At 33.5% G+C, this 72,089-nt stretch overlaps 1 protein-coding gene and 2 long non-coding RNA genes across 3 annotated transcripts; 2 read left to right on the forward strand and 1 right to left on the reverse strand.

Annotated features, from left to right (window-relative positions):
- Nucleotides 1–20,188: 20,188 nt before the first annotated feature.
- Nucleotides 20,189–57,105, forward strand: LOC149170867 (uncharacterized). Its single transcript, XM_089425755.1, has 4 exons — nt 20,189–20,487; nt 20,662–20,724; nt 20,814–23,184; nt 56,617–57,105. The coding sequence occupies exons 1-4, from the start codon at nt 20,189–20,191 to the stop codon at nt 57,103–57,105; spliced, it is 3,222 nt and encodes a 1,073-aa protein (XP_089281881.1).
- An 11,785-nt stretch (nt 57,106–68,890) lies between these two features.
- LOC149170868 (uncharacterized) lies at nt 68,891–69,451 on the reverse strand. Its single transcript, XR_016259508.1, has 3 exons — nt 69,393–69,451; nt 69,149–69,283; nt 68,891–69,055 (listed from the first exon to the last, which is right to left on the reverse strand). It is a non-coding gene; the product is annotated as an uncharacterized LOC149170868 (long non-coding RNA).
- Nucleotides 69,452–71,330: 1,879 nt separating this feature from the next.
- LOC149170869 (uncharacterized) lies at nt 71,331–72,047 on the forward strand. Its single transcript, XR_016259510.1, has 3 exons — nt 71,331–71,471; nt 71,572–71,697; nt 71,941–72,047. It is a non-coding gene; the product is annotated as an uncharacterized LOC149170869 (long non-coding RNA).
- Nucleotides 72,048–72,089: the final 42 nt, after the last annotated feature.

Raw genomic sequence — 72,089 nt, forward strand, 5'->3', positions numbered from 1 at the left:
GTGGTCACAGGTACCCTTATAGGGACAGTTTGGACTGATGGCACTGCGCACTCATTTATAACCCTTATTATATTTTTTTTCGTCGCCATTGTTTTGTTTTGTTTATTTTATTTTTGATGGATTCATTTTTTTTCCTCATAGAACTCTTCACTTTTGGTTACCTCATCAATTTGTAGGCTCATGGTTATTTATTCTTTCAATACACAAGTATGAGCATGTAGTTTTTTTTTTTTTTTTTCTTCTGCAAGTTCATCTTGTTTCTACCCCTATTGTTATACATTTTTATTTACTTGTTTCTAAATATTGGTTTTCTGATATCTCTCTCTCAAAAGCATTCTGAAAATTACGGCGAGATTCCTTCTATGAGGGATGAGGGATAAGGGATGCCCTCGTAGTTCCCAAATATGGAGATACCTCCCTCGCAGGAACAAAACCACGGCCATGCTCAACCTAACGAAGATAGCGGACAAACAACCCGGAAATTTAAGGGAATCCGACTGCGAGAATGGGGGAAGTGGATATCAGAAATTCGGATACCAAGATCCAGGGAGAAGATCTATCTTGGCTCCTACAAAACCGCCGATCAGGCAGCCCGAGCCTTCGACACTACAATGTATTGCCTGAGAGGGCCCAACGCTAACTTCAACTTTCCCGATTCTGTGCCCTCCATTCCGTCCGCCTTTTCTCTTCCCCCTCCGCAAATCCAGGTTCCCGCTTCCAAGTATGCCTTGAACGAAATCCCTGGGACTTCGCCTTCTGTGCACAATAATACTAAAGACAACCCCTAACTTCCCGCTTAGTCGTCTTCGGTATCTCACATGGAATTGTCTAATGACGCCCAGCATAAATCGGAGGACTTGGAGATTTGGAAATCTCTGTTAGCAGAACCAGATGGTCCTCAGTATTTGAATTTGGAAAAAATCCTATCCATTGACGAAGAATTGGCGTTGGAGCTCATTCCAACTTCGGAGGACGAGGAGGTTGGCATAAGGCTGTGGAACTTTGAAGAAAGCTGAGTTCCTGGGACATGAAAAAATATAAAAATGGACTTAATTTTTTTGCAGTCTATGCACACTGCCTAGTGTCTACGTCGTTTTCAAACCTATCAGTGTCACGACATGCATGAATTTTCGCACTATTACCATTAATCGTTAGCGGGCGATATTCGAGCGGAATACCTTATCAAAACTCCTTGTCTTCTTCTGCAAATATGTCACCAGTAGAACTTTTACAAGTGCCTAGTGGATACTGTGATTGCATACTAAATCAGAGCGTCTATTGGATGCTGGGATTGCATACTAAATCAGAATTTGGAATAATTTGGAATAATTTGGAAATTATATAAATAGGAGTGAAGACAAATATTATTTTATTTTTGAAATATTTTGCAGTTGTTATCAAAATAGGTGTAAAAGTGTTTATTACCATAAAAGTAGTGTTTCGAGAAAACAAAATTGTCCACATTTACTTGAAAGAAATAGTGTTTAATTATTAGAGTAGTTTTTTTATTTAGAAATATTTTTCCGTTCATATCAAAATAGGTGTAAAAGGGTCTATTACGATTAAAAAAAATTGGTGTTTTGAGAAAACAAAATTGTCCACCTTTATTTGAAAGGAATAGTGTTTAATTATTATAGTAGGTTTTTTTTATTTATTTAGAGAGAGTGATAGGTAGATATAGCAGAGTTATTTCAGCAAATAGCTATAACAAAGTAAGCTAAATATGAAAGGTAAATTACAAAACTGAAAATATAACTATTTAATTTTAATATGGAATAAAGATATATTAAAAATAAGATTTTGACAGAATAAATATTATGTGAAGTGAAAGTTAATTTATATATATATATATATATATATATATATATATATATATATATTATTTTTTTAATTATTATTGTAAAGTACTCATTATAATACTATAATATTTTCAAATTAATATAATACTTTAAAATTTTAAATATTGATATAATATTTTTTTAAATATAATATAATTTTTATTTTGAAATATATGCTGAATTTTTTTTTATAATATATAATATTTAGATAACTTAGTTTTATGTAAATTTATAAAACTGAATTGTGAATGACCTAAAAAAAATGTATTTTGGAAGAAGTTTTTGTGAACAATGTCCCTTTTATGATGACCTTGGATTATGTTTTTGTCTTGACTAGTGTTAAAAAGAAAATGATCATTGCAAAGGTAAGAACTAATTATGATGTTCTTAGAAGTGAAACTAGATGTTGGTCCATATCCAAATCACTTTGGGGTAAAAGAGCATATAATCTTTTTGATACTAAGAGGGTTCAAGATGACAAACATGTTCGATGGTGAAGGGACCTATACGCTATACTCCTCCTCCTTGGTGTACTTCACACATTAAACCTAGCCTGTGTCTACCTACATTGTTGGTCACAACATAAATTTGATGGGATATTTTAATTGCGAGTGGTGGATTACAATCATTCAAGTAGACTTTCTACATTAATAGTCACATAACTCACCCACAGCTGGCACCTATGGTCCTCAATGCTATGAGGGAATCATTAGCAGACACGCGACCTTGGTTCACGTGAACTTCGCATGAGTTGTCACATGTTCCAGCGTGGACGGTGGCAATTCATTCGGTTGATCTAACGGTGGACACCACCCTCAAGAAACCCTAACTCTATATATTCACTAGGTATCCAACCCATTTGCTCCTTTTGCTTAGCATGAGGGATAATCTGTCTAACAGTCATGGCGATCGTTAACAGGGGTCGAAAGTTGGAAAGTAATTTTCCTAGACCATGGCAATGCGTACTCCTCCTCTACTACTAGGTAAGGAAATCTTACCTTCTGGTGCGAAATTATATATGGTTCCTACGTTCTCTGGTAATGCATTTACTATTCTGTTTCAACTCTTACTAATTTTTCTGTTGCTTCACTCAATTATCAAGTTTGTCTCACTTCATACCAGTTCCAAAATTTGCTAATGATCTTATTTTCTATATTTCCCTAGCTTCCAGGGTTTATATTTTTTTTCCTGTCTTGGTGCATCGTGGTTGAGTGGAAGGTTCAGAGTGTATACCTTTCTAGTCACCTGGAAGAGAAACTTTGCTACAACAATTGACCCCTTTTTTTCACCGACAGGTAACTTATTTTGTTCTGTTTAGGTGTCACAGGTACCCTTATAGGGACAGTTTGGACTTACGGCACCTTGCACTCATTTATAACCCTTATTATATAATTTTTTGCTCGCCTCTATTTTATTCTCTTTGTTTCCTTTTTTATGGATTCATTTTCGTTTCCTGAGGGACCTCTTCACTTATGGTTACCTCATCAATTCACAATCTCATGGCCATATCTTCGTTCGATACATAGGTATGAGTATGCAGATTTTTTTTTTGCAAGTTCATCTTGTTTCTTCCCCTACTCTTGTACATTTTTATTTACTTGGATCTAGTTATTGGTTTTCCAGTAGCTCTCTCTCAAAATAATTTTGAAAAATATGGTGAGATTCCTTCTATGACTGACTGTTCACTAACAAGGTAAATTCAAAATTGTGCACCTATTGTATATGTTACCCCACATTTTGGTTCTATGTAATTTTCCTTATGTTTTCCTTTTACTGCATTATAGGTATGATCGCATATCATTTCCCTATATCCATGCTACATGGAGCAACAACATTACAACCGCTAACTCCAACCATGCTAGTATAGGTCAGTTAAAAAAAACAAGTCTTTCTTTCTTAGTTCTGAGACGCCTTGCTCGTGCCACAGACTCGATATTGGGTCTATCTTGAGAATCCGAGAGTTAACTGAGTGGTCATTTCTGACCTTTCAAACTGTAGTATAGGTTTATCTATTGTTCGGGATCTGCTAAGTGATTTTGGCTCACCTAAGGCTTCATACACCAAATGTACTCCTCTATTTTAAGTATATCTATTAAACCCTCAGGTTTTGTAATCAATTAAGCTACTCAGTGTACATTGTATAATTTTAATTCTATACCTCCATTCATTGGGGCTTCATGGTCATTGCTTCTGTGTATGAATTCTTGCACATTGTTACCCTTCATAATAGAGATCCATATGGGACTGTATGTTAAATCAATTATGTTCTTGAAATAAACTATAGAGTTTCCTATTTCATTCTTGTGGAATTATGTTACGAGAGTGAAAATGTTGTTGTTAATTTTGCACACTGCCTAAATAGTTTGAATGAATAGAACATGGTATAATTGCTTCCTTTCTCTTTTGAACTGAACTTAATATGGGACAATTCCTTAAGTGGATGTCATGACCGGTGCATTATAAGTAGAAATGTTAATCACCAACTCGCTAGGTAGGTAGTTATGCACATCTAATCTTTACTTCTATTAACTCACCTATTTGTGACAGAGACTTAGATAAAAATCCTCGAATGTTCTGTTTCAGTCCTAAGATTTTAAAATATATAAAATTATATAATATTGTTTGCATTACCAGCAAGGCTTTCCTCACGCAAACGCCTTTATATCCTTTTGTTTTGTCTTTGCATAAGAATACTACCTTATTTAATCTACGAGTATGAATAATTTCAGTATGTCAACTTAACGTGGCCCTTATAATCAATTCGATTAAGATAGCGGCCTTAATCCTTCAAGGGATAATTTAATTTCAGTGCCTTCCTATGGAAATAAGTTTGTTTTTTTTAATAGAAATAATTATAAATTGTACATATCTTCAATTTCCTATACATATATGTATATTGATTCTAGCACTCTTGAAAGGTTGATTTTACTTCCATTTACTTGGTAGAATGACAATATCTTACTCCTACTTGTTGCAAGGTTTTGCAACTTCCCACAAGTATTTCCTTTACACATCAAGCTAAGTTTATGTTATTCGCTTTACATCTTTGAGTTAACCATTGTATTAATTCCAACAGTGAGATCACTCTAGCTTCACAAAATATCCTTTGACCGCATCCCCAAACTCAGATATATAAATGCAATTCATTTTTTGTTGTACAGTATTTTGTATAAGATTTATATCATTCACTTAATTATTTAGTCAAAGGAAAAAAAACACATGCAATGCTTAGTACTCATATCAATCCCAATATTCTGCACAAAATTTATACCTTCTAGAAAATTATTTAATAGAAATGTTCACAAAGGTAACAATCACAAATAGTTGTTAGCACTAAGATCTAATCCAATACTCTGCCATAATTTATTCCATTCACATAAATAACATGCACGAATTTCCTAACTGCACTTGCTATAGAAGTCGTTCTTCCACAAAATTATTTAATATAAACATTCACAGGAAAATTCTCACACATAGTTATTAGAGTTGAGATCCAATACAATGCTCTCCCAGAATTCATTCCATCCATAGAAATAACATACACATATTTACTAACCGGATTTATTGTAGAAATTGTACTTGGTAAGCACACTATCCACCCAACCGGGAACTGAACCACCAGTTCCCGTTGAGCTGATACTAGTTGCCAATGGAATCAACAAATTCTTCTAATTCAAGATAAGGTATTTTATGCCTTACATCCCTAGCAGATCATTCCTTAGTGGCATCCTACTTTCTAGGGTTTTCTAACCCATTAGCCTAGGCTTTTCTCTTCTTCTTTTTTCTTTTTTTTTTTCGAAAAAGATATCTTCTCCTTTTTATTTCAATCCCTTTTTTTTCTCCCACGAAACTTTATTCACCCTTACTTGGTGTCTTTTCTACACTAAGTGATTTAATAGATTTATCTCCAATCATATTAAATCTTATTAATCAACTCCCAGGGATTTTAAGCAGTGATTTAAGGGAAGATTGTTTTGATATTACCCGTCAACATTGGTTTCTGGATCTTAAAAATACTCCCTTTAACTCAAGTGTTTCTTTCCCAAGTAATTTCGAGTTTTCCTTTTCATTAATAAAATTCATTTATTACAACATCATACTTTATTGTTTATTTTAATTCAATTTTACCATGGAATTTTCACCATCACAACTAAAAATAGTTCAATCTAAAAACAAAAATATATTTACATAGAAACAGAGGGGTATTACATCTTCCCCCTCATTTTTAAATTAACACCATACTTGGTGTTTATTGTTCATTTGAATACTTCTTGAACCATGTTGGATAACCTTCTTTCATTGTATCCTCCCGCTCCCAAGTAGCCTCCTTAGGTGTAAAGTGCCTCCACTACACTTTAACCCTGGCGACGACTCGATTCTGGAGGAAGATCTCTTTCTGATCTAAGATGTGGAGTGGATCTAGCAAGAAATCTCCATCGAGTTCCACTTGTATCATATTGTAATTAATAATGTGAGAACCATCATGAACATATTTCTTTAATAAGGACACGTGAAAGACATTGTGAACTTTAAAATTGCTGGGAAAAGCCAGTTGATATGCTACTGGACAAATTCTGTCCAAGATTTCAAAAGGCCCACAGAACGATGAGGTACCTTTTCTTGGTTTTACTCTTAAGTAAACATGGTCTCTAATCTTAAATTATTTATGACTTCTTTTCTTGTCCACATAGCTTTTTTTCCTGGCATGTGCAGTTTTTATGTTCTATCTAATATTTCCTACCACCTATTCCATTTCCTTCAAAGCATACCATCCTAACATCAATCGATCTTCTCATTGACTCCAACTAAGTAGTGTTTGCCATTTTCTTCCATATAAAGCTTCAAAAGGACTCACTTTTATTTTAGTACTTCTTACCACCCTTAGACAGATGGGCAGATTGAATGAGTAAACCAAGTAGTGGAGGATATGCTTCGAGCTTATGTAATGAAACATCCATTTAAGTGGGAGGAGTACTTACAACTAGTAGATTTTGCATATAACAACAGTCATCACACTTCTTTACAAATGAGTCATTTTGAAGTTTTGTACAGGCATAAATGTAGGAATACATCGAATTGGGGTGGTCCAAAAGATAATTTAACGCTTGGACCTGATATGCTAGCAGAAATGGAAGAAATGGTCAAAGGAGTACGAACTAATTTAAAAGCCACTCAAGACCAAAAAGAGAATTATGCTGATCAGAAGAGAAGTTTCCAAGAATTCAACATGGGAGAGCATGTCTATGTTCGAGTTTGAGCCAAGAAAAGTACACTACAATGGATTGGATGCACTAAATTGGCACCTCAATTTTGTAGACCTTTTCAAATTTTAGCTTGAATTGGACCCGTGTCTTATCAACTCGCTTTACCCAGCCATATTCGTTTGCATAATGTTTTTCATGTTTATATATATATATATATATATATATATGATCCCAAACACATAATAAATTGGTAGGATATACAGGTGAGTCAAGGAGCTAAAATATTTTTGGCCTATCTTATATATATGCATATAAAAATTTCAAATTTTTTTATGTTTTAATTTCATGAGCTCACTAAAATCTCTATTCTGACATACAAGTCAAACTGGAAGGCGAGTTCCTGGTTGAACCAAGGGTATACTTGATCAGACAGAAGTAATGCTGCAGGGACAAGTTATCACCCAAGTTAAAGTGCAATGGCAGCACTTCAGGCCAAAGGAGGCCACATGGGAAGATGAACAGACTATGAAGGAATTTTTTCTGAATTTATTTTTGGCAAAGGAACATCGGTACGATGTTCAATCTTGGGGGGGAAGATGTTATGTCCCCCGTGAACGTAAATATTTATTTACCACATTTTAAACTAACTGAATATTGTTAAGTTTATATAATTAGTTTATTTTGATTAAAAATGCATGAAAATTGAAATGCCAGAACAATGGCAGTGATTGTTTAATTTAACATAGGAGTGAAATGTCTAAAGGCTGACAATTTTACTTTCTCAAGCGGTTAAGATGGGCGGTTACCCAACCCTAACTACCTCCTTGAGAAATTTATTTCAAGGAAGGGATCAAGAGGATAAAAGGTATCTGAGATCAAAAGAAAAATAGAGAGAGAGAGATAAAAATAAAATTTTTGGAAGTGTTAACTGGGCTGGAAGGACAGACAGTTTGAAGGAGTTAAGTTTGGTTAAGACCAGATAGATGCTATTGTTCGAGACGAAGGTATTGAGGAGAAACCTTGTGAGGGGTAGCCCGGGGGGAGACATAGACGGAAACAACAAGGCTGGAACTACAAGTCTCATGGTTTTGAGGCAAGACAAACAAAAGAATAAGGTCTGGTTCAATTGGAATATAAGTGAGACATATAAGTATAATCTGGAAATCTTAGCTACATAGTCATAGAATTTATCTTCTAATTGGAATGATGGATATGTTTCAAACAAACTATATACTATTAACTATAGACCAGTAGCTAAGAAAAGATTGTGTTTGAACCTGTAGATAAGTGAAATTATTTACTGTTAATTCATAGATACAGTAAAAGAAGAAAAGACTATGAACCTATAGATAAGTGAAATTATTTACTGTTAATTCGTAGATGCAATAAAAGAAGAAAAGACTGTGAACTTGTAGATAAGTGAAATTATTTACTGTTAATTCATAGATACAGTAAAAGAGGAAAAGATTGTGAACCTGTAGGTAAGTGAAATTATTTACTATTAATTCATAGATATAGTAAAAGAAGAAAATATTGTGAACCTGTAGTTAAGTGAAATTATTCACTGTTAATTCATAGATTCAGTAGATAAATAAAAGATTGTATGTAACTGGTAGATAGAGTAAATGTCAAACAATTATTACTTTTTTGCCCACAAATTCCACGCAGAGGAGAAGCTTGTGTATCACCGTTAAGTTAAGAAGAATGCAAGAAATACTACCATTATTCATAGCAGCTGAGTAAACGCAACCTGGAGGATTGGGTGAGACATGAGGGTTTTTCCTCGTTCTCATAATAGGAAAATACCAATCCGAGTAGTGCAAAAGGAAGATTGTGAACCACGGTGACCCTCGGTGAGAAGAAGATAGGACGGAGGGTTTCAAGAATCAACTTAACTTAAAAAGGGCATAAATGGAAATATGTTCAGTAAATCATTATACTTAATAACTTTTCCAACCAAGAAATTAGTTGCATGATATGCCCGTTAATAGAAACAACCTTGGCCAAACCATAACCATTGTAAAATCCATAACAGTATGATGCAAGTTAACAACAAAGTGCAACGCCGCAATACAAGTCTAAAAAAAATGAACAGTAATTCCAAGATTCTTAACACACAAAGAACTAGAAATTATGAATTCTTGAAAAGGGAAAAAGACTTCAGAATACATGCATAGTAACAGAATGGAGATAACAATAATTATTTGTATTTAAACTGAAGAAACCATTAGGTTTAAGTCCAAAAAAGGACGAGTACAAACAGAACCCCATAACGATGGTTTCATCATGAATCCATAGAGCTCACAAAACATGATTGCTACATTAAACGTTGAATTGTAAAATCAGAAATTGCAACTTATGATAGGTGCATGCGGGTTGTAACCCTTTAGTTACGCTAATGGCTCAGAGCCTTAAAAATACATAGTCCCGAAACCATTATTACACATGCAATCTGAAATTCACCTATCATAGGAAAAGACATTAAAACCCCTATTCAAAATTAACTCAACAAAAATTCCTCACGCATACCCGGTGAGTCCTTGCTTAAGGATTTTGGGTTCCGGTAGGTGGAGAAGGGGCTCCAAAGCCTTCATCATGTGAGCATGAAAAATCTTGGCAAAACCTACACAGAAAAGCACCAAGAATTAGATTATAGTTTAAAAGAGAAATCTAGAAAGGAAAACAATTGATGAGAATGGGAGTCGAAATGACATACCCAACCAAGAAATATTATCATCCAAACTACATCCGAAAGCAATAGCGGTCACGATGGACGAAATGCAGAACAGAGGAAGGCCCTCAGACTCCATGGAAGTAACTTAAACTATGAAATAATCGCGCTACAGCAGGTATGAAAGTATAAGTCAGATCCGTTTACCTGGGAGGAAACTCAACAGAGAGCTAGAGCCCAAACTGCCTATAGAAAAACACAGCAAATGACATGTTTCCATACCAAGCCAGAGCTTAGATCGTTGGCCAACTCTTCCCACTGTTCGATCTGGAAAATGACAGAAGACCGTCAATGAAACACACCTTCCTACGCATGGTGGAACAATTGGGCACCACAAAGAAGGCTCTAGAGACAGTGGGTCCGCCATTCTAGGGTAGCCAGTCACCCAATTCATAAGATTACAATTAATTCAAAGTACATATTATCAGGTTAGGTGATTCCAAATTTATAAACTGTCCATACGAATTAAATTCACCTTGGAACGAATGAACTCAATGACATAAGATGATTACACTATAATATCAGTGTATTAAAGTAAACGTCATATTCCATAGTGAATCCAATTACCACTATACCTATAAAATAATTTACACATAGATTGGTTGTTATTTGTGAATTTAATACTACATATAATGAGTCAATAATCAGAAATATCCATGTACATTTATGTATTTAATTAAAGATTTTTTTTTCATTTTGGGTATGTGACAAGGGTAGATTCACTCTGACGCTGGGCAAGTGGTTGAGTAAGTTTGAACACCAAGATTCAGGAGTTATATATGTTTAACTTATATTTAGGCCGATAGGCCTTCCTATGCATCAAAAATTGTCAACACTTTTAACCTGAACCATTTGATCAAGTTTGACAGTTTCAACCGTTGATTTCAAGTTCACTGCTTTTTCCAAATATATGAGTTGCTTTCTTTTCACCTCCAGTTCTGCTGTGCATTGAACCTGGCCCTTTGAGTTGCATTACTGCTTTTTTCAATTCTTTTGTCTCTTAAGATATTTTCACTGTGAAAGATATTTTCACTGCTTTTTCCTTGACAGTTGTTGTTGCTGTTTTTGGCCAACACTGAGCTTCATCTACCATCACCTTACAAATTCTCATGAGAAACTTCACACAAGAGATACTCTGTCCCCTGCAATCCTCGGAGCCATTCAAAGTTCATCAGTCTACGCGTTTCCTTCTCCCAAACACCACTAATTGGTGTAAGTTCTCTTGGCTCCCCTACTTCCACATACCAAACACTCGCGCATTCTGTAACGTTCATGTCGCTTTCAATATTTTTAGTTTATAATCTGTAGAAATCTTTTCATGTTAAATCCTTTCGTCAATATTTTTAATTTATAATCTATAGAAATCCTTTCATGTTAAATCCTTTCGTCTTGTATTAATTTAGTCAAAACCCATTCTGGTTATGTTTTTATTTTTGTTTTTATTAAGTTTCATTATTGAGGTTGTCTTGTAATAGTCTTAGTGAGGACATATTGGTTCTTTCTCAGAGTTGAAAGAAAGAAAACAATAATCTCTGTACTGGTTATATATGTTTATAACGCTCCTATTCAGTACGCATAATGATTCTTGCTGAGACTTCATATTGAAGATTAATAGGACCGTCGGTAGACCAAATGCAGACACTTTAACTTGTGAGTCAATATAATGTGAATATTGTATGGATTTGATTATTATAATAGAAATATATTTCATTTTTCTAATGATAAATTTGTTTTATAATCTTTTGTTTTCAAAATTCAATGTGAATCTGTTGTCCAAGTAAAGTCGATGATAAGACGATTACTAAATTCGTAATTTATCAGCAAGCTTTTGAGCCACTACATTAGTTCTTTAGACCAGATGTGATACTTTCAAAAATATATAATTTCCAGCTGAATTCCGATATCATTCTTTTATATCAAGAAATAATTTATTTTGTTTTTTACATTAATTTGGTGTCTATTTTTACTGTTATATATAATTAGTATAATCAATTTTAACACTGAATTTATAAGATTTAATTTCTCTTCATGCTTTACGGACTTTTAATTATAATTAATATAATCCATTTTAATTACAGATTTATCAGATTTGATGATGCTTGATAAATACATAGTTAAAATGCACACACAAACATATACATTCTTTCATTTTCAATTATAGTTAGTATAATTCACTTTAACTATCGATTTATAGTTGTCTCCGGTACAGTTAATGTCTTAAAAATTAAAACTCAGTTTATTTTTGATATTTTTTTTAATGGTAACCATTATTGAAACCGTCCAAAAAACTGTTCTGTGTGTGTCATTGTTGTAGAAATTTTAATCAAATAACTGTTCTGTTTGTGTCCTTGTTGTAGAAATTTTAATCAAATTGGAATTGGAATTGGAATAGAAATAGTAATATACATGTGTGTACAGGATTAATTATCCAAATACCATTTTCAGCGTACAACTAAGCTAAATATGTGTAAAGTTTAAACACGTTATTGCATTCTTTTCCTTTAATTTTAAATAAAAATTTAAGAATATTTAAACTACATAATTATTTGCCTAACTTGACTATATAGTCAACATAGAAAAAGAGATAAAGACGAGTAATGGCGATAGTAAGATCATATTGATTCGTAACTGGCTTAAATTACGTGACTCTCGAAAGTTATGTGGCTGAAATCGTTAATCAATGTGTTTGATTTAAAAAAATTAATATGTTTTTGTAAAATAAATATAAATATAGATAATGCAAATGTATTAACCCTTCACCAAAATTAAATTCCTGCGTTCATGTCCCTCTGGCCATGTCGATCTGCTCCGTATTTTAAGTGGTAAAGTTTACATAAATTTGGAGTTCTCCTTCCTTATGCTCTCTTTTCTTTCTAATTAGTAAGGAGCTCATCGCTCTTTTCCCATGATTAGTAGTAGTACTGATATAGAAATTAGAATGATTGGTATATGAACCTTAAACAGCTACTCAACCTAACGTGCTGAAAATTTCTGGAATCCGCAACGGCATTTTGTGAAGAAATAATTGTAATTAACATCAACGTATTGCTAAATCAACCTGAGATGCAGCGTTGCATATGCATTAAGATTTCAGCTAATACACATTGTTGTTTTATGTGGCTGTGATAATAAACATTTCAAGGTTGCGGATTGCAATTCTGTCATACGTGTATTTTTTTTCCTGTTTTTTTTTCTGTAGTTTAAGACAAACTGACTATTTATTGTTTTTTATTTTGCAAGACATTTCATTGTAGGCATGGGAAGGCATATCTCTTTAATACTATGCTGTTGAATCACACAATTGTGATTAATAAAGGTTGATGATCAAAATGTGTATCGCGTTTGAACTTGACATTTTTATAAACTTAAATTATGTCCCCATCAATATGATAGTACATGTCATTCTTGATCAACGACATCTATTTTTTATGCCTACTATTCCCTCCGAAAGCTGCCATAGAAAGTCCTAATGTTCAAGTTGATAGATTGATTTTAACATTTTCGATGTCTTCCGTGCTTTTCTAGGCAAGGATGGAACGAGCCTTAGCAAGTGATCTGGCATTTTGTGAAGAAATAATTGTAATTAAAATCAACATATTGCTAAATCAACGTATTGCTAAATCAACGTGAGATGCAGCGTTGCATATGCATTAAAATTTCAACTAATACACATTGTCAACGTGAGATGCAGCGTTGCATATGCATTAAGATTTCAGCTAATACACATTGTTGTTTTATGTGGGTGTGATAATAAACATTTCAAGCTTGCAGATTGCAATTTTGCCATACGTGAATTTTTTTTCCTGTTTTTGTCTGTAGTTTAAGACAAACTCACTATTTATTGTTTTTTATTTTGCCAGACATTTCAGTATAGGCATGGGAAGGCATATCTCTTGATCTGGCATTTTGTGAAGAAATAATTGTAATTAACATCAACGTATTGCTAAATCAACATGAGATGCAGCGTTGCATATGCATTAAGATTTCAACTAATACACATTGTTGTTTTATGTGGGTTTGATAATAAACATTTCAAGCTTGCGGATTGCAATTTTGCCATAGGTGAATTTTTTTTTCCTGTTTTTGTCTGTAGTTTAAGACAAACTCACTATTTATTGTTTTTTATTTTGCCAGACACTTCACTGTAGGCATGGGAAGGCATATCTCTTTAATACGGTGCTGCTGAATCACACAATTGTGATTAATAAAGGTTGATGATCAAAATGTGTATCGCATTTGAACTTGACATTTTTATAAACTTAAATTATGTCCCCATCAATATGATAGTGCATGTCATTCTTGATCAACGACATCTATTTTTTATTTTATTTTTTCAATAAATATTTATGTAATGAATGGGATCCATCCAACTTGTATCTTTTACCGTTTTACTAATTCATCATCAGAATCAATGAGATTAGTACAAACACTTGTGATATGTGTACGTATTCACTATATATTCACTATGAAGAGACCCTTTTTCACTCATATTTAATCCTACTTCTGAATAATATGGTTTGTAAGTTCCAATTATATATATTTAAGTTTCAAAGTTTCAGTTTTCGTGCTGTGAGTTTCTTTTAGTTTTGAAAAAAAATCAGACTTCAAGTTTAGGTTCATGACATTTTATGATGCTTTTGAGGCAAGGATTCAGTGTATAAAAACGTGTTGCTATTGCTAGAATACCCAATACCTCCCTCTCTAGGATTCTCAATACTAATGGTCTTGGACTAAGACATGATAAAGTTTAATATTCCTCAGTATCATGTTTGGATTTCGAGCTTCTTTAGTTAACATCACAATCGTTCTTTTGTGCAGGAATCATCTTGGAGCCGGTCAGGAGTTCTTCTTACCGCACAGAAATCCCCAAACGAATCTAGAAAGAACCAAAGGTGATCCTTTCTACACTTCCTGTCAATATATGTCAAATAGATGAACATGTGTGTAACAGGTACCTTTTTCAGATAACCTTACGGTTTGTAAATGCTTTAGTTTTTCTCTCATAAAAGAAATTCTTGTTGAAAGAAAAGCTGATAAACTGTATATCTCCTTTTGTCGAAATAGTTGTAGGTTGCTTTGTTTTGGTTCAATAGTTGTTAGGGAATATTGATAAAATGAACTTTCAGTTGTGCGTTAGTGACCCATTTCCATGTTTTTCAAGTGACTTTGTGGACCAAAAGGGGGGGGAACTTGTCCCAAGGGCTAAATTAGGATATGCAACATTATTATGCTAACAAATTTGATGTCTTAAAATTTATTTTTTAAGAAAATGCTTTAGTTTTTCTCTCATAAAAGAATTTTTTGTTGAAAGAAAAGCTGATAAACTGTATATCTCCTTCTGTCGAAATAGTTGTAGGCTGCTTTGTTTTGGTTCAATAGTTGTTAGGGAATATTGAGAAAAGGAACTTTCGGTTATGCAAAGTGTTGAATGACTTTATATGCACTGATGAATACATGAATATGTGAAATAATACATGTGTAGAATAAGACTTGTTTGCATAAGAAATTGAAATTTTTTTTATAGCATTGTTCTGCACGGTTTAATGAGTCGAGAGTCTCATCATATTCATACGTCAATACCCCCTCCGAAGACAAATAAGAAAGTACACTAAAATTTACACTAAAATCAATCAGATACTCTTTTTTAGAGCAAACCAATATTAGATATATTAGGACCTTGGGATAAGAGAGTGAGTCAACTACCCAAGGTTGCAAATCAAACTAGTGTCGTTAAAGAGTGAAAAATCCTTCTGCACTCATATTACCAGGACCACTCCACTCACAATGGAGCGAAATACGAGACAACATTGGATTGTAATTGAAGGTAGCCTGCCTTCGTTTACATCTCCTTTGGGCATTCTGTGTAACGGGGGTCCCTTCGAGGATTTCGGAACTGAGTCGGGGACTCAGGTATCCTGCCCACACAGCGTGCTGTCTATGACTATGTCCCCCCTGGTAATGTCTGTGATTTGAGGTATCTCTAGTGGCCAAAACTTCTAGGTACTTACCTAAGGTGACTGGGATGGGCTGTCCTGGTACCTCAAACGGATGGACCTACTTTGTCTTCATTTTTTGGGAGGGTGCTCGTCTTCACGAGAGTACTTGGCCCCTCAATCTGAGGTTCGGGCGAAGCTCAAAAGTAACCGTAACCGTACATTTGGCCATCCTTCTCTGTTACTCATTGAGAGACTGGGTTTCATCTCCAGTAATTGGTGTTTATCAGACAAGGTAATTTAACTTTGTTTGTCGATTGTCATTTTTAGTGTATTTTTTCTTTTTTAGTACCTGAGTGCTTTCGTTTTTGAGACTTAAAGAATATCACCTTAAAATTTATCTGATAAAATATAACAGTCATTGTGACTACATTCGTCCCTCACCGTCAATCCAGATGGTTGTTAGGACTTCCTCCACTCACTGTGGTGAATCTGTCGAGATCCACTGACTCAGATTCTTCATCTTCGAGGAATCAGTCTCCTAAATTTCACACGGGATCTATGTGGACAACCAACGATTTGTTTATTTGATTCAGCAACGGCTCTGTTTCAAATCTTATCAGAATTGATGGAAGCAATAGGTGTTACTATTGAAAAAACAGATGAGTCCAAATTAACATCACATGGATCTTTTGATGCATTAGTACTTCTACCTAAGCTAACCTTAACTGACAACACCTACAAGGTCATCTCATCTTTAATAGTGTTGTGAACGACAATTTACTCTCAAACCTTCTACCCTTATTATTGTTTCACCATCGAAAGTTAGCCTTGCTAGATTAGTTCCCTCATTCACATCACATTATTCTTTACATGACTTTTGTGCTGTGGTGATTTGATGAATTACAGGTACTACTATCATAGAAATAGAATCCCTCTATTAATGCTATGGAGCCAACATTGACTACAAATGCCATTCCTCTGTTGTTGAATGGTTCCACTGATATTCAACCATTGCTCCAGATAATCGATATTGGTTCTGTTACATCATTAAAAACAACATCCTCACACTTTTGCATTACTCTATCTGATGGAACACATCAACACAAGACTTTGCTACCATCAACATATAGCCAACAAGTTGCATCTGAAGACATTCAAATTGGCTCAATAATTCTGCTTAAAAAAGCCGCTTGCACGGTGCTTCAAAACTCCTCGTAAGGCCCAACTTTTGAATTTACTCTTTTCTATTTTTTGTCTTCTATACACTTCCTGCATTACACAAAAGAAAATAAAAAAATCTTCATTAATTCATTTCTCATTTTTTTACATAAGGTCCATCCGAGTGGTTGAGCTTGAAGTTGTGATGCACTCAGCAGCATTGACGAAGGACTCATCAAAACTACTACATGCAAAGGCAGGTACATCCCAAGTTAGCTCTTCATCAACAGAAGATACCTTGCCCTCTGTAGTTACTCCACCAATTACGGCAACAACTACAACAATTCCATTCATGGCACTCAATCCTGCTCGAAAATACTGGTCAATCCAAGGTAGAGCATCTGCAAAAACATCATTGAAGACTTACAACAATGTGCGAGGATCAGGAAAAGTTTTTGGGTTTGACCTTATCAATCGTGATAAGGAAGAGATCCACCTTTCTGCATTTGCTGAATTGGCTGAATCTCTTTACAGTCTAATTCAAGTTGGGCAGCTATACATTGTTTCAAATGGCACAATTAAAGAAGCAAATCCAAACTACAACCACCTCAAGAACAAATGGGAAATTTACTTGTTTGATGCTTCCACTATCAATCCATGTCCCATAGATGATCCAACGTTTCCTTACCAGAGCTTTCACTTCAAGACTATTGCTGAAATAAAAAGTGCAAGTCCAAATACGAATGTGGATGTCATTGGTGTTGTTACTTCCACCTCACCTGCATCAACAATTCGACGAAAAGACGGAAGTGAGACATTAAGGAGAACAATCATATTAAAAGACAAGTTGGGTTTTAGCATTGATGTAACATTATGGGGAGACCATTGTGACTCTATAGGACAAAACCTTGCTGAATTATACTCTTTCGACAACCCACCAATCCTTGCAATCAAAGGAGGTCGTGTATCTGAATTTAATGGCACCACAATAGGGACGATATCAACAAGCACTCTCATCATAAATCCACAAGTTGAAGAAACTCATCAACTACATGCATGGTTCCGTGAAACAGGTTATAGCTCTTCTTCTCCATCTTTGAGTAGAAACTATGGTGTTGCTTCGAAACATGCCCTACCACGAAAGACGTTCCATGAAATTGCTGGCATGCAAACCTCCGCTAAAGCAATATGGGTTTCAGTTCGTGCAACAATAACTACTCTTCACATGGACGACTTCTACTTTCTAGCATGTCCATTAGATTTCAATGGAAAACAATGCATGAAGAAGGTTGTGGAGCATTCTAACAATCTTTGGCATTGTACAAAATGTAATGGTGACTTCCCAGAATGTGACTACCGTTACAAACTTAAAATTGAGCTACATGACCACACCGGGAATTTGCAGAATGTCATAGCGTTCAATGATGCAGGAAACGAGCTCATGGGAATCACGGCAAAAGACCTGTTCCTTCTTTCTATCGAACCAGCTGATCTGCAGGAAATTTGTGGCCGAATTTCAGGACACCACTTCCTGCTAACACTTTCCATTAAAGCATATTACTTCAATGGTGTTCAACACTTACAACCAATACTGATAAATTCAGAAGAAATTCAATATGCCTCTGCATGCAAAGAAGCCCTCAATGACATTCAAGCAATGTCCACTTCAAAACGACCTGTTGTTCACCGCCTTTGAAAAGTTTTTTTAGGTCTCTTCAAACACCACTGTTTTTACATAAACAAACATTTTTGCACAACTCATTGTTTCATATTGTTGTAAATTACACCCATGTTATTGTGATGCACACTGTTGCTGCAAATACTCTCTTCCAGTTATTCCAAAATATGTATGTTTACCACTTTTCATTTTACATAATATAGATATCAACATTTGTAAAGACTTACTACATAATTTTCTCGTTCGTTGTTTACATGTCTATACATTGATCTATTGCTTGCTAATCTATTCATGCTATTGTTCAAACTTGAAAAAAAAGAAAAGAAGAAGGAAGCAAAATCTTGGTTATCTTGCTCCTCTCCTCTCAATAATAGATGCCATAATAACATATGATTTTATAGTACTCCTAATTGCATGTTTTTCCTTCTAACTAATCTACCTACATTCACTGATGTTCAAATAAGAAAAAAAAATTCTAGAACTTGTAATACATTCTCCAAACATGCAATACTTGTTTATGAAAACTAACACTATTTTTTTGTACTTGTTTAGATATGCCAAAAAACAATCAAAATGCGGACAAACACGAGCGGTGACGTCTTCTTTATGCACAACAAAAGGATACAATAAATGCACGGCGGCGACTACTTTATAAAAACCGCAACAACCCTACTACTTCCTCTACATCCCTTCCCACCTCAAATGCTCTACCAACTATACAAACCAACCCATCTCACCTTCATCAAATCCAATATAACCCTCCCCTTAATGAAGAACACCGTCGCTTTCGAGAAAGGATTGATGAACTTTCTAGCATGCATGTTTGCACAATATGCAAAGAAGCATACCCAGGAATGAAAACAAAGCTTTTACACAGTAGACTTTCTTGTTTTCGTTGTGCATCATCTAAATCTACCAATCATTTTTCTGAACTAAACAACATGAACCCTGGTGAACAACCCTATGTCCTTCAACAGTTAACACAAGTTGAAGAAATTCTCATTGTACGTGTAAACCCCATTCTACAAGTCACTCATGCTCGTGGTGGTCAATACAAATATAGTGGCCATACAATTAGCTTCCCTCAAGACATCACCACTATTGCCAAATACTTACCCCGAATGATTTCTGACTTAGACATCCTCATTGTGAAAAGGCAAAATCCATCTGAAAAGGCTTATGAATTCTTTGTTTGCAAATCACGTGTCCTTGCAGCGCTTGATTACAAAACAAAAAATGACCCTTACTACTGTGATGTTCAATTCAATTCATCTGCTATTTCTGCACTACCAGATCACCCTACCGATATTTCTTCTCTTCTCCATAATGTAACCACCTCCTCTTTTGAACCCCATCAAACCAATATTGATTCTACTTATGATACTGATGTCATGCTACCTCCATTAGAAATCCAACCCTCTTCTTTCGTTCCAATACTCCCAAATTCAAGTACTGAGCTTGAGCACATTCGTAATTATTTGCACTTGACCCATTCAAATTCAACAAGCTCTATCGATTGGCCTCCAATATCTTTAACAACGATGAATGAATACAACACCATAGGCCTCTTTGCCATGGCATTCCCCACACTCTTCCCTACAGGCATTGCCATGATCATGCAACCAAGAGTTACAAAAGTTGAGATGCATGAATATGCTTTACACTTGTTGCACTACCATGATAACCGATTTGGCCAACACCCAAGATTCCGCTACTATCTTTATAACATTCTGATGCGCCATCGTAGCCAAACTACTGCTAGTGTTTTTGTGAAAAAGTACATTGAGAACAACTTGCCAACAACGGTTTCAGACCTACGACAGTGTCTTCGTGACTCTCCAGATTCAAGATTGCCAGAGCAAATAATGCGGTTCGGTTCAGCCATACGAGGAACACGATCTTTCTGGAACAGACGACGATCTGAGCTGACTGACATGATAACGCAAATAGGAAGTCCTACATTCTTTTTCACTCTCAGTGCAGCTGATACTAAATGGCATGACTTGCACATGATCATGCCTGCCAGTGTTCCTTCCAATTCAGTCAACCACTTCCAATGGAAAATCCAAAACATAATTAAGAACCCACATCTAACAGCCCAATATATGCATTGCAGATTTACAATTTTTCTCGAAGAAATCCTGCAAAAAGGCCTCCATGCAGTAGACTATTGGTGCAGGTATTTTTTAATATCCATTTCCTTCTACATTAATTTTCTACATTTCATATATATGTTTTAACGAGATTTTACCTTCATATTATATTCAGATACGAATGGCAACATAGAGGATCCGCACACATTCATGGCTTCCTCTGGCTACAAAATGCACCAAACATGGACACAATTGACTGGAACAATGCATTAGAAATTGCTAATGCACAGAAATATTTCGACCAGTACGTAACTGCCTGGAATCCACATCAAGCAGAGCACCGAAATATTCCGCTTCAGCAATCAACAATTCATAACCCATGTCTTCTTGACACAGCATCAATATTCACATCCAATCAATTTGAAGACTATACAGAGCTTGTCAACTGCATTCAACGTCATACAAAGTGTCATGAGTCTTCTTTTCTTCGCAAGAAAGACAATGTACTTAGCTGCCGGTATGGAGTATCATGGGAGTTGAAGTCCACATCTTCACTTTTCATTGATGATAAAGGTCATAAAACCTATGTCCCTACACGCAATGATGAAAGATTGAATATTCACAATGCCGATCTCCTCTCTATTTGGAGAGCAAATGTTGATTGCCAACCAGTCCTTTCTCACCATGCTGTGTTAAAATATATTTCAAAATATGCAGCAAAATCAGAAACAAGATCTGAGAGCTACCGTCAAATGCTATCACGGCTATCACAAAGTGCCATTCCAGAAGCACCTACGGTTGTTGTTATCCGAAAACTCCTTACAGAAACCATTGCAGATAGAGACATTGGAGCACAAGAAATATGCCATATGTTACAAAAGTTACCTCTTTCTCTCAGCAGCCGTACATTTCGGTCTTTGAATGTCAACAAGTCTGTTTTCAAACGTGTTTCACAAGATACTGAGAACCCTGGTTTGACACCAAACTTTATCCTTGCATACATGAACAGGCCTGTCTCATTGGAATCACTGCCCCTCCTTGAAGCTTCACGCTCATGGTCATATTCTTCCCAGCGGAAAAAAAACCAATGGAAACACATATTCCCACCAATGATTGTACATGTATTGCCCCGTTACAATGTCATTCCTTCCTCTGATGATCCTTCTTATGCCACTTTTTGCTGGAGTGAATTACTATTGTATTTCCCCTTCCGAACACTCCCCAATGATATTGGTTCAACTGATGCAGAAATTATTGCACACTGGGAACAAAAAAAGGGTACATATACACCATGGCATGTCCATCGAGAAATTGAAAACCCACAAACCCCACATACTGAAGATCAAACTACCCCCGACATCCCTCCTGATTCCATGCAGATGAACGAATGGCAAATCCTCTCTCAGCTGCACCCAGGTTACAATATTGCAATTGATGACCTTGACATGATTGGCTACCGTGACTTTGATGCCAACCACAATTGGTCACATAATACTATCCCTCCCCACTTGCAAGAAACTGCCATAAATTTCGTTGAATTCAACCGCTCAAGGATTCAAAACGAACATCATTCTTTTTGCAACCTTCCCCAAGATCACACATTATCTCCTACCCAAAACATAGCCTTCACCACTATTTTTTCACACTTTAAAACCCCTTCGCCAAAACCCCCACGCAAAATCATCATACAAGGAACAACTGGGACAGGAAAATCCCATTTGATTAAATGTCTGCACCATGCATTTGTGGAAAACTCACCAGCAAACAAAAACCCCTTTTTGTTACTTGCACCAACAGGCGTTGCAGCTTTCAACATAAATGCCCTCACAATTCACTCCGCCCTTCGTATCCCTATCCAAACAATGCATCCTCTTGAAGGCAAACCACTCCTACAACTGCAAGAGCAACTCTGTCATGTAGAGTACATTCTCATTGATGAAATGAGCTTCATTGGTCCAAAAATGCTTACTCGCATTGATGATCGTCTAAGAGAGGCATTCCCTCTTAATCGAAATGCACCATTTGGTAATCGCTCAATTATCCTTGTCGGAGATTTAGGCCAGCTACCACCTATAAAAGACATTCCTTTATACGCTGGGACATCGCGTGGCACTGCACTTTGGCGCAGCTTCGACATATTCATAACACTTTCAACCATTTTTCGTCAACAAGGAGCTAGCCCGTCCCAGGTTGCTTTCCGGCAAATACTCACAAATCTCAGAAATGGAATATCTACACTTGAAGATTGGCAACACCTAATGTCAAGAACAAGTTCGTCTCTTACACATGAAGAGCAACGCACATTTGAAGAATCCATGCACCTATATGCAATAAACAACTCAGTTGTTTTGCATAATAAGAAAATGCTTAAAAAATTGAACATCCCAGTAGCACTTTGCTCTGCAGAACAACAAAGGCAGAGAAATCCTACTACAACGGAAGATGAGCATTTGCCTGCAAAAGTGCTCTTATGCAATGAACAAAAAGTTATGCTCACCAGCAACTTATGGGTACATGCAGGCCTCGTCAATGGCACACTTGGGAAGGTCATCTCAATATTTTATTCTATTGGTTCAAAGCCCCCAGAATTACCATCCTTCATGGTTGTCGACTTTATACAATACAAAGGAACACCATGGGACATTTCACACCCAACATATGTACCCATTTCTCCCATCACAAGGGGTGCACGCCGTCAGATACCACTTCAAATGGCATGGGCTTTAACGATACACAAGTCACAAGGAATGACATTAGACAAAGCAACAGTAGACATCGGCACCAAAGAACGACAAGGGCTAACGTTCACTGCAATTTCAAGAGTGCGTTCATTGGCAGACATTCAAATCAATCCAGCATTCCCATTCTCACGCATTGCAGAAATGCACAAGAATCCATATCTTAAGCGTAGACAACAAGAGGAATCATTGCTTGCATCAAAATCTATGCAGGAGAATATACTCTAGCCAATCGTACAACCTGTTTTCCAGAATTACCCACATGGTAAACACCACTTGCTGCAATAACCAAATTTCACATACATTTGCTTTCTATTACATTTAACCTCATATGATTTTATATTAGTTTGAAATCATTTATTTTATTTCAAATATTCAAACAAAATATTTCCCGCCATGAACAACAAGGTCTAGCATTCACTGCAATTTAGAAATTTCTTTAAAAAATTATTTATTTTACTTCAGCGCTTTAAAAAACATGCTTTCGTCAAACACATCCATTGTCACTTACAATATTTTATTTTTGGATGGAAACAGGTATGGATACAGGCTATTTATGATTGTTGTATGAGTATTGCCAAGAAATTCAGCATCCTGCCCCAGCAAACATTGCCTCTTTACCGTTTGCATCCAACCATTGAATTGTTAAAGAAGGTAAAAGAAATACTCAAGATAACAATTCACATCCATGAAAGTGACACACACAGAAAAATGCAGCGTCATTTGCAGGAACAACTCTGTTGCCGATGCCATGCCCCATCATGCATATATGATTACCTGCTCATTGTCAATTACATCTATATGTAATAAAATGCTCTTATTGTACATATGTTTAGAAGCCAAATAATACTTTCATTGTATATATGTTTAGTTATTAGCTACCAAACATGTCTCTATGTGTAGACCATATGTAAAATTTCAAAAAATACATTGCAAAGCATGTAACTATCTCCTGTATAATTGCTTGTGATAAACACACAATACCAAGTAAAATATTTAGAAGTATTCAAGTGTAATAAGTCTACTATGTTCCACCAAACATGATGCATAGTTATGGAGTGTCATAAGTTTTTTTGTACCTACAATTTTAATAAAAACTCAGTTTACATAGATTTGGCCTTTTGAGTGTGGTTTCTATTGTTCATGGAATGCTAGATGTTATGCTACTCACGTTAAGTTATCTTTTTTTTTGTTTTCAAAAAAGATATATAGGAATATGTATACCTTACATGGGCTTCTGCAATGACATTTATAGAGTGGTTAGTTGTTTGTTTTTAAAATAAAATACATTTACATGAAATTTTCTAATTCTCTTCTTTTTTGTTTCAGTCATGTCAACGTTTTTAAATACATGTGAATGAATAGAAAGTCTTGTGGTTTTCTTTAAGTATTTCTGCTTTGACATGCTGCTTTGTTCTCTTTTTCACTTCCAGTATAAAGATCTTACATTCCCAGTCTATTCTGTCTCCTATATCTTTTACTCTATTTCATATTTAATAAACTGTACAATATCAATAGCAGCGGAGAAGGTGGCCCGACCTTTTATAAAAATTCAACAATTCCAACTTCATAAATCTATCGGCCTCTCTTTGTACCTTTTGGTACAATTGCTAGTTTATTGCTTTTATAATTAATAATAATGTAAAATAAAATTATAATTTATTTAGTTGTTATGGTTGTTTTTAATTTTAGAAACATGAGATGTAAGTGTTCTGATGTTTATTAGTCTCTACCAAGGAAGAAATTGATGAATTGATTTGATCATTGAACATTATTATTTCAGTAGTGATGACTGCAACTTATAATGTTTAACTTTGAAACATAAATATTCATTTTTCAATATTATTAAAAATATATTTTTCAATCATTTGATTGGACAATAACTTGAAGGTCTTATTGTAGCTTTCACATAATATAATGTCATGTGGATCATTTCATTACATATTTTATGCCATAATATATGGATATGGTTTCAATATTCATGCATGATTTCTAGATATTTGTGTAGTTATCTTTTAATCCAAAAATAAAATCCTTGAAAATAGCTCATACTCATATAAATAATGTATTTAACATAAGTTACTTCCCATCATAATTTAAAAAACTAGTTGCATAAAAAATGGATAGAAATAAGATGTAAACAGATATATTTATCAAAAGTTACTTCCCACCATTATTTATGTTTTCGTTGGCACTTCTCTAGAAGTAAAACTCTAAATGTATAGAATTACTAGTGCTTTTATTTTTCAATGAAAGGCTTTCTAGTGTTTACTACCAACAAAATTTAGGCAATTCCTTGTGCCTCAACAATCAATTAAGTTATCCACTTCACATCTCAATTTATTAGCTCCTTCCAAAGCAAGACTCTAGGTGCAACAATTGTTTTAACTTATATGGTAAAATGGATCTTAATTTATAGTTACTATTTATATGTTATCTATTTTATTATTATGTGTATTTTATGATTTTCCCTTATCTAAAATGGTCTTTGTAATTTTATTGATAAAAGTAAAAGTACAATATAACGAGTTGATTTTTACTATTTTGATTACTTTTATTTTTTATTCATAATTGAGCCAACATTGAAATGGTTACACTCATTTATAGACACTGCAACATTACCTTTTTTTTTGCTAATTCAACTCATATGTAAATGTTAAATGTTTACAAACGTTTACACTACTACAGTATCACCTAGACCGATTTTTTTTCTATATCTCTCCTATGCTAGGCTCTTTATTAATTTTACATTTTTATTTTTATTTTTTAATTCAGCTAACATGTAAATGTTAAATGTTTACAAATATTTACATCGCTACAACATCACCCCATACTGGGTCAAAATGTTTTCGAAACATTTAAAAAATGTTGACATACTTACCTACCTACTTACATTATGCCTACACATCTCCCCTATACTAAATTATAAAACAATACAATTGTAATATATTGAAATACAATATAAATATAAAATGTAATTTTTTTTTTTTTTTTTATTTTTAAAAACTAAAGTGGAAAATCGATGATATGACTTTTTTTTTAAGTTAATTTAAGATATGATTTTTTTATTAATTTAAAATTATTTTAAACAGTGATTTAATTTAAATACATTTATAACTATATATTTTTTAAAATACATAATTGTTATTATGATAATCATAAACTTATGTACTATATTTTATAAATTCATATATTTTACCTTATGCTCTTGTGATTTAAGTAATTCAACAATGATCATTTCTATTATATAGTATCTTTGTAAAGATCGAAAAAATTACATTGGGAGGAAAAAAAATATGAATATTTAGAATGGAATAACGGTAAAAGAAATTGATACATAATATATTAATTGTAACAAGAATGGTATAATAAATAAATTTAAATGTATTTCTATAAATAAGTCATATTGTTCTGTCAATTTGAGAGTTTTATGTAATGCATTATTTAAAAAGAAATTGAACACGAGTCTCTTTTCTTTCTTAGTAGCTTGACACTTCGCGAGTTGCAAAAGGCATGCTTTCTTGTACTTGTTTTTGAAATATTTAGTGTTGTTTGCTTTATAATTGATGAGTGGAAATATTTTTCCTACTCAAACACAGGGTCTCATTTCTTTCTTAGTAGTTTGAAGCTTAGAGAATTGCCAGAGGCATGTGTTCTTGTACTTGTTTTATAAATATTTAGTTTTGTTTGTTTTATTATTAAAATGGAGTGGAAACATTTTTTCTACTCTATCCATTTATATAATAATTTTATACGGTTTTTCTATTTTTTCTCAATGTTCATTTTATTTTCATCTAATCCTTATTTCTTAATTTCTGTGATGTTGTGATTCTTTCAATTTCCTACTTAATTTTTCTATTCTTTTCATTAACTCTAGTGCACTAAACTCTTTTTATAGTTGAGAAAATCTAACACTAATTGTTGCATCTTTAGCATTCAAATTTATGTCTTCTATGTCTTCTAAAAGAAAGGTATATGTTGCTATCACAATTAGGAACTGTGTTGTTATAATCTATGTTGCGAATGAAAAAATTCCATTTTGAGGATATTTATCTTCACATGATACCCCAAATATCATGCTTTTTGGTTCCCCAATAATTTCTACTTCAACTTTCATATCTTAATGTATTTATCTAGTATTTTCTCCCATAATGCTAAAATTCACGGTACTAGGAAAATGAAAACATTAGTTGTGACAATCATTGTTGTAGCAGTATTTTGCAATGATTTCTCTTAAGAATATAAATCCTTAAAGTTATCACCTCATTTGTTAGGATTTTTTCTTTTTATTTCTCATGCTTCATTTGTTGTATTAAAAATATAATATCATTATCCCTATATTTAACCACATTATATTGCATGGAAATGTTGTCACTACTATAACATGTTATTTATCTGCCTTTTCTTACATCCTTGAGTGCCCAAATTGGGAAAAGGGATACATGGAGTTATTTTCTATGTCTTAGTTGGGAAACCTTTTCTGCATCCTCTTGCATCAATTTATATGTTCTTATATCCATTTTAAAATAATAATTATAGTCTATTTTCATCTTATTAGCATTGTATTTGTGTCGTGACATTGTCTCGTTAGCATCAAATCAACATAATCCCTTTCAATCTCCCAATGACATTTAACTCGCATCTTGTTACTATCGAACTAGCATCTCATTATGTTGTTATAGACCCATTAGTGTCAAACTAATGTGTCTTATCTTCTCGCTATCTTCCACTTAGAGTGGACCCAAGTAAGTTAGGTCAACATGGTTATGTGGGTTGAACGTATGTGGGTTGAACGTATCAGGTAGGTTAGTGGGTTGGATAGGTTATATGGGATAGATAGTTAGTAGATCATATGGGCCAATGCATTAGAAGGTTAGGTAGATTATAGAGGTGCATTAGAAATTAGGTGGTTTAGGTGGGTTAGTGCAATATATGAGTTTGAATGGTTATTTATGTTGTTGAGGTAGATTAGGTAGGTATGATAGGTCACTAGGTTAGGTCATCTATTCTTTCAAGGTAGGTTATTGATAATTATTATCTCCATATATCCTTTGTATTAGGAGAGTATCATTATTGGTTTGGGGTGATGAATAGCCTTTAGTTTCCTATTCTTGTCACTAGTTGAGATCATATCTTTAATTGGATTTATTATTTCATTTAGTTGATATTCCTTAAGATCTTGCACACTAATATTGTGAGGTTGTTTTATTTATCTATAGCTATTTAAACTTTCATTTGGTTTAATGAAAGACTAACCTAAGTTTTCAATTAATATTTTCTATACAAACTCAACTCGTGGGTGGGATTTCCCATTCATTGATGCAAAACATGTGCCTCTATAGTTGGTGTCTCTATCTCAGCTACAATGACCTCAACTACAACAATCTCTTTGAACTAGACTCAAATCTAATGATATTCTCATCCTTCACCAAAATTATTCATGCAATGTCTAAGTAATTAACGGAGCAAGTAATTGGTCTTCATCTTAGGATTTATATTCATTGAATATAGTATTCGATTTATTACAAATCAAGGCACTTCAAGATACAAAAGTGGAATTAAATCTATTGTTAGGGCTATGAAATCTCTTTTCCTATCGATTTTGAAAGATTTACCCTCTTCTTTGGCTTGTCCTCAAACGCTTCAACATGGGTCTAACACGCTCATCTCAATTATTTTTACCCTCAAATTCTTCATTCGGTTTGGTCCTCTTCTTCATATAATTCATTATTTCCAAAGTGGAGTGTGTATACTTATGGCACATTGAGTAGTACCTTATCAAACCATACAATTCACTTTTATGTGGATTCCTCATTATTATGTTTCCTCTATTGTTTGCAACAATACAATGGCTTGGTACTTCACATATGTCTTGGAAGGCCCCTACAACTTGCGCCACCTTTAGAGACCATGCCAAAGGAGCATGCAATGTACTTTCATCTTATTGGAAGTGTTGTGCTTGTTTTACTACTTTTTTTGTTCAAGCTCTTACTAAAAGACTTGGCCAATTTCATTCTCACAAGTTATTTTTTTATTCTTTGAATAATTGCATTATCAACTTGATCGGAATCAATGGGGAAGTAAAATCAATGCATATTTTGAAGATTACATTTGGTATTTGTATCATTGGAATAGAGATGTTTTGCATTTAACCCGCAATTCATTTTTAATAGTTCAAGATGTCCATATTTGAAATCATTCACCAACATTTTGAGCTTCTTTGTAACACTACACTACCTTGAGTAGTTAATTTTCCCAATTCTTATGTATTTTCATTACAACCTTGCTTTGGTATCTGTGACTCCAAGAGTTTACGTGTCTTCTTTTGGTAGTTTCACGACGATTGAAAATCTCCCCACAAGATTTTTCTTGGAGTATGTTGTACTTCATTGGCCTTGTCATTTTGAGCGCATTGCTTTGTATGATATTTTGTCTATTTAGCAACTTCTTGTATATTGATGCCCTCTTTTTCGTTACCAACCATTACATGGGTGTGTTTATTACATCTATATATGTAATTATTTTGATAATTATTAAGTGATTGGCGGATATTTTCCACAAAACAGTTTAAAATATTATTAACAATAATCATAAATACAAAGTTCACATTTATCTTAAAAATAATTATTCTTTATACTCTAAGTAAATTGGTCAATAAAAAGAATTAGCTATATTAAATGAATTATGTTCTTTTTAGGTAAGTTGTATTTATACACAATGATATTAAACCACAATAATATATCAAAACCGATTTAATTAATCTCGTTGTTAAGAATTTTATATTTACCTATGAGTTCTTTAGTAAACTAAAGAAATAATCAACAAAGTTTGAAAAATAACTTTTCAAAAAGATTAAAATGGACACCGCATCAACCATCCCATGTAGATTTTGACGTGTCAAAATGTCGATGACACATAGTCACCGACGTTTAAAATAGTCAATGACAGCCATTTTTCGTTGAAATTTTGATTTGAATGCATTTGGAAGGAGCCATTTCAGATAATGTAAGCAAAGTGAGGGGACAGTGGCAGAAAATTTGTTTCCGTTTTCATTGCGAGACACAAAGGGACCAGTTGAAGTTAGAACGATTCACCTTCTTATGTGGCTACTCTATTCGTTGGTTGTCATACTATCCACATAGCCTGGTTTAATTTTAAGTAACGCATCCCACCAAAATTATTTCTAGTGTGTTGTTTCATTCAAAGTTGATATCCATAAAATGTTTGAATACATGTGCAGTCAACCAAAAGCAGCAAGTCAATGAGCGTTACAAACATTCTCTTCACCGCTTTTGTAGGGAATGTAATATTTCAGGCACCAGAGACTTCATATTCGAAAATATTGTAGCAGTATTTCACTCTGGTTTCACAAAATTCCGTGCAAATAAACAAAAATTGTGATCAATCTAAATCGAAACAGCAGAACCTCCATTCATAAACGCAATGTTGTTGTGGATGTGGACCTTGTTCCCCTAAAATGGTCGTTGGACCTTGTTCCCCTCAAATGGTCGTTTCCAACTTATCTTGGAAGGTCGTTCATGTAGCCTGTTCCAGAGGACATTATTGAAACTTGGGATGACTAGAATGGTAGGGAGATTTTGAGTTGAAACCATAGTATTATATGAATACAGGGTTGCAAGCTAAACTACTAACCACGTGAAAAGGCCAGTTTACCGTGTGATCAACAATTCCCAAAAGAAAATCAATTTATTGTAAGCGAATACATGAAAAATATTTTTTGTTTGCAGTCCACCGGCATTGCATTTGTCTACTGATTTATGTTTGCAGTCGACTGACATCGCATATGTCCACCAATCACTAATTGTCACTAATCATCAACTTGTGATTAGGCCTAACAATGAATCAAGCACTAGGATTAGAAAGGCTTACTCAATAATTGGGTGAATACCTGGATGCTATTGTAATAGGAGAGCTAGAAAGAGTGTGAAATATTAAGAGCCATCATTTATTCTCCATTATATATTGTTCCTGATTCTAAAAATTTCTAAATAAGCACAACTAATTTTTCTTCTTGCTATTACCATGTTGCATTCAAGTGTATAAAATATTAACAAAAATGATATATTGTATTTTCAATATATTAAAATCATTTTACATCAAAACTAATATAGAAAATTGACAAGCTCTCTTACCCCATATCTATAATATTTATAACGATGTTCAAAACCACCATATACTACTTTAGCGATACCATAAACATAACTTAGTGATTCACAAAATAAGACTACCAAGACTACCTTTAAGGGCCATAGGATTACAAAATGAGATTCAAAATATTATAATATTTCCATCTATTTAAGAAATCATAATTCGTTTTGACCAAGGGCTGAAATGAAATAGACCTATCATGGCTTACTAATTAATGGTGATTAAAAAGATTGTCCTAACTTTTTATACATAGACCTATTGATCTTACAGGTTCACACTCATTACAATTTCACTATATCTTTGCATATAAATATGCAATTTTATGTGAAAAATGTCTATGTTTATCATAGTGCATGATAAAAGACCAAAATCATTGGCTAAAAACCATGATCTTGAGCTTTTATCGTAATTGAAAATTGGTTATTTGATATTTTCCCCAAATCTTGAAATCCTGAGAAGTTTATCCAATTTCCGCATAAAATTGAAACAAATTCCTAATGTATGTGTATGTGTTGACATTCAAATTCACTTTTTCACCATATGATATATATTTTCCAATTAGAAAAAAAGTTATCTTCCCATTGGAACTCTAAATTTCTTCAATCTTCACCAAATCGCACAATATATTAACCTTACATGTGCAAATTCTTATTATGTCCCTTCATTATTCACTGAGTAGGATTAAGGAAAAGTATATTCAATGGGGATTAATATAATTCCCCCTTCTTAGTCCTAATTTATTCTGGAGGGAGGATGCAAATGTATAATATTGGATTTGCTCTTTATTAACATTGATGATAATTGTTAATCTTGAGGGAGGATGCAAATGTATAATATTGAATTTGGTCTTTATTAACAATAATGATAATTATAATGTATACATGAGATGTGACAAAAAATACATACAATATTATTGTATTTCCATATATATTGGAGATAACTTAGTGGAAAATCCTTCCTAAGTAGAATGTCTAACAAAATTTGACATTTTGAACTTTGAAAGAAAAGGTCATCATCAAGAGAGACAAAATCTTTCAAACAATAAATATGTTTCTCATTGCGAAAAACATGTAAAAGAAACATTGGCTATGATTCTTCTTCAATTTTAATTAAAGGGACAAAGTATAACGAGAGGTGGCAACATTAAAATTAATTTTAACTTAGATGATTGGTTTTGAGGTGTCCATGAATTTTAGCACACACTATATTTAAAGTTATATTTGTGTTATTCATTTTCCATCATCACTCTTATGTGTACCTTATTATTGTTACGAATAGAAGCAATTATTTTCAATTTCTGAAAATAAATATGGTGTTTTGAGATGTTTGAGTTCTCAACTAAATTAGGGTTGTTTATATGATTCTACATAATCATTGTTTTTGGTTTTCATTTATCCTAATACTGACTAACCTACTTGTCTCCTCAATATACTCTCTTTCGTAAGAACAAGAGATTACATACACATATTATATCGATATATAAACAAGTATACTTACCAACATATTACATACACACACACACACACATGGGTGAATGTATGAAAATGGGTTACACTTTTGGGCCAAATGCGGGGATTAAATTTCAAAATTTTGCTCTTCTATGGAATTGAAGCCCTAAAAATTCATCTAAGCATTGTGAAATTCGATTCTAAGTAAAAAGATAATTTGTAGAGAATTGTGTTGTTATTCTAATGATATTTTGGGATAAATTTAAAATCAACCAAAAGGTAATGGTGGTGATGGGAGAAATCCTCCACCTCTACCAACTCCTTCACCTCCAAGTTCACCTCCATACTCACCTTCTTCTTTAGTTCCTTGAACACCTAGACATACTCCTCCTAGATCTCTAAAATGACATGATCATTCTCCTTTGCTTAAGATTAATGTCAAGTTTGAATTGCCTACGTAAAATGGGGCCGTAAATTCTAAAAAGTTGGATAAATGGGTTCATCAAATTGAAGTTTGTTGCAGAATTCAAAATATTAAGGATGATGTTACAAAGATCCAACTTCCTTCTCTTTGTTTGGAAAGTGAAACCCTTATGTTGTTTTCTCATGACTGAGTATATGGTTCATCATTCCATTTGCATCAATTTGGGATATTGAAATATCCTTTGTAGTACCTTACGCATGTGTTCATTAATTTTGGTTTTCGCAATGGAAGGATCCCATTATATTATATTTTTCATCAATGGGATAATAGATTTTGTAGGTGTTAGAAATGGGGAATAGTTGATCTAGGGGATAAAAAAATATGCTCGAAATCACTCAAAATTGGTGCAAAATCATAGATTTCATCATTATAATTCCAGCGTCACTTGAATCACCTCAATCTAACACCGTATGTGAAAGTTATCACTTTCTGAAGTTTTTGGCAAGCAACTAAAAAGTCAACTTGTAGGGTTGTCTAGGGTACTGACTGGGTAGGACGTACAGTCATGTGGCATTGACATCAACAAGTTGACTCAGCAGGTATGGTGGTCAGACAATTCAATCTTGTGCTGACATGTGGCAGGTCATACAGGTTGAATTGGCAGATTTTGATTAGTTATTGTGTTTTGGCTGGACCAATTAGGAGGTGCCACATGGCCCAATGGGAAGATTCCACATGGCCCTCAGGATTTTTGCAAAGTATTATTTGCTCAACCAACTAACCCGACGAGAATCGACTCCACGAGCTCACTGTTACAAACTAATCGTCATACCGTTGGACCACATGTTGTGTTTTGTTATACAACATGGCAGGTTTCTATTTAAATTTCAAATGTTGGCACATTGGTGGGAAGGGGTGGGCCACGTGTCCCCAACCCCAAGTCACATGGTGGTGGTGTAACTATAGGAGCGATGGAGGGGATGGGACAAGAATACATGGCCCTAGTCATGTTCAAAATCGTGGAACCGTCAATGGAGTGTCCGGAGCAGAGGGGTGACGCGTGGCCCAGCCCGCGACCACATGGCATACAACATGACTAAGGGCAGAGTGCCAGTGGGCGCATGGCCTCTAGCCGATGCCCATGAACACATTTTATGCCATATAACCAAAGAAAGTGTTGGAAGTTGGGTTGCGAGTGCCCAACGAAGTACTTGACAAAAAGCACCAATTTCGATGGAATATCCACTTTCCCCGTGCCAGATTATCACCTAACAATTCTTCAAAAGGAGGAAAATGTTTCCAGTTTTGCCAATTTTTTGAATGTGAAAGTTACAGAGGAGAGAAATGGAGAAGGAGGCCTAACTAGGCCATTTTTAGACTTTTTAAGCCCAAGAAGAGCGTACACAGGGGTTTTTGGGTGTTATGGATATAATGGCAACATTATTTTTATGATTTGAGCATTGTATGTTGATGTAATTGAAATTTTGAGAATATAATATAAAGGGCCAACATTGAAAGCTAGACCGAGATACGTAACCCAAAAGGGGTGAACTTCCTCATCAAATTGTTGTTTTGTGATACTGCATGTTGTTTATTTTTATCTGGTTATATCTGTGAAACTTAACTAAACTTATTAAGTTTACTTTGTTTTGCAATTTTGACCCATTTCCCACAAGACATAAACTAGTTTGCAAATGTTTTCAAGAAACCTTCAAATTCTTAAATTTTAGACTAGTTTGGTATTAGAGCATTGTTATTTTGAAGGCTTGACTATTTTGTCAATGTTTTTGAACTATTTCAATGTCTAAGTTGATGAGAGGATAAGGAGTACCTGAAGAACCAAACCCTTAAATTTGTTTAAGGAGGTCAAAAACTCCAAAAACTCTACCAGTCATGACACATGAAGAAGGATAGGAGCTAATGTATGAGGATGAGATAGATTTTAGAAAGGCTTCCTATGATATGTTTGATATGGTGAAATTCGTGTATAATGAGAGGATAGAAAGGTTGCAAGGATAAATTTAAAATCAATCAAAAGTTAATGGTGGTAATGGGAGCAAGCCTCCACCTCCACCACCTCCTTCACCAACATACTCACCTCCTTCTTCAAATCCTTTAATACCTAGAAATACTCCTCCTAGATCCCTAAAAGGACATCCTAAGTCTCCTTTGCTTAAGCTTGATGTCAAGTTTGAATTTCCTATGTACAATGGGGAAGTAAATGCTAAAAAGTTAGATAATTGGGTTCGCCAAATTGAATTATGTTGCAGGATTCAAAAGATTAAGGATGATGTTAGAAAGATCCAAGTTCCTTCTCTTCATTTGGAAAGTGAAACCCTTATCTGGTCGGAGGCCAGAACCCAAGAATACTTGAAGAAAAGTGGTAAAATTATCTCTTCTTAGAATGATTTTATAGCTTCATTAAGAAGGCCATTTTATCCATTAGCTTACATGTGAAAAACAATTACGAATTGGAAAATTTTAGACAAGCTAAAGGTTAGATTGTCCAAAGTTGCACACAATAATTTAGAAGAAGAGCTTTAATCTTGGATGTTGATTTGTCTTCACAAGACACTCTCCTTAAATACATAGGTGGATTACATATTTATTTGAGACATACTATACGTATGTTTAATCCCACCAATCTGGATGAATTATGTGTTTAGGAAACTCATTTAGAATCAAGAGGAAAGATTGTTCCTCAAAATACTAACAAGAAACCATCCAAATCTGGAGACAAAGGAAAGGGGAAGTTTAAAGGCAAAGGAAAATAGAATGCTACAGTCGAGAAACGGGGAGAGAAACTTACCTGTAAACATTGTTCAAAAGAAGGCCATGATGGAGACCAACTTTTGGAAATTACATCCAGAAATGAGACCAAAGAAGTTCAATAACAAGGGTAAACAAAATATTGCTGCTACAACTCAAGAAGATCTAAGATCTGATTCAGGTGATGAAACAAGAATCAGAGCCATGGGAATTAAGGGTAAAGCTTCATATGCAATTACTAGTTCTTCTAGTAAGCCTATTGAGTCTCAAAATGATAAAGAAAGAATTGAGCTTTTTCATATCAGGGTCATTACAAAACATTTAAAAGTTGATGGGTTCACTTTGGGTTACACACTTGTATTATTTTTTATCAAGATTCTCGATTTATTGGGATGTTTTGGTAAAGTTTATGTGAACTCATGGACATGAAGTTGAAGAAGAGCACAATATTTCATTCACAAAATGACACCCAAAAAGAAGTGTTAAAGATAACAATATTGCATCTTCTTTGTGGATATTGTGGCAAGCTTCCTAAACTTTGGGATAAGCATTTGCCTTACATCCAATATGCCTACAATTGTGTCAAGCACTCATCTACACAAGTATCTCCATTTGAAGCTTGTTTGGGTTATTTGCTAAAGTATCCTTTGGATTTCATCTGGGGTAAAGATATTGTAATAGATGGACATTGTGATGTGGACAAGGCCAAGCACTTCATTGAACAAATTCAACTAGTGCATCCAAGAGTACAAGAATAGCTTGAGAAAAGCAAAGCAAAGTACAAAGCAAGGCATGAAAATCATCGAGTTGATCATGATTTCCATGTAGGAGATCAAGTTTGGTTGTATATCAACAAGGAAATACTTCAAGGTGAAGGTAAGAATATCAAGCCAATAAGATATGGTCCTTTTAAAATCTTGGTAACAATGCTTTCTGACTAGATTTGCCACATTACATGCAAATTCATTCTATTGCGAATGTGGAAAACTTTAGATTGTATGGGCCTCCAATGATTGATGATCAGGAAGGGAATGTCAAAATTCCATCTATAGAAAATTTTTCTCCTAAATATTTAGATGAGTTGCAGGAAGACTCAATTTTTGATAGGAGAATAAGGACGTCACACAGAGGCAATGTGGAGACCTTCGAGTTGGGCTCAAAGGTACGAATCCAAGTAAAGAAAGGTGAATTAGGCCTGGGAAAGTGAGGGAGTTATACCCACCATTAATTGTTGAGTAAAATTAAAATTTCAGTGGTCCAAAAGTTTCTAGTGGGGAGGAATGATCCGGGGGATCAAAAATATTTTCAAAAATCAAAGTGCTCAAATCCTGTAAAAAAATAGTGCCAAATCGTAGATTTTGTCGTTCTGATTGAGATGACGCTTGAATCACATCAATTCGACAACATATGTGAAAGTTATCACGTTCTGAAGTTTTTGGAAAACATCTAAAAAATCAAGTTGTAGGGTTGACTAGGCTATTGACTGGGAAGTTCGTGTAGTGACATGGCAATAACATCAGTAGGCTGACTGGGAATGTATGATGGTTAGACAACCAATCCTGAGTTGACACATGGTAGGTCGTATAGGTTAGATTGGCAGATTTTGATTGTTTATTATGTTTCGGCTTGACCAATTAGGAGGTGCCACGTGGCCCTTGAAATTTGTGCAAAATAGTGTTAGAAAGCCTGAATGACCTAGCAGGATTTGACCCCTCGACCTCACCAACTAACAGTCATACCGTTGGATCATGCGTTGTGTTTTTTTATACAACATGGTGAGTTTTTATTTAAATTTCAAAATGTTGGCGTGCTGGCGAGAGGCTTTCTTCTCTGAGGAGGACAAGATATGGTGTATTTTTTTTGTATCTAGAGGAATGAGCAACTGGGTGAGCCTTGTACTTGCATGACACGAAGTCGATTCCAACTGCTACCATTGTAACCCGTAGGTGGAACCATGCCACCCCCAATATGAGTAGTCACAACAATAGAGAATCCTTATTCCCTTGGGTTTAATATTATTACCTTGGCTTTATAATACCTTGGGGTTTTATAGTTAATCTCTCAAGTTTATAATATGAATCATATTTTAGCGTTTGTAATATTTATCATAAGGTTTATATCCGTTGGTGTATAATATTTATCTTACACTTTATCATAGGATTTTCACAATGTGGAAATCAATCATGGTCAATCATGGTCCAATGTCGCATTATGACAAAGATTGTCTCAATATGAAAATCAACCATGGTCAACCATGGTACAACGTCACATTGTGACAAAAAAATTCTCCTAGACCAACATCACATTGTGACAATTATGGTCATCCATGGTGAACCATGGCCTAACATGTCATTGTGACAAAGATTGACTCAATGTGGAAATCAACCATGGTCAATCATGGTCAACAATTGTCTAAGTTTGTATTGTGAGAAAGTTTGTCTCAATATGAAAATCAATCATGGTCAAACATAGTCCAACATCGCATTGTGACAATTATTTTGTGAATATGAAAATCAACCATGGTCAACCATAGTTAAGCATGCTTATTTTATGGTTTATAATATTTATCTTAGGGTTTATATATGTTAGGTTTGTAATATTAATCTCTTCAGTTTATTATTATTATTATTCATTAAATAATAAAGCGATTAATTAAATAATTCATTTTTTATTTCATTCATTATTAATTAATTCATTCACAATTAATTAAATATCAATTAATAATAATAATCATAATTATACGCTTTCCGCACATATCAACCACATTTACTAATGTGGTTGTGCATGTTATTCGTATATGCCTACAGCGTATATCAACCATATTTACTAATGCGTTTGTGCTAGTATATGATGCAAACATTAGTGAATGATATTTGATCCTCAATGCATGCATTTGTGTGTTAAGACTCATCCTCCTCTTTTGCAAACATTCATCTTGTACAACGTCTAGATCTGTCCATTGGATATTGTGATTAAATAGTCCACTAAATCAAAGTTTTCCATTGGATATTGCAATTAAATAGTCTACTGAAACAGATTTTGGAATGTTTTGGAAATTTGATAAATATGAATGAATTTGTTTATTAAAATTTTGAATTATCTTCTATTCGACATAAAAATTACTGCAAAAGTACTTTGAATAAAAAAAATTGTCCACAAGGAACACTGCTTTAATTATAACGTAATGTCTTTACCTTTATGTCAAGAGAGTGATAAGTAAATATAGTGGAGGAGCTATTTCAGCAAACAGTTACAATGAGGTAGGCTAGTTGAAATGAACGAAAAGTAGATTACAAAATTGTAGATTTGAAGAAACAAAATTGTCCACAAGGAACACTGCTTTAATTATAACATAATGTCTTTACCTTTATGTCAAGAGAGTGATAAGTACATATAGTGGAGCTATTTCTGCAAACATTTACAACAAGGTAGGCTAGTTCAAATGAATGAAAAGTAAATTACAAAATTGCATATGTCACTATATAATTTTAATATTAAATAAAGATATTTTTAAAATGAGATTTTGATGATAAGAGATATCATATGAAGTTGAAGTTAAACCACTATTAAATAAATAGATTTTTTTTTCTTCTTTTACTATTTATTTATCAATATTATAAGATACTGTTATAATGATAATAAATGAAAATAAAAATTATAATATTATAATGAATTTTAAATTTAAAAAATTATTATTTATTAGAGAAAATGTCCAATTTTAAATTTGTCAAGTGAAGTGAAACATTATTTATATCTATTATGTTTTTGAAATTATTTTATTTAGACATAAAATTAATTGTAAAAATGTTGATCACCTTGAAGAAACAAATTTATCCAAAGTTTACTAGAAAAAAATAATGTTTAAATTATAATAAATTCTTTCTTATATTATGAGAGTGATAAAAAAATATGTCGAAGTTATTTTGATAAAAAATTGTAAAATAAGTGGGAACTAGAGTACAAGATTATAGATGTTATTATTTAGTATTAATATTGAATAAGAAAAATTTAAAACAAAAATAAGTTATATATCTATCTATCTATATATATATATATATATATATATATATATAACTCTTTTACCATAAAGCTAAAACAATTGACTATGAGCCGAGAAGAAGGAATCTAGTTGATTGATATGCGCTGATAGACAAAAGTCATTGTCTCGAAAGCCGATATAGAATGAGATACTAGAAGCAAAGTTTCTTAACTATTTTATAAAATATTGATATAATTATTATGAATTAAAATTAAATTATAATATTATAATAAGATCAAAATAAAAATAATTATATTCTTCAAAAATATCCTTGAAAGTTTAAATTAAAAAATTAAACAGACTTACTAAAGTTGCGTGTGGAATATTTTGGAAATTTGATAAATAAGAGTGAAGTCAAAAGTTATTTATTTTTAATAAAGTTTGAAATATTTTGTTGTTGATATAAAATTACATTACTCGTAAAAGTTGCTGGAAAAACAAAATCATATGAAATGAACATTGTTTTTTTTATGTCAAGAAAGGGATAGGGAGATATAGTGGAGCTATTCCAAAGAAACAATGACAATAAGGTAGGCCAGTGGAAATGAATGAAAAAGAGACTACAATAGTGCAGTGAATAAAGATATTTTAAAGATATATGCTAATTGAAATGAATGAAAAGTAAATTACAAAATTATAAATCTTATTATTTGATTTTAATATTGAATAAAGATATTTTAAAAATGGCATTTTGACGATGATAGATACCATATGAGATATTATTATGTGAACTTATTCTTAGATCAAAATTATATATATATATATATATATATATATATATATATATATATATAGATAGATAGATAGATAGATATAGATATATATATATATATAGTTTTTACTTAATAATAAAATAAAATATTTTTATAATTATCATAAATAAAAATAAAAATCATAATATCATAATCAGATTGAAACTAAAAATAAATTCATTTGTTAAAAAAATTATCAAATTTTAAATTTATCAAATGAATGAAGTGAAACATTATTAACTTTTATTAGATTTCTGTTTTTTTTCTTCTATCCATTATCATAAAAGTGTTTTAAAGAAACTCAATCGTTTATATTTATTTGATATATATATATATATATATATATATATATATATATATATATATATATATATTCTTTTTACTTAATAATAATATAAAATATTTTTATAATTATCATAAATAAAAATAAAAATTATAATATAGTAATCAGATTGAAACTAAAAATAAATTTATCTGTTAAAAAAATTATCAAATTTTAAATTTATCAAATTAATGAAGTGAAACATTATTAACTTTTATTAGATTTTTTTTTTTTTTTTTCTCCTGTCCATCATCATAAAAGTGTTTTAAAGAAACTCAATTGTTTATATTTATTTGAAAAAAACAATGTCTGAATTATAACAAATGGTTTTCCTATCATCAAAGTGATAGAGAGATATGATGAAGATATTTTAGGAAATAGCTATAAAGTAGATTATAAAAATTAAAAGAAACTAGATTATAAGATTACATGTGAATGAAAATTAGATTACAAGACAATAGATGTTACTATTTAGTTATAATATTGTTAAAACAATGAGTTAAAAATATAATTTTTTTTTTATTAAATTTTATTTATCATAATATAAATATTGTTCTAATTATTTTAAATTAAAATTAAAATTATGAAATTATAATGAAATTGAAAATAAAAATAAATTTATTTGTTAGAAAATGCTAAGAAAATTTAAATTAAAAAAATTAAAATTATATATTTTTATTATTAATTTTAATAAAATACTATAAAATTTAAATAATTTTTTATAAAGTTTATATTGTTGAAATATTAGTAAATTTTAAAAGAATAATAATGTAAAAATAAAAATAAATGTTTTTAAGTTTTACATGGAAATTGCTAGATAAAAAAATTTAAAAGATTAATGTTGTAAAAATTAAAAGGTTGATATATAAATAAAATGAAAAAAAATTAAATTCACAAACTTTGTAAAGTTTAAAATTCTAATTAAACAAAAAATTAAGATAAAAAATATGTTTTTAAAAATAACTAAAATTAAATCAATCACTTTAATTTAAAATATTAACTAATATAATTAAATATTTTTTTAACGAACAAAAAATGAATTTTAATTAACTAATAAAATTAAATAGTTTCTTAACTGACAAAAGAAATAAATTTCTATCCAATAGAAATTTCATTACTTAAAACCATGATTATAAAAATTCATATTTCTTATAAATTATTAAAAATGGTGGGTATGTATTTAAGGGAAAAAAATTATGAACTACACATACTTTCAAATTAATATAAATTTTAAAATTTTAAATATTGATATAATATGTTTTTAAATATAAATATAATTTTTATTTTGAAATATATGCTGAAATTTTTTTTATAATATATGATATTTAGATAACTTAGATTTATGTAAATTTATAAAATTGAATTGTGAATGACCCAAAAAAAATGTATTTTGGAAGAAGCTTTTGTGAACAATGTCCCTTTTATGATGACCTTGTATTATGCTTTTGTCTTGACTAGTGTTAAAAAGAAAATGATCATTGCAAAGGTAAGAACTAATTCTGATGATCTTAGAAGTGAAACTAGATGTTGGTCCATTTCCAAATCACTTTGGGGTAAAAGAGTATATCATATTTCTGATACTAAGAGGGTTCAAGATGACAAACATGTTCGATGGTGAAGGGACCTATACGCTATACTCCTCCTCCTTGGTACACTTCACACATTAAACTTAGCTTGTGTCTACCTACATTGTTGGTCACAACATAAATTTGATGGGATATTTTAACTGCAAATGGTGGATTACAATCATTCAGGTAGACTTTCTACATTAATAGTCACATAACTCACCCACAGGTGGCACCTATGGTCCCCAATGCTATGAGGGAATCATCAGTAGACATGCGACCCTGGTTCACGTGAACTTCACATGAGCTATCACATATTCCAGCGTGGACAGTGGCAATTCATTCAGTTGATCTAACGGTGGATACCACCCTCAAGAAACCCTAACTCTATCTATTCACTAGGTATCCAACCCATTTTCTCCTTTTTCTTAGTGAGAGGGATAATCTGTTCGACAGTCATGGCAATCGTTAACAGGGATTGAATGTTGGAAAGTAATTTTCCCAGAGCATGGCAATGCCTACTCCTCCTCTACTACTAGGTAAGGAAATCTTACATTCAGGTGTGAAATTATATATGGTTCCTACGTTCTCTGGTAATGCATTTACTATTCTGTTTTGACTCTTACTAATTTTTCTGATGCTTCACTCAATTATCAAGTTTGTCTCACTTCATACCAATTTTGGAATTTGCTAATGATTTTATCTTCTATATTTCCCTAGCTTCCAGGGTTTATATTTTTTTCCCTGTCTTGGCGCGTCGTGGTTGAGTAGAAGGTTTAGAGCATATACCTTTCTAGTCACCTGGAAGAGAAAAATTGTTACAACAATTGACCCCTTTTTTCAACCGACAGGTAACTTCTTTTATTCTGTTTAGGTGTCACAGGTACCCTTATAGGGATAGTTTGGACTTATGGCACCTTGCACTCATTTATAACCCTTATTATATAATTTTTGGCTCGCCTCTATTTTATTCCCTTTGTTTCCTTTTTGATGGATTCATTTTCGTTTCTTGAGGGACCTCTCCACTTACAGTTACCTCATCAATTCACAATCTCATGGTCATATCCTCCTTCGATACATGGGTATGAGTATGTAGATTTTTATTTATTTTTGCAAGTTCATCTCGTTTCTTCCCCTACTCTTGTACATTTTTATTTACTTGGATCTAGTTATTGGTTGTCTAGCAGCTCTCTCTCAAAATAATTTTGAAAAATATGGCGAGATTCCTTCGATGACCAATTGTTCACTAACAAGGTAAATTCATAATTGTGCACCTATTGTATATGTCACTCCACATTCTGGTTCTATGTAATTTCCTTATCTTATGTTTTCCTTTTACTGCGTTATAGGTATGATCGCATATCATTTCCCTATATCCATGCTACCTGCAACAACATTATTACAACCGCTAACTCCAACCATGCTAGCTTAGTTTGGTTAAAAAAAACGATTCTTTTTTTCTTAGTTTTGAGATACCTTGCTCGTGCCACAGACTTGATATTGGGTCTATCTTGAGAAGCCGAGAGTTAACTGAGTGGTCATTTCCGACCTCTCAAACTGTAGTGTAGGTTTATCTATTATTCGAGATCTGTTAAGTGATTTTGGCTCACCTAATGTTTCATACGCCAAATGTACTCCTCTATTTTAAGTATATCTATTAAACCCTCAGGTTTTGTAATCAATTAAGCTACTCAGTGTACATTGTATAATTTTAATTCTATACCTCCATTCATTGGGGCTTCATGGTCATCGCTTCTGTGTCTGAATTCTTGCACATTGTTACCCTTCAGAATAGAGATCCATATGGGACTGTATGTTAAATCAATTATGTTCTTGAAATAAACTATAGAGTTTCCTATTTCATTCTTGTGGAATTATGTTACGAGATTGAAAATGTTGTTGTTAGTTTTGCGCACTGCTTGAATAGTTTGAATGAATAGAAAATGGTATAATTGCTTCCTTTCTCTATTGAACTGAACTTAATATGGGACAATTCCTTAAGTGGATGTCATGACCGGTGCATTATAAGTAGAAATGTTAATCACCAACTTGCTAGGTATGTAGTTATGCACATCTAATCTTTACTTCTGTTAACTCACCTATTTGTGACAAAGACTTAGACAAAAATCCTCAAATGTTCTGTTTCAGTCCTATGATTTTAAAATATATAAAATTACATAATATTGTTTGCATTACCAGCAAGGCTTTCTTCACGTAAACGCCTTTAGATCCTTTTGTTCTATCGCTGCATAAGAATACTACCTTATTTAATCTACAAGTATGAATAATTTCAGTATGTCGACTTAACGTGGCCCTTATAATCAATTCGATTAAGATAACGGCCTTAACCCTTCAAGGGATAATTTAATTTCAATGCCTTCCTATGGAAATAAGTTTGTTTTCTTCAATAGAAATAATTATAAATTGTACATATCTTCAATTTCCTGTACATATATGTAGATTGATTCTAGCACTCTTGAAAGGTTGATTTTACTTCCATTTACTTGGTAGAATGACAATATCTTACTCCTACTTGCTGCAAGGTTTTGAAACTTCCCACAAGTATTTCCTTTGCACATCAAGCTAAGTTTATGTTATTTTCTTTACATCTTTGAGTTAACCATTGTATTAATTCCAACAGTGAGATTAGCCTAGCTTCACAAAATATCCTTTGACCGCATCCCCAAACTCAGATATATAAATGTAATTCATTTTTTGTTGTACAGTATTTTGTATAAGATTTATATCATTCACTTAATTATTTAGTCAAAGGAAAAAAAAACACACGCAGTGCTTAGTACTCATATCCATCCCAATATTATGCACAAAATTTATACATTCCAGAAAATTATTTAATAGAAATGTTCACAAAGGTAACAATCACAAATAGTTGTTAGCACTATGATCTAATCCAATACTCTACCATAATCTATTCCATTCACATAAATAACATGCACGAATTTCCTAATCGAACTTGCTGTAGAAGTCATCCTTCCAAAAAATTAATTAATATAAACATTCAAAGGAAAATTCTCACACATTGTTATTAGAGCTGAGATCCAATACAGTGCTCTACCAGAATTCATTCCATTCACAAAAATAACATACACATATTTAGTAAATGGATTTATTGTAGAAATTGTACTTGGGAAGCACACTATCCACCCAATCGAGAACTGAACCACCAGTTCCCCCTGAGCTAATACTAGTTGCCAATGGAATCAACAAACTCTTATGATTCGAGATAAGGTATTTTATGCCTTACATCCCTAGCAGATCATTCCTTAGTGGAATCCCACTTTCTAGGGTCTTCTAACCTATTAGCCTAGGCTTTTCTCTCTTTTTTTTCTTTTTTTTTTTCGAAAAAGATATCTTCTCTTTTTTATTTCAATCCCATATTTTTCTCCCATGAAACTTTATTCACCCTTACTTGGTGTTTTTTCTACACTGAGCTATTTAATAGATTTATCTCCAATCATATTAAATCTTATTAATCAACTCCTAGGGATTTTAAGCAGTGATTTAAGGGAAGATTATCTTGATCTTACCCGTCAACATTGCTTTCTAGATCTTAGAAATACTCCCTTTAAATGAAGTGTTTCTTTCCCAAGTAATTTCGAGTTTTCCTTTTCATTAATAAAATACATTTATTACATCATCATACTTTATTGTTTATTTTAATTCAATTTTACCATGGCTTTTTCGCCATCACAACTAAAAATAGTTCAATCTAAAAACAAAAATATATTTACATAGAAACAGAGGGGTATTACATCTTCCCCCTCGTTTTTAAATTAACACCATACTTGGTGTTTATTGCTCATTTGCATACTTCTTGAACCATGTTGGATAAGCTTCTTTCATTGTATCCTCCCGCTCCTAAGTAGCCTCCTTAGGTATAAAGTGCCTCCACTGCACTTTAACCCCGATGATGACTCGATTCTGGAGGAAGATCTCTTTCTAATCTAAGATGTGGAGTGGATCTAGCAAGAAATCTCCATTGAGTTCCACTTGTATCATATTGTAATTAATAATGTGAGAACCATCATGAACATATTTCTTTAATAAGGACACGTGAAAGATATTGCTGGGAAGAGCCAGTTGATATGCTACTGGACAAATTTTGTCCAAGATTTCAAAAGGCCCACAAAAACATGAGGTACCTTTTCTTGGTTTTACTCTTAAGTAAACATGGTCTCCAGTCTTAAATTATTTATGACTTCTTTTCTTGTCCACATAGCTTTTTTTCCTGGAATGTGCAGTTTTGATGTTCTGTCTAATATTTCCTACCACCTATTCCATTTCCTGCAAAGCATCCCATCCTAACATCAATCGATCTTCTCATTGACTCCAACTAAGCAGTGTGTGCCATTTTCTTCCATATAAAGCTTCAAAAGGACTCACTTTTATTTTAGTACTTCTTACCACCCTCAAACAGATGGGCAGACTAAATGAGTAAACCAAGTAGTGGAGGATATGCTTCGAGCTTATATAATAAAACATCCGTTTAAGTGGGAAGAGTACTTACATCTAGTAGATTTTGCATATAACAACAGTCATCACACTTCTTTACAAATGAGTCATTTTGAAGTTTCGTACAGGCATAAATGTAGGAATACCTCGAATTGGGGTGGTCCAAAAGATAATTTAACGCTTGGACCTTATATGCTAGCAGAAATGGAAGAAATGGTCAAAGGAGTACGAACCAATTTAAAAGCCACTCAAGACCAAAAAAGGAATTATGCTGATCGGAAAAGAATTTTCCGAGAATTCAATGTGGGAGAGCATGTCTATGTTCGAGTTCGAGCCAAGAAAAGTACACTACAATGGAATGGATGTGCTAAATTCACACCTCAATTTTGCGGACCTTTTCAAATTTTAGCTTGAATTGGACCCGTGGCTTATTAACTTACTTTACCCAGCCATATTCGTGTGCATAATTTTTTTCATGTTTATGTATTAAAATATATATATATATGATCCCAAACACATAATCAATTGGCAGGATATACAGGTGAGTCAAGGAGCTAAAATATTTTTGGCCTATCTTATATAATGCATATAAAAATTTTAAATTTGTTTTATGTTTTAATTTCATGAGCTGACTAAAATTTCTATTTTGACATAAAGGTCAAACCGGAAGGCGAGTTCCTGGTTGAACCAAGGGTATACTTGATTGGACAGAAGTAATGCTGCGGGGACGAGTTATCACCCAAGTTAAAGTGCAGTGGCAACACTTTGGGCCAAAGGAGGTCACTTGGGAAGATGAACAGACTATGAAGGAAATTTTTTTGAATTTATTTTTGGCAAAGGAACATCGGGACCATGTTTGATCTTAGGGGGGAAGATGTTATGTCCCCCGTGAATGTAAATATTTATTTACTACATTTTAAACTAACTGAATATTGTTAAGTTTATATAATTAGTTTATTTTGATTAAAAATGCATGAAAATTGAAATGCCAGAACAATGGCAGTAATTGTTTAATTTAACATGGGATTGAAATGTCTAAAGAATGACAATTTTACTTTCTCAAGCGGTTAGGATGGGTAGTTACCCAACCCTAATTACCTCCTTGGGAAATTTATTTCAAGGAAGGGATCAAGAGGATAAAAGGTATCTGAGATCAAAGGAAAAAATAGATAGATAAGTGAAATTATTTACTGTTAATTCATAGATACAGCAAAAGAAGAAAATATTGTGAACCTGGAGATAAGTGAAATTATTTACTATTAATTCATAGATATAGTAAAAGAAGAAAATATTGTGAACCTGTAGTTAAGTGAAATTATTCACTGTTAATTCATAAATCTAGTAGATAAATAAAAGATTGTATGTAACTGGTAGATAGGGTAAATTTTAAACAATAATTACCTTTTTTCCTCAAATTCCGCGTAGAGGAGAAGCTTGTGTATCACCGTTATGTTAAGAAGAATGCAACAAATACTACCATTATTCATAGCAGCTGAGTAAACGTAACCTGGAGGATTGGGTGAGACACGAGGGTTTTTCCTCGTTCTCAGAACAAGAAAATACCAATCCGAGTAGAGAAAAAGGAAGATCGTGAACCACGGTGACCCTCGGTGAGAAGAACATAGGATGGAGGGTTTCAAGAATCAACTTAACTTAAAAGGGCATAAATGGAAATATGTTCAATAAATCATTATACTTAGTAACTTTTCCAACCAAGAAATTAGTTGCATGATGCGCCCGTTAACAGAAACAACCTTGGCCAAACCATAACCATTGTAAAATCCATAACAGTATGATGCAAGTTAACAACCAAGCGCAGTGCCGCAATACAAGTCTAAAAAAAATGAACAGTAATTCCAAGATTCTTAACACACACAAAACTAGAAATTACAAATTCTTGAAAAGGGAAAAAGACTTGAAAATACATGCATAGTAACAGAATGGAGATAACAATAATTATTTGTGTTTAAACTGAAGAAACCATTAGGTTTAAGTCCAAAAAAGGACGAGTACAAACAGAACCCATAACGAGGGTTTCATCACGAATCCATAGAGCTCACAAACCTTGATTGCTACATTAAACGTTGAATTGTAAAATCAGAAATTGCAACTTAGGACAAGTGCATGTAGGGTGTAACCCTTCAGTTACGCTAATGGCTCGGAGCCTTAAAAATACATAGTCTCAAAACCATTATTACGCATGTAGTCTGAAATTCACCTATCATAGGAAAAGACATTAAAACCCCTATTCATAATGAACTCAACAAAAATTCCTCATGCATACCCAGTGAGTCCTCGCTTAAGGATTTTTGGTTTCGGTAGGTGGAGAAGGGGCTTCAAAGCCTTCATCATGTGAGCATGAAAAATCCTGGCAAAACCTACATATAAAAGCACGAAGAATTAGATTATAGTTTAAAAGAGAAATCTAGAAAGGAAAACAATTGATGGGAATGGGAGTCGAAATGACATACCCGACCAAGAAATATTATCATCCAAACTGCATCTGAAAGCAATGGCGGTCATGATGGACGAAATGTAGAATAGAGGAAGGCCCTCAAACTCCATGGAAGTAACTCAAACTATGAAATAATCGCGCTATAGCAGGTATGAAAGTATAAGTTAGATCCATTTACTTAGGAGGAAACTCAACAGAGAGCCAGAGCCCAAACTGCCTAGAGGAAAACACAGTAAATGACAGGTTTCCATACCAAGGCAGAGCTTAGACCGATGGCCAACTCTTCCCACTGTTCGATCTGGAAAACGACAGAAGACCGTCGATGAAACACACTTTCCTACACATGGTGGAACAACTAGGCACCACGAAGAAGGCTCCAGAGACAGTGGGTTTTCCATTCTAGGGTAGCCAGTCACCCAATTCATAAGATTACAATTAAGTCAAAGTACAGATTATCGGGTTAGGTGATTCCAAATTTACAAACTATCCTTATGGATTAAATTCACCTTGGAACGAATGAACTGAATGACATAAGATGATTACAATGCAATATCAGTGTATTAAAGTAAACATCATATTACATAGTAAATCCAATTACCACTGTACCTATAAAATAATGTACACATAGATTGGTTGTTATTTTTGAATTTAATACTACATATAATGAGTCGATAATCAGAAATATCCATTTACATTTATGTATTTAATTAAAGATTTTTTTTTCATTATGGGTATGTGAGAAGGGTAGATCCACTCTGAGGCTAGGCAAGTGGTTGAGTAAGTTTGAACACCAAGATTCAAGAGTTATATATGTTTAACTTATATTTTATTGCTTTTATAATTAATAGTAATGTAAAATAAAATTATAATTTATTTAGTTGTTATGGTTGTTTTTAATTTTAGCAACATGAGATGTAAGTGTTCTAATGTTTATTAGTCTCTACCAAGGAAGAAATTGATGAATTGATTTGATCATTGAACATTATTATTTTAACAATGATGACTGCAACTTATACTGTTTAACTTTGAAACATAAATATTCATTTTTCAATATTATTAAAAATATATTTTTCAATCATTTGATTGGACAATAACTTGAAGGTCTTATTGTAGCTTTCACATAATATAATGTCATGTGGTTCATTTCATTACATATTTTATGCCATAATTTATGGATATGGTTTCAATATTCATGCATGATTTCTATATATTTGTGTAGTGATCTTTTCATCCAAAAATAAAATCCTTGAAAATAGCTCATGCTCATGTAAATAATGTATTTAACATAAGCTACTTCCCATCAAAATTTAAAAAACTAATTGCATAAAAAATGGATAGAAATAAGATGTAAACAGGTATATTTATCAGAAGTTACTTCCCACCATTATTTATGTTTTCGTTGGCACTTCTCTAGGAGTAAAACTCTAAATGTATAGAATTACTAGTGGTTTTATTTTTCAATGAAAGGCTTTCTAGTGGTTACTACCACCAAAATTTATGCAATTCCTTGTGCCTCAACAATCAATTAAGTTATCCACTTCACATCTCAATTTATTAGCTCCTTCCAAAGCAAGACTCTAGGTGCACCAATTGTTTTAATTTATATGGTAAAATGGATTTTAATTTACAGTTACTATTTATATGTTATCTATTTTATTATTATCTGTATTTTATGATTTTCCCTTATCTAAAATGGTCTTCATAATTTTATTGATAAAAGTAAAAGTACAATATAACAAGTTGATTTTTATTATTTTGATTACTTTTAATTTTTTATTCATAATTGAGCCAACATTGAAATGGTTACACTCATTTATGGACATTGCAACATTATCTTTTTTTTGTTAATTCAACTCATATGTAAATGTTAAATGTTTACACTACTACAATATCAGCGAGACCGATTTTTTTTCTATATCTCTCCTATAGTAGGCTCTTTATTAATTTTACGTTTTTATTTTTATTTTTTAATTCAGTTAACATGTAAATGTTAAATGTTTACAAATATTTACATCACTACAGCATCACCCCATACTGGGTCGAAATGTTTTCGAAACATTTAAAAAAAGTTGACATACTTACCTACCTACTTACATTATGCCTACACATCTCCCCTATACTAAATTATAGAACAATACAATTGTAATATATTGAAATACAATATAAATATAAAATGTAATTTGTTTTTGAAAATATAATGTATTTTATGAATAAAAATTTGAAGTGTAAATTTAAATAAAATTAAATAAAAATGAATAAGAAAGTTTTTAATTATTAAAAAAATATATATAATATTTAGAATTAAATGCATCAATTTTTTTTCTAATTTTTAAAAACTAAAGTGGAAAATTGATGATATGACTTTTTGTTTTATTAATTTAAGATATGACTTTTTTTTATTAATTTAAAATTATTTTAAACAGTAATTTAATTTAAATATGTTTATAACTATATATTTTTTAAAATACATAATTGTTATTATGATAATCATAAACTTATGTACTATATTTTACAAATTCATATTTTACCTTATACTCTTGTGATTTAAATAATTCAACAATGATCATTTCTATTATATAGTATCTTTGTAAAGATCGAAAAAATTACATTGGGAGAAAAAAAAAACATGAATATTTAGAATGGAATAACGATAAAAGAAATTGATACATAATATATTAATTGTAAATAAGTCATATTGTTCTATCAATTTGAGAGTTTTATGTAATGCATTATTTAACTAGCAATTGTCCCAAAAGGTACAAAGAGAGGCCGATAGGATTATTAAAAGGAAGAAACCTCTATAGATAGGCAAGCATATATAAAGCTCACTAGTGACAAAGGCAATAACCACGATAACCATCCCGTACTAGTAGATTTGATATTAAAAGAACAAAACCAAAACCAAACCATTCATATTTAAATAAAAAGTAAATTACAGCGTTTTACATGGTAATTGAGAAGTGGCGAAATTTGTGATTTGCAAATATTAAAACAAATCACTTACATTGATGGTTGACACTACAATTAAAACATTAACTAATTGTAAGACATTATTGTTATTATTTTTAATAAAATTCATTTAATAAAAATAATTTATTTAATTATAGAAATTAATATTATTAAAAGTTTGAAACTCATTTTAGATTCATATATTCTTGTATAACCAACTTGTATATAAAATATTTTTTTAGCCTTATATAAACCCACCATAGCCTCATATCAACCTCAACAATTTGCAAGGAAACTTCGCCTCGTCTATAGATGAACCAAAAAATAGTCTTGTGCAAATGGATATCTTTGTGTAGAAGGATGAATTTGGACCTTAGATTGTATTCTTTGAAGTTCAAACCCTTGCAAGGCTCAGAAAGGGTCCATAGAAGTCTATTAAAAGAGAGCGAAATAAGGGATTTCTACATCTGGGTGGAAACAATATCCCTCTACAATTGGTTTTTTCTACCGAGATATGGTATCTATTGAACAGTTGTATTTGTAATTTACAAGAAGTTTCATGGGGTTGTTTATGGTTATTTTAATTTTGACTTAAAAATACACGCATATATTTCCTTCCATTTTCTTATGCAAAAAGGCAAATACAACATGTTGGAAAGAAATTATGTGCTCGAAAGAAAATTGTATTATAGGAGCTTCAATTTCATTTCTTGGAAGTTGGAAACATATTTTGAAAATTTAAATCCATGAGCTTGAACTTCATATATTGGAATCATATTATTAGTTGAAGAGCAAATAAGATACAGAAATTTGAGAGTAGCCCACTGAAGTTGAAATGGCCCTTACAGAGTTCATGTTCGATTCCCCAAGGATAGAGTTCCGAACACATTACAAGGATCTATCAAACTGAACTTAATAAATATCATAAAGGTAACCTTAACATGACTTGATCAAGAAGGATGTCCAGAGATCACTATCATTATAATTTTATACAGAAGGAAACCATTAACAATTTAAAATCGAAAACTTCAATATTTGGAAATACAGAAGCCCTTACTTTCAACTCCCAAGAGGTTTTTTTAGAAATTTGTAAATAGCATTGGATAAGAGAAATTTGCAAAGGACAAATGAATCTGGAAAATACAAATTTGCAACTCCATGGGATACCTGGTTAACTATGTGGACGAGCCGAAGACAAAAAGAACCATGTGTGTCATGATTTCATACAATATGTTTCAACTTGGATAAAAAAACCAAAATATGGCTTCTTATCAATTGTAATCTTGACATTATTGGACATGGTAAATTGATATTGGAATTGGATGTTTGTCCATATCTGCAAATTTCTAAGCAATTGAGAGTATTAGAATACAGATTAATAGCAGTGTGCAACCCATTGTGAGCGTCTGGAGCATCTTCCAAAGCTGAACATCCAAATGATATAAAACTCAAGTATGTGAATGTGACGAAAGGCTAAAATGCTGACATGTTTTTGTTGTTTAATGTAGAAGGAATCTTGCCATTTGGGCTCTAGAGCCCAACCTGCATTTAACCAACGAAAAACACAGAGCAGCGGACCATGTACTCGATTTTTTTTGTTCATACCACAGAGAACTGTTCTATCAAGTACGCGAACCCCTGTTCTGGGGTATACTGCATTCAATGGAAAAACAACGCATCTCAACTACCTGCTTAACCATTCAGGGAACAGAAAATGCACCGTGTTTTTGATGCCTTAAATTTAGTAGACCTTGGCCATACTATGTTATGAAGTATGGCTCTGCTGGCTATCAGATTATTTTAGGATTGTGATTTTGGACACCAAGGTTTAGATTATTTCTTTATTATGGTGGTTGTAATGAATGAATTTATATTCCATTCATTCTTACTGCATTTGGATAAATGCCCTTACTATTTTTTCAATAGGTTGTTGTAAACATCGACCTATCTAAAGTGAGAAACGTTTTTCTTTATAAAAATAGTTGTTGGTTGATTCATAAAACCCAAAACAAAGAGCAGTGGACCACGTACTTGAATACTTTCTGTTCATACAACAGAGAACAGTTCTATTAAGTATGCAAACCCTTGTTCTGGGGTATACTGCAGGCAATGTAAACGCAACTCAGTTCCATACATGGGTTACAAGTTTACTCTAAGGCATGGCCATTGAGAAACCTCAATTTGTAAATTAATATAAGTCCCATCACCCTATTTATTGTCCCTAAATTTTTTAATGAAATTAGATTTGAACTGAGTACAAATCCCATCTCGTCACCTCACTTCTTCTACCTAAACTCTTTAGTGAATCTAGAGTCTATCTGCATAGCAAAACTGTGTTCTTGGCAGTAAATATTTCCCTACATTATTGGATAGAGAATATGCAGATCACCTGGGACGGGCTAGCTCCTTGTAGGCCCACGACATCAAAATCTCTTGCCCATCCACATCACAATATCTGATTAGCGGCAATGCATCGTCCAAACTCCCACTGATGTGATGCTGAAGTCCGTTGGACATAAAATATTAAGTATGCAAACCCTTGTTCTGGGGTATACTGCAGGCAATGTAAACGCAACTCAGTTCCATACATGGGTTACAGGTTTACTCTTAAGGCATGGCCATTGAGAAACCTCAATTTGTAAATTAATATAAGTCCCATCACCCTATTGATTGTCCCTAAATTTTTTAATGAAATTAGATTTGAACTAAGTACAAATCCCATCTCGTCATCTCACTTCTTCTACCTAAACTCTTTAGTGAATCTAGAGTCTATCTGCATAGCAAAACTGTGTTCTTGGCAGTAAATATTTCCCTACATTATTGGATAGAGAATATGCAGATCACCTGGGACGGGCTAGCTCCTTGTAGGCCCACGACATCAAAATCTCTTTCCGATCCACATCACAATATCTGATTAGCGGCAATGCATCGTCCAAACTCCCACTGATGCGATGCTGAAGTCCGTTGGACATAAAATACTTGAAAATCTGCTAAACTGTTGTTGACTATTGTGAATAAGGACCTCTCAAGAATTTAACTATATTACTGATAGCATATGTGATATCAGGTCTCACACCTGAAAAATTGCTTAATACCAGCCCAATATTACAATCTATAACTACTCAAGATTTGACTAACATTGCCAAAGACATATTGCAATATCAAGGCTCGTTGTCATGTTCCAAAACTTTTAATCTGATCCTTTTGTAATTTTAAAATTGTTTTGAAATAAAAATCTGGAAACTGAAAGTGCCAACAGCAGCATCAACATAAATAAAACAACAGTAATGATTTTACCAGCAATGGTGCATGATCTGGATTCCTAAGGTGATCGATATCTCAGATGATAAAATGAGAACAGAAAGCAGTGCAAAAATGGGGATTAAAAAAAATGTCACGCAATGGTTTCAAAAACATCAAAAAATGCTGTTGGAGTCTAGATGTTGAGGCTCCTAAGTCTGTTGCAGACTCAGCAAATACTCTCAAGAACTCCCATATGAGAGCAGTCAGACCTGAGTCAGGTCTGACCCGAGTTTAAGCAAAAGAATTGAAAGTTGGGAAAAAAGCGCAAGGGGGAAAAGAGTCATGTTTTACTGTTCAGAAAATATTACTTCCAAGTCAAACATCTTTCGAAAGACACCAGGTATGGCAGTTTCTTCTCACTGTATCGAAATAAGTTTTTCTTTAAAATTGCAGCCATCAAAATGCAGATCTGACTGATAAATTGTGTCAGTGTTGTAATCGATTTCGAACAACATAAGTTATGGCCGTTATCAGTTGCTAAATGTCGTTTTTTATATGAATTTTTCCCTGGAGAGCTTCAGACTTTGAAATAAAAGCTTCATTCTCTGCGTCTCCTTTAGAGCTTTCAACAGATGCCATCTATGGCCGTTTTTCGCCACTGTATCAGAAGGATTTCACCTAAAGTTGTCCTGGCTTTAAGCTTTTCAAATTCCAGCGGATCGAAGCTGTGTGTGTGCTTCCATACCTATGGAAATTCATGCTCACAGTCCGCGGCTCCAAAGCAGAGAACGGTTAAGCTAATCTTAGCAGCAGCGGGGCTAGGGTTTGGCTTAGCAGCATCCTCGTCAATTGCGTTGGCTAGTTCAGAGAATTTAAAGCAAAATGAGCTGCAGACGTCCACTTCAGAGCCTGTAATTAGTCCCTCGCCAGGGGACACCGTCGGTCCCGTGGTGACAAAGAGCGGAAAGGTTTTAAACCAGATCAAGATCTTTATAGGCTACGATCCGCGAGAAGATCTGGCTTACGAAGTCTGCCGGTACTCGATTCTCAAGCATACGACCATGCCGGTTGAGATAATTCCCATTAAACAGAACGATTTGCGCAATCTTGCAAAACAATAATCCTGGAACTCCGGCGTAAAATGGGTAACAACTGACTAAAATGACCAAAGGAGAGAGTGGTGTGCGATCAGATTTGAGTTCTGGCAGCCTTGGAGATGAGTAAATCTGTAGCCAGATCCACATGGCAGAATCTTGCAAAACAATAATCCTGGAACTCCGACGTCAAATGGGTAACAACTCACTGTAAAATCGGCTGCAGAAACCACATGTCAGGACGAGATTGCAGAACTCCCGGTTGTGCTCCGACGCCACGTGTCAGCATGAGGAACAAAGGGACGATGAAAGTCCCTTTCAAAGGAAGGCCTATCGGCCTAAAAATAAATTGAACACGGGTCTCTTTTCTTTCTTAGTAGCTTGACGCTTCGTAAGTTGCAAAAGACATGCTTTCTTGTACTTGTTTTTGAAATGTTTAGTGTTGTTTTCTTTATAATTGAAATGGAGTGGAAATATTTTTCCTACTCAAACACAGCATCTCATTTCTTTCTTAGTAGCTTGAAGCTTAGAGAATTGCCAGAGGCATGTGTTCTTGTACTTGTTTTTTAAATATTTAGTGTTGTTTGTTTTATAATTAAAATGGAGTGGAAACATTTTTTCTATTCTATCAATTTATATAATAATTCTATATGGTTTTTCTATTTCGCCTCAATGTTCATTTTCTCTTTCATCTAACTCTTACTTCTTAATTTCCGTGATGTTGTGATTCTTTCAATTTCCTAGTTAATTTCTCTACTCTTTTCATTAACTCTAGTCCACTAAACTCTTTTTATAGTTGAGAAAAGCTAACACTAATTGTTGCATCTTTAGCATTCAAATTTACATCTTCTATGTCTTCTAAAAGAAAGGCATATGTTGCTATCACAATTAGGAAGTGTGTTGTTATAATCTATGTTGCAAATGAAAAAATTCCATTTTGAGGATATTTATTTTTAGATGATACCCCAAATATCATGCTTTTTGGTTCCCCAATAATTTCTACTTCAACTTTCATATCTTAATGTATTTATCTAGTATTTTCTCCCATAACGCTAAAATTCATGGTACTAGGAAAATGAAAACATTAGTTGCGATAATCATTGTTGTAGTAGTATTTTGCAATGATTTCTCTTAAGAATATAAATCCTTAAAGTTATCACCTAATTTGTTAGGATTTTTTCTTTTTATTTCTCATGCTTCAGTTGTTGTATTAAAAATATAATATCGTTATCCCTATATTTAACCACATTATATTTCATGGAAATGTTGTCACTACTCTAATATGTTGTTTACCTGCCTTTTCTTACATCCTTGAGTGCCCAAATTGGGAAAAGCAATACATGGAGTTATTTTCTATGTCTTAGTTGGAAACCCTTTTCTGCATCCTCTTGCATGAATTTATATGTTCTTATATCCATTTTAAAATACTAATTATAGTCTATTTACATCGTATTAGCATTGTATTTGTGTCGTGGCATTGTCTCGTTAGCATCCAATCAAGATAATCCCTTTCAATCTCCCAATGAGATTTAACTCACATCTTGTTACTATCGAACTAGCATCTCATTATGTTGTTATAGACCCATTAGTGTCAAACTAATGTGTCTTAACTTCTCGCTAGCTTCCACTTAGAGTGGACCCAAGTAAGTTAGGTCAACATGGTTATGTGGGTTGAACGTATTAGGTAGGTTAGTGGGTTGGATAGGTTATATGGGATAGATAGTTAGTAGATCATATGGGCCAATGCATTAGAAGATTAGGTAGATTAAAGAGGTGCATTAGAAATTAGGTGGGTTAGTGCAATATATGAGTTTGAATGGTTATTTATATTTTTGGGGTAAATTATGTAGGTATGATAGGTCACTAGGTTAGGTCATCTATTCTTTCGGGGTTGGTTATTGATAATTATTATCTCCATATATCCTTTGTACTAGGAGAGTATCATTATTGGTTTGGGGTGATGAATAGCCTTTAGTTTCCTATTCTTGTCACTAGTTGAGATAATATCTTTAATTGGATTTATTATTTCATTTAGTTGATATTCCTTAAGATCTTGCACACTAGTATTGTGAGGTTGTTTTATTTATCTATAGCTATTCAAACTTTCATTTGGTTTAATGAAAGACTAACCTAAGTTTTCAATTAATATTTTCTATACAAACTCAACTCGTGGGTGGGATTTCCCATTCATTGATGCCAAACATGTGCCTCTATAGTTGGTGTATCTATCTCAACTACAACGACCTCAACTACAACAATCTCTTTGAACTAAACTCAAATCTAATGATATTCTCATCCTTCACCAAAATTGTTCATGAAATGTCTAAGTAATTAACGGAGCAAGTAATTGGTCTTCATCTTAGGATTTATATTCATTGCACGTAGTATTCGATCTATTACAAATCAAGGCAGTTCAAGATACAAAAGTGCAATTAAATCTATTGTTAGGGCTATGAAATATCTTTTCATATCGATTTTGAAAGATTTACCCTCTTCTTTGGCTTGTCTTCAAACCCCTCAACATGGGTCTAACACGCTCATCTCAATTATTTTTACCCTCAAATTCTTCATTTAGTTTCGCCCTCTTCTTCATATAATTCATTATTTCCAAAGTGGAGTGTGTATACTTATGGCACATTGAGTAGTACCTTATCAAACCATACAATTCACTTTTATGTGGATTCCTCATTATTATGTTTCCTCTATTGCATGCAACAATACAATGGCTTGATACTTCACATATGTCTTGGAAGGCCCCTACAACTTGCACCACCTTTAGAGACCATGCCCGCGAGCACATGGCATACAACATGACTAAGGGCAGAGTGTCAGTGGGTGCATGGCCTCTAGTCGATGCCCATGAACACATTTTATGCCATATAACCAAAGAAAATGTTGGAAGTTGGGTTGTGAGTGCCCAAAGAAGTACTCAACAAAATGCACCAATTTCGATGGAATCTCCACGATCCCTGTGCCAATTTATCGCCTAACAATTTTGCAAAAGGAGGAAAATGTTTCCAGTTTTGCCAATTTTTTGAATTTGAAAGTTACATAGTAGAGAAATGGAGAAGGAGGCCTAACTTGGTCATTTTCAGTCTTTTTAAGCCCAAGAAGACCCTACACAGGAGTTTTTGGGTGTTATGGATACAATGGCAACATTATTTTTATGATTTGAGCATTGTACGTTGATGTAATTGACATTTTGAGAATATAATATAAAGGGCCAACATTGAAAGCTGGACCCAGATACGTAACCCAAAAGGGGTGAACTTCGTCATCAAATTGTTGTTTTGTGATACTTCATGTTGTTTATTTTTATGTGGTTACATCTGTGAAACTTAACTAAATTTATTAAGTTTATTTTGTTTTGCAATTCTGACCCATTTCCCACAAGACATAAACTATCTTGCAAACATTTACAAGAAACCTTCAAATTTTTAAATTTTAGACCACTTTGGTATTAGAGCATTGTTATTTTGAAGGGTTGACTATTTTGTCAGTGTTTTTGAATTATTTAAAGGTCTAAGTTGAAGAGAGGATAAGGAGTACCTAAAGAACCAAACCCTTAAATTTGTTTAAGGAGGTCAAAAACTCCAAAAACTCTATACATGAAGAAGGATGGGAGCTGATGTATGAGGATGAGATAGATTTTATAAAGGCTTCCTATGATATGTCTGATATGGCAAAATTCTTATAAAATGAGAGGATAGAAAGGTTGCAAGGAGAAATTTGAAATCAATCAAAAGTTAATGGTGGTAATGGGAGCAAGCCTCCACCTCCACCACCTCCTTCATCTCCATACTCACCTCCTTCTTCAAATCCTTTAATACCTAGAAATACTCCTCCTAGATCCCTAAAAGGACATCCTAAGTCTCCTTTGTTTAATCTTGATGTCAAGTTTGAATTTCCTATGCACAATGGGGAAGTAAATGTTAAAAAGTTGGATAATTGGGTTCGCTAAATTGAAGTCTGTTGCGGGATTCAAAAGATTAAGGATGATGTTAGAAAGATCCAAGTTCCTTCTCTTCATTTGGAAAGTGAAACCCTTATCTGGTGGGAGGCCAGAACCCAAGAAGACTTGAAGAAAAGTGGTAAAATTATCTCTTCTTAGAGTGATTTTATAGATTCATTAAGAAGGTCATTTTATCCATTAGCTTATATGTGAAAAACAATTATGAATTGGAAAATTTTAGACAAGCTAAAGGTCAGAGTGTCCAAAGTTACACACAATAATTTAGAAGAAGAGATCTAATCTTGGATGTTGATTTGTCTTCACAAGACACTCTCCTTAAATACATAGGTGGATTACATATTTATTTGAGACATACTATACTTATGTTTAATCCCACAAATCTAGATGAATTATGTGTTTAGGAAACTCATTTAGAATCAAGAGGAAATATTGTTCCTCAAAATAGTAATAAGAAACCATCCAAATTTGGAGACAAATGAAAGGGGAAGTTTAAAGGCAAAGGAAAAAAGAATGCTACAGTCAAGAAACAGGGAGAGAAACTTACCTATAAACATTGCTTACAAGAAGGCCATGATGGAGACCAACTTTTGGAAATTACATCCAGAAATGAAACCAAAGAAGTTCAATAAGAAGGGGAAACAAAATATTGCTGCTACAACTAAACAAGATCTAAGATCTGATTCAGGTGATGAAACAAGAATCAGAGCCATGGGAATTAAAGGTAAAGCTTCATATGCAATTACTAGTTCTTCTAGTAAGCCTATTGAGTCTCAAAATGATAAAGATAGAATTGAGCTTTTTCATATCAGGGTCATTACAAAACATGTAAAAGTTGATGGGTTCACTTTGGGTTACACACTTGTATTTTTTTTATCAAGATTCTCGATTTATTGGGATGTTTTGGTAAAGTTTATGTGAACTCATGCACACGAAGTTGAAGAAGAGCACAATATTTCATCCACAAAATGACTCCCAAAAAAAAGTGGTAAAGATAACAATATTGCATCTTCTTTGTGGATATTGTGGCAAGCATCCTAAACTTTGGGATAAGCATTTGCCTTACATCCAACATGCCTACAATTGTGTCAAGCATTAATCTACACAGGTATCTCCATTTGAAGCTTATTTAGGTTATTTTCTAAAGTATCCTTTGGATTTCATATGGGGTAAAGATATTGTAATAGATGGACATTGTGATGTGGACAAGGCCAAGAACTTCATTGAACAAATTCAACTAGTGAATCCAAGAGTAGAAGAATAGCTTGAGAAAAACAAAACAAAGTACAAAGCAAGGCATGAAAATCATCGAGTTGATCATGATTTCCATGTAGGAGATCAAGTTTGGTTGTATATCAACAAGGAAATACTTCAAGGTGAAGGTAAAAATATCAAGCCAATAAGATATGGTCCTTTCAAAATCTTGGAAAAGATTGGTAACAATGCTTTCCGACTAGATTTGCCACATTACATGCAAATTTATTCTATTGCGAATGTGGAAAACTTTAGATTGTATGGGCCTCCAATGATTGATGATCAGGAAGAGAATGTTCAAATTCCATCTATAGAATATTTTTCTCCTAAATATTTAGATGAGTTGCAGGAAGACTCAATTTTTGATAGGAGAATAATGACATCACATAGAGGCAATGTGGAGACCTTCGAGTGGGGCTCAAAGGTATGAATCTAAGTAAAGAAAGGTGAATTAGGCCTAGGAAAGTGAGGGAGTTATACCCACCATTAATTTTTGAGTAAAATTAAGATTTCAGTGGTCCAAAAGTTTTTAGTGGGGAGGAATGATCCGGGGGATCAAAAATATTATCAAAAATCAAAGTGCTCAAATCCTATAAAAAAAATAGTACCAAATCATAGATTTCGTCGTTCTGATTGAAATAACGCTTGAATCACATCAATTCGACAACATATGTGAATGTTATCATGTTCTGAAGTTTTTGGAATACATCTAAAAAATCAAGTTGTAGGGTTGACTAGGCTACTGACTGGGAAAGCCATGTAGTGACATGGCACTGACATCAGTAGGCTGACTGGGAAGGTATGATGGTCAGATAACGAATCCTGAGCTGACACATGGTAGGTCGTATAGGTTAAATTAGCAGATTTTTATTATTTATTGTGTTTTGGCTTGAACAATTAGGAGGCACCACGTGGCCCTTGAAATTTGTGCAAAATATTGTTTGGATGATCGACTGACCTAGTAGGATTTGACCCCACAACCTCACCAACTAACCGTCATACCATTGGATCTTGCATTGTGTTTTTTTATACAACATGGTGAGTTTTTATTTAAATTTCAAAATGTTGATGCGTTGGTGAGAGGGGGCAAGGCACATGGCCCCAACCCCAAGTCACATGGTGGTGGTATAACCATAGGCATGATGAAAGGGTTGGGGCAAGAAGCCCTGGCCTTGGTCACGTTCAAAACCTCGAAATCGTCGGCGGAGGGCTTGTAGAAGGGTGTTGGCATGTGGATCAGTGTATGGCCACATGGCATACAACATGGACAAGGGCAGAGTGTCAGTGTGTGTGTGGCTTCTAGCCTATGCCCCTGGCCACATTATCTACCATATGAGTGAAGAAAAGAGTGGAAGTTGGGCTGCGGATTCCTGACCAAGTACTCGAAAAAATGCACCAATTCTAGCAGAATCTTCGTCATCCCCTTGCTAGATTATTGCCTGATAGTTCTGCTAAAGGAGGAAAAAGTTTTTAGTTTTTCCATTTTTGTGAATTTGCACGACAAATAGCAGAGAAATGGAGAAGGAGGACTAACTTGGCCATTTTTTAGCCTTTTTGAGTCAAAGAAGAGCGTACGCAGGGGTTTTTGCATGTTTTGAACACAGTGGAAACATCATTTTTATGATTTGAGCATTGTACGTTCATGTAATTGGTATTTTGAGCATATAATATAAACGGACAACATTGGAAGCTGGATCCGGGGACGTAGCTTAGGAGGGGTGCACTCCATCATCAAATTGTTGTTTTGTGATGTTTCATGTTGTCTATTTTTCCTTGGTTATGTCTGCAAAAATTAACTAAAATTATTAAGTTTATGTGCTTTTGAAATTTCGATCCATTGCCCACACGACATAAACTAGATTGTAGACTTTTTCAAGAAACCTTCAATTGTTTAAATTTCAGATCAATAGTAAATCCTAGTTACGGTGGGGATAAAAACCTTGGTATGCTTATTAATTTTCTTGTACCTCCCATCAACTTTGTATATGCAAGCTTAGGTCTCAACTACATTTTGGTTTAAGGACTCTATAGCTTTTTGGGAATGAATGGAAACTTATACAATGTATATCTCCATTCAATGATTCTTCACTCTCGATTCCCTTTCATAAACAAATATTCTTTCCTTTTTGGGGTAGACACATCACTTGATTGGTTTGATAAAATTTATGTGAAGGAGTTTGTCCGTATTAGACTAGTTTGTTCCGTTCTCTCAGTCACTTATTTCCATTTGTCGGATCTATTGAATTTTCAACCCTCATGGTCTTTTCATCCTTCATTTGTATCTTCTTAAATGTAGAATAATTAGGCAACAATTAGGGAAGGCTACTTCAAAAAGCTTGTGGAAAAATACACATAATAAGAGAGATTTATCTTGAAGCATCACTAGTTTATCATAGCTCTTAATAGTTCTTGTATTCAAATAGTTGTAACTATTTTTAGTTTGGTTTTATTTGGAATTCATCCTTAGATTCAGGAACTACTAAAAATTTTAATGAAAATTCATGGAAGTATATAAGTTTTTCATTAACCCTATTCAAGATCTTTCCTATTGTACATGGCCAAAAAGAGGCTTCTCTTTAGAAGCAAGAACAGGAAAACAATTTCTTCATTAGGGATTGAGGTCGTCTCTATTGGATAGAAAATCATCCCAACATGGACAAAAGCAATATCAATGAATTCAAAAGAATTTTGAGAAGTTACAAAGACTAATTCATTTTAATAGGAAAAACTTTTGTGATCCTACTCTAAGTTCAATGAATTGGAGCACCATTGTATCATGTAGCATGATGACATTATGAGTTTGTTGATTCAATAGAATCAAAGGATTGATTTATTGGAAGTTCATAACTTGGTTGGAAAGTTGGCATTGAATCTTCAAAAGGACAATGTCATTAGTCTCAAATAATTATGTAAAACATATTAGGCACACACTCAATGGAGGAGAGGCTTTCTTCTCTGAGGAGGACAAGATACGGTGTATTTTTTTTGTATCTAGAGGAATGAGCAACTAGGTGAGCCTTGTACTTGCATGACACGAGGTCGATTCCAACTACTACCATTGTAACCCGTAGGTGGAACCATGCCACCCGCAGCATGCAGCCCATAGGTAAACTTGGGGGATTTGAACCTAGAACCTCTTAGAACAAAAAAGTTCACTTTCACGATCATCGCTAATTGATCCACCCCGAGGAGAATGATAGGGTGTATACTTTTAATATTCAGATTATATGTTATTAAATTAAGTTTGATTTAATCTCTCCTTCTTATATATTCTCTAAAGATAATTTGTCCCCAAACTTCACATCTGTATAAGATAAAGAGAGAGATGCAAGTATTAAATATGAGTTTTTTTTTATTATCCCATAATTGAAGGTCTACTAATTATGCTTGTTTGCAATGTCCTGGTTGATTTTCATTTAATAAAAGATCCGTTACATTGACTTGAGTAGGTATAGTAAGAAAGTTGGTTCTTGGATTGGAATGGATAAGGAGGACCCGAGGAGGTGATATTGGAGGAAACTATGAAGATTTAAATACTTGGTAGGACACCAAGGCCACAAGAGAAATAGGGTTGAGAGTTGCAACAATATCATATAGTATTGGAGATGACTAATTGGGGAAACAAATGGCTTATGAGTAGCTTGCATTGGTGTTCTAAGTTTAATCCATGGGGATTTCAATGGCTACCAACTCGTCTAGAAGTGGTAACAACTACTACTATTGTTTTGAGTGGGTTTTAGCATCCTTGGGTTATGATTATAAATGGTTTTGTTCTATTATGACTTGGTTAGTTTTTTCACTTGTTATGTGTAGTGTTCCATAACCTATAGATCTCAAATGTAAAGTAGGTTGACAAGTACTATAAATGTAATAAATTAATTTTAGGAGATGAGTAAGATGATATATGTGAAATATACCCCTATTATGATAATCGGGGAGGTGTTGGCCACATAGTTTTGATCCATTTTGAGAAACCTCTTTGGATTTAGCTTTGGTTATGCACACCGCATATTGCTTGAGTTTAAGGGAGACATTGGGCTTTCATTTTTAGGCCTTTTAATCTTGTGATTTTTTCCCTTTCTACTCCCTCTTATGGTCTATTTCCATTCCCTTTAGTCACAATTACTTACAATATGGTCATCACATGCATTATAGTTGACATTGCTTTTATATTTAGAATATAGTTTTCTTTTATTTTAAGAGGGCGTTTGTAAACAAGATACACATCTTGCTCATATTGAGCTCTATAATGTGTCTATGCAATAATTATTTATTTATTTATTTATTTATTTTACCTTTAGTTGCTTTGTATTTTTTAAAGTTGATATAAAATAATGTCATTTCACATGAACATTGAAATATTTTATTCATGGCTCATATTTAGAATAAAATATTTTTATGACATTCCGTGAGTTGTGATGTCAACAAAAAATTAAATGAGCACAATGAAAGTGAGATTATTGATATTTATAATGTTTTTAATTAAAACTAATCAAATAGATATATCTATTTTTTCTTTTAATTATACCTTTGCATTTAAAAATATTTTATTTTTATTTTAAAAAGAACACGTGTTAACCCTAAGTTGAACACCGAAGAAATTACACCTCCTTCATGGTGAAGTGAAGAATGTGTCTCATCCAACAACAACTTTAAAAAACATTAACAAAAAAATTTCAAATTTATGAAAAATTAATATTCAAAATAATATTTCCTTTTCAAATTAATAATATTATAAATTTTAAAGTATAGAAATTATTTAAATAAATTTTATAAAATAATTATTAACCAAATTAAAATGTTAGCCACAATCAAATTTACAAATAATTCTACATTAATTTTAAATATTTTTCAATCACAATAATAATCGCTCCTTGAATAATAAAATTATAATAAACGTTCGGTGTGGCCATAGGTTTTAAGAAACACATATCCCTTGGTTTTCATAAGTAATATTATAATTTATATGAAGTTTTTTATGACGACACTCCACGCTCCCTGCATAATTCGAATCTTTATGGCTGAATGATCGCGCTGTGTCTTTATGGCTCGCACAGGGTGGGACCTGCGGCCCGCGGTGACGCTGAGCTTGAATTGAATTAGACGGTGCGAGGGCAATGAATGTCGATGAATGTCAACGTACTTCTAGATAATGAATTTCAACGTACGGAAACGGAGAAGTGGGCCCAACTGTCCACGTATGCCCTCGTAGTTTGAGGTTAGCCCAGAGGGGGGGCAATTCCTATTTCCACCTCCATAGCAAAGTTAATGCTATGGAGGGTACCTCTGTCAGAGTCTCACAGAGCCCGGCGACGGCATGGACCATACCTTTCCGGCTGCCCAGCAAAAAGCCCCTGGCGACTCTGCCCGCCGCCAACCTTGCAGTTCCCCTCACTTCGTATTGATGGCATCGTATTGATGAAGTATGGATCCGCCGAAGTATGGATCCGCCGCCAACCTTGCAGTTCCCCTCACATCATATTGATGGCATCAGGATTAATGCTGGACCGGAGAGCTCACCAACCTCCTCCGGCCTTCAAAGTCCTGGCAGAACATTATCTGCAGTTCAATTCGGCGAACAGAACAGAGCAGACCTGGAGCACCTGGCCACTGGTTATCGAGAGCAGCGGTTTGCAAGGTTAGTGCTGCTACATCTTCAGTAAATGGTGGATGCACTCGTTCTAGTTTTTAGCAAACGGAAGTTAATTAATTAATAGTCATTTTTAAAGACAGTTAAATTGTGTTCCAAAATATATACTGTAATGGAATTTATACTGTAAAACATATATTTTTGACTGCTTATTAAGTTAATCCGCCCTGTAAATCCTCTCTTGTATGTGATTTGTACCCTCAAAACAAATGGCGTTTCGGGCTCCACTTTATGTTTCATTTGAACTCTTCGCAGCTCGAAACAAGTGGTATTTCGGGAGTACCTTTCATGTTGATTCCCTGTAAACTGGTCAGCTCTAAATTAGGATGCTATTCCATTTCCATCACGTCAATAAAAGAAAGACCTGCATGACTGTCTTCTATCCAACAACAACAGAATATCTCCCCAGCTCGTAGCTACATTCCATCCGGTTTCCAGGTCGATGTCGCATATTTCCCTGTCATCTGGTTCAATCAGGCATTGTTGATAACATACCTGGAACTCTTAGGTGTTCTAACCAAAGCTCACATAGTCTCAGGGTCCATTTTCAGAATGACTACAAACTATATTAGGGTTTCCAGTGGAATGTAAGTATACATGTAACAAATACCCACAAATTTTGGTGAATAACCGGACGAGCTTCTGCTTTTTCTAGCAGGCAATGGAAACTTTCAAAATCATAAATTTTGCATCCTTTCAACTCAATTGTATGATTCATTAACGAGCCAACAGAAATGCGTGCACTCCACCATTTAATTGTACGCTAGAAATTCATGAACATTGTTCCTCCAATTGAAAGAATACCTGGGTGATATTCATCATCATGCAAATTTGTTATGAAAAATAAATACAAGATTCCGATGCTTAATGCTTCCAACAGTCTCTAACTCAGTTTCGAATTCCCGCAAACTTTGTGGATGGTGTGTGTATATATAGTCTTTTAATAGCAATTGTCTTACAATTCTTGAGAATACATTTATAAACTGTGCTCGTAGCCCCATAACCAATTATATATTTCTCATTCAAATTTTCTGTCAATCGCATTATGTCATCATACATGAGAAGGGCCATGTCCATGTGCAATATTACTAACCTTGGAGAACCTGGTCAAGACATCAAAGCATTTTTTAAACAAAGGACACATATTGATGTTGATATAATTCTTAAATCCATGATATGATCCAGAGAAATAATACCTTGACCCATTTTGTTCGCATCCCCTTTAGTAAATGGCTTAGGCTGATTTGAACGGTAGAGAGCTATAATGATCATACATACTAATAAAACTGAACCCAACGAGATGCAAACAATAGCTGGTGTTGAGACGGAAGCTGTCCATTTTCAAAATCAACTCAATACTCTTAAAAATATAATTTCACAGGAAATTTAATCACAAAACAAAACTAATCCATGGAATCTAAAATTTATTTCTGTTTTCACCTTTCGATTGTCTGGAGTATATCCCACAAAGTGATCCAATCCAATTGCCACAAAGATCTAAACATGTTATTATTATAGTGAATTTTGGATTTGGGTAAAAATCTCAAAAATTTTATTTTTGTAAATACAGTGTTTGTAAATACAGTGTTTGAATACTTGCTCGTCAACTCTCAACTACTTTTCTTGGAAAAGCCATTGAAGGAATTTGGCATACCGGTGTGGTAGTTTATGGGAAGGAGTATTACTTTGGGGGTGGTATTCAACACAGCCCTACAGGGCAAACTCCATATGGAAAACCATGGAAAGTGGTTGAGTTGGGTGTCACTCACGTCCCGATGGAAATGTTTGAAGAATTCCTGGAAGAAATAAGCCCTCGCTATACAGCTGAAACATATAGTTTGTTGCACCATAACTGTAACAACTTCAGCAATGAGGTTGCACAGTTTTTGGTTGGCTGCAACATCCCAGATTTCATCCTTAGGCTCCCACAAGAAGTGATGAACAGCCCAATGGGCCCTTTAATAATGCCAATGATAATGCAGTTTGAAGCTACTCTAAGAAATAAATTTAACACTGTCAAAAATTTGCAGTACACATAATTTTTATTTAGATTTACTAAAATCTCTGCAATTTTTTTCTTTCAAGAAATTCCAAAGAAAAAAACATAATCGTTAAACTAAAATCAGACTAAAATCAGTTGATGAAAGCACTTACAGACTTTGTCCTTGCCGGATGTGCAATAGTGACCACAAAAAAATAGATATGAATATTGATTTTTATTTTAATGTGTTTTTATGATGTTTTTAACAACATTGTTGTTTACATATTCATTTATAAGGAAGTAAGAAAATGGAGGAAATTAGACATGAATGGGAGGTAACTATCAAAGGCACCAAGCAAGTGTTCACTTGTCTTGTTGGTGGCTGTGCGGGGAATTTGAGTCGATCTAAGCTATCTGGCCTTAATCATCATCGCGCTACCACCCACAATCTCCCACCAATTCCTCCACGTCAAAGAGGTCGAGCAAGAGATGCAAAGGCTACATGGGCGGTCAAATCAACAAGTGCAGTTAAAAGGCAAAATGCCAAAATACAATATGACTTAGATGCAAGGCTATGTCGTGCACAACAACAAGCATATAAAAGATTTGTCAATGAAGAAATTCTTTTAGCTGTAAGTATTTATTAGTATTTATTTGTATATGATTTTTTATTAATATTGTCAACGAAGAAATTCTTTCAGCTGTAAGTATTTATTAGTATTTATCTGTATATGTTTTCTATTAATATTAATTTATTGTTGTGGACTAAATTCATTGAAACTTGTTTTCACAGTCAGTTGCTACATTTGATCAGCTTAATGACACTTCGAAGCAAAGGATTTGTGAAAAAATTCAACGTTGGGATCAGAGTCTACCTCGTAGACGCATGCAGACAATGAAGCGCATAGATATTGCTATAAAAGAGAAAGCAAGCACTGAGGTTCCCGATGATGTGGGGGAAGAAGGATCAGATGGGCACAGCCATATATTAAACTTTGATGAAACCTATCAGGACAATGACAACACAGTTGAGTCCATTTTTTTGCAGATATTAATTTTTTAGACATTTTAACATTAAATAATATTTATATTTATTATAATTGTATACTAATTTCTCATTGTTATTGATATGCATAGCCTAATCAACAAAATTCCCCAAATTCAAGCCACCAACCATTGCGACGCTCACCTAGATTTCAAGGTTTTCAAGGGGTTACTGGGCCTGTAAGTTTTTAATCCATATAACCTATTCCACCGAAAATATTAATATATAAATTGTTATGTTTTACCATAATGATGGGATTAAATTGTTATGTTTTACCATAATGATGGGATGAGAAATGGATGTTCTGTATTATATATCCTTATCTTTGATTTTTTTTTATTATGTGCGTGTGTGTTATTTCTTATTTATGGTGCAGGTGTTCCCTTTGGAACCATCACAATCAATGAAAACCCCTTGTAGAAGCCTTAAGAAGAATGGAAATGAAATGGTTCAAATGCTACAACCATCTTCATGTCCAATGTCACAATGCAAGGTAAGACTATATTTATTTATACTCTTATAATTTTATCATATTTTTACATTTAATTCTTTTTTATTCACATACTTATATCTATGTATAATCTAATGTTCAGAGTAATGAATATACATCTCCTAAAACACCTTTGCACATGTATGATGGTGGACATGATACTCAGCAAAAATCACATTCTCCTCAACCATTGCGGCATTCACCTAGACTTCAAGATAAATTAGGAGAGGTAAGTTATATACTACATATCTTAGCTCATAATAACATTGACGTATTCTTCTATGACTAGTTAATGCAATTTCTTTTCATATTCCTTACATGTTCACCATATTCTCATTATATCTATATAGATTTTGATATTTATTGATAGCTAGTCAATGAAATGTCTTTTCATATTCGTTACATGGTCAGCATATTTTCATTATATCTATGTGGATTTTGATATTTATTGATAATGTTTTAATTTCCACAGAAAACAAAAAAGATAAATGTTGATGCTATGGTTAAAAGGACCAAAATCACGCCAAAGGACTTGAAAGCTCGTGGGTTCAAGTCACGCAAACAATACATAGAGCATATATGCTCAACTAGCATTGCTCTCACTAAACCCACTAGGTTTGC

Source organism: Pinus tabuliformis, chromosome 4_2 (assembly GCF_031772625.1).
Source record: "Pinus tabuliformis cultivar Carrire ecotype Pingquan chromosome 4_2, CPIR1, whole genome shotgun sequence".
In the NCBI taxonomy this organism is placed as follows: domain Eukaryota; kingdom Viridiplantae; phylum Streptophyta; class Pinopsida; order Pinales; family Pinaceae; genus Pinus; species Pinus tabuliformis.

Coding starts and splice junctions, on each gene's coding strand:
- LOC149170867 (XM_089425755.1), top strand. CDS start 20,189: ATGCATGAATATGCTTTACACTTGTTGCACTACCATGATAACCGATTT. Junction 20,488..20,661: donor GAGCTGACTGACATGATAAC/GCAAATAGGAAG, acceptor TATGCATTGCAG/ATTTACAATTTTTCTCGAAG. Junction 23,185..56,616: donor TCAATGGCACACTTGGGAAG/GTCATCTCAATA, acceptor AGCTTTCAACAG/ATGCCATCTATGGCCGTTTT.